Source organism: Dipodomys merriami, unplaced genomic scaffold, assembly GCF_024711535.1.
Source record: "Dipodomys merriami isolate MVZ:Mamm:240054 unplaced genomic scaffold, mDipMer1.0.p SCAF_14, whole genome shotgun sequence".
Classification (NCBI taxonomy): domain Eukaryota; kingdom Metazoa; phylum Chordata; class Mammalia; order Rodentia; family Heteromyidae; genus Dipodomys; species Dipodomys merriami.
The window spans coordinates 31,729,728-31,801,816 of NW_027202715.1; the positions used below are offsets into that span (position 1 = coordinate 31,729,728).

Here is a 72,089-nt window from a genome sequence, read left to right on the forward strand (position 1 = left end):
ATTTGCTTGGGGCCAAATGCTCTCAAAAATCACCTGTTTCTTTAGACCCCTGAACATATACTAATTACAGTTTTGTCACTAGGAAAAATGACACAAACCTTAGAAATCCTGATTAGCTAGTTTCTCAGCAATTCAATTCCTTAGGAACACCCCGTGCCAAACTAGAAGACTGATATACCCAAAAGTATTCTAGATTCATTCAAATTCAATCGCTCATGTTTAGATAAGTAAGTTATTATGTAAATGAACATTCATAGTACAATTATTCAAATCATTATTTTCAAACCTTACATTTTATTTTTGAAATAGACACTGTTTTTTTCACTCCTAAAATGCTATAAGCTTTCATACACATGTAAAAGTATGGACTGGGGTTTGGGATTTATTTTTCAGTCTGGAGCTCATAGTTAACTCAGTAATTTCAAATGCAATTTATCTTCAAGCAGCTGATGTTGACTTGTCATATCTCATTCTCAGGACATTAGGAAGCGTATTTCACAATGCCCTCCAAATATCCTTTGAAATAATATTTACCCAACTGTCTGGAGCCTCTTTCCTCCATATACAAGATATACAATATGTGACTTGAACATCAGTAACATGTAATATCTCTCTAGAATGAATGTATCAAGTTGAATAGTCAAAATAGTCAACAGTTAGTAAAGACCAGAAAGAAGCACAATGATTGACACACAAGTCTTAATAAATAAACTATCACTGGATGGATCTGTGCATGACTGATAAGCTGCAGATTGAAAAAAAAAAGATGCATGAATTTAGGACTGCTTTCCCAACCAATAACCAATAATGTAGACTTAAAAACTACACTAATGGAAAAATTGGGGGGTAAATTTGATTGGCAAAAACAGTAAAAAAAAAATTAGAGTACATATAAGAAATATGAGACACAATCCAGGGGGAGAAGGAAGTTTAGGAAAATATAAATCATAATCAAAATATGTGCAAGATTGATTTCTTCAAAATTGGGCTCTGATTAGAACAACTGTGACCTCCGCAATACTAACACCAGAGTGACTGCGTTGAAGGGCTATGCTCATCTGAATGCGCAAAAATACTGGCATGCTAATTTCTGTGTTTCTCTAATTGGGCTCATATTTATGATAAGATTATACACTATTGTTAAAATGCATTAGGAGGAAATGTTCTAAAACCTTATTGTAATGTTAAGTCCATACAACTTTATTGTTTCCCATCTGTACAATCCAAGATTAATCAAGAAAAGTTTCTCAATCATCTCCAATGCTAACATTCAATAATAGTATAAATTAATAGCTCAAACACTAACACTGCTCAGACACCTTTAAACATTCTCACTAACGCTTCAGAATGAAGGGACTTGTCCCTTAAAGGACTGCAAGGCCTCAAAGGAAATCATGCTTCAGGCTGCAGAACATGATGCATGGCTGCTGGAGAAAGTAATGGGAAACCTCTCTCTCTCTCTCTCTCTCTCTCTCTCTCTCTCTCAAAATACATGCATTTGCACAGTATGCACTCGCACGCACACACACACACACACACACACACACACACACACACACACACACACACACTTGCCCCATTAGCAGTAAACTATTTGTCCCCAAACAGAGGCAATTATAGAAGTCAAAATGGTAGTTCACATTCATGTGGAATAGTTCTAGGATGTACAGAATAAAACTGTTCTTCAAATATCTGTCAACTTTTTACTAAGTAGTTATAACTTCAAAAGGAGGAGAAGTGCCTTCAAATGCAAGTAGGACTGCAGGCTTCAGAATTCCTGCTTTCAGCTGTGTCCAAAGTATGTTATTCTATAGACTCCAGGTTGAGCAGTGTCTGGAATATGCCATTCTATTGTTGCATGACTCTGACCCAATAATCCTTGTGCCAGTAAAACCTGTTGGTAGAAAACAAACAAATAAGCAAAATATAATTTAACCATTTAGAATAAGTGATTATTAATTGAATGAAGATTCAAAGGGAGTCTACAATGAGCAAGACCCTATTCTAGACACTGACAGTATATAGCAAACAAAGACATAAATACCTACTGCCTATTAGGAGAACTACTAAAAACAGTCATTTGTAGAAATGTCTTTATTCTTCTTTTTGAACTACCTAACTCTATTCACCCCCATGAAACCTTATCTGATATGCAGAACAAAAATATTTCTTCCTTTCTACAATAACTTAAAGATAGTAAAAAATCCATATCTATACAGAATGACTCCTGTTCTGAATGGCCATAGAATCCTTTTTACACTGACCAAACTCTGCACCAATCAGCTCTTCTCTTCCCATCTTCATTCATTAAAAATGCATATTTAGTATACACATGTGCCAAATCTATTCTAAAATGACTAGGCAAGTGCTGTGGTTCATGTCTATAATTCTAGTTACTCAGCAGTCAGAGATCTAAGAACTACAACTGGAAGCTGGCCTGGGCAGAAAAGTCCATGAGATGCTTATCTCCAATTACCACCAAAAAGCTGACTGTGGAGCTATGACTTATGTGGTAGAGGTATAGCATTAAGCAAGAAAAGCCAAGACAGAATGTGAGGCTCTGAGTCGAAGCCTCAGCACCAGCACATACATAAACACAAAAGGGGAAGAATATTAACAACAACTGAGTATGACACAATCATGAGCAAGAGAAAGATGGTCAAATTGATTTAAAGTTTCATAAAGCATATTCTCTTGAGTATAAGAATGAAGGAGTAGTAAAACAAAAAAAAACACATTTTTTGAATAAAAGGGATAAATGCAATGGAGAAAACATGACAGACACTTCCCTGAGAAGATATCATTCACACCAAAGCTACACAGTCCACAGTGATGTGGAGGAAGAGCATAACTGACCAAAAAAAGAACACACACACACACACACACACACACACACACACACACACACACACACACACACACACACACACACACACACACACACACACACACACACACACACACACACACACACACACACACACACACACACACACACACACACGGTGTCCGCAACAGAAGAAAACATGGCCAAAGAACATAAAGCAGGCTTGCAAGTACAGGGCATAATAATAAGCTGTGGGAAAGTGTTTGAGATAAAGGAAACATGTGGCATTAGATTAAGCTGGGCAGTGATCTGCTCCCTGAAGACCAGAGCAGGGAGCCCACATGATCTTTGCAACAAAGTGAGACATGCTGGATCCACTAGCTGATATTTCAGTTATGTCAAAAGTAAATCCCTTGAGCATGTAAATCCCAGAGCAAATGCTCAACATTCTCTGCTCCTCCGTGATTAGCTTAGTGCTCTCCATAAATATTTGATGAGACCATTGTTAATGAGCAAGCAGAGATCTAAATATATCGCAATGAATTTTAACTTTTGAAAATAAAGCGTTCTTTTTACTATCAGTATCACTAGTTACAATAAATGTTTTCTTGTTTTAAAAATAAAACACCTGTAATCTAAAGCCTTAAAGACCAAAGGGGGGGAATTATGCTTACATCTGTATATACTAACCAATGGAAGACTCAAGGAGAGTCTACAATGAGTAAGGTGCTATTCTAGACACAACATAGTCAAATCCCTATTTGCAGTTAATGATCTAAACCAAACCAACATGCATATAATTACTTGGCTTGAAACAACTGAGATAGCTCCAAATTGCTTTAAAAAAAACTCTACCCACTTCCATATCACTTTCTTGAAATGGTGTGAAATTTACAGACTTGAGAATATAAATACTTACTTATAACAGACACAGTGTCAAAATCTTCAAAATATGCATTCAGCTGAAAAGTGCAGGAACAAAGGCACTGAGATACATTTCTGAGTAAAATCCATGAGGTTATTACCCTTTGGCTTGTTTCTATTGTGTTCCAGTATCTATCTCAAAAGAAGACACTTTGGCCATGTACAAACATGTTCTACATGTTGGGAACAGACTCATTATTTTCCCAGTAGAAATGATGAGCTCCACAGAGACAGCTCAGCAACTTCAGCCAATACCCCTTTCAACCAATTTGCAAGAAGGCTAGTCAGATTTCCAGGAAAATAATTGTAGCTATAAGGGGGGGAAAAATAGCAAATGTCTTCAACTCATTAGCACCTAACCTCATGGAGGCACATAGAGCACTGTTTTGTAGGAAAAAATAGCATTTACTGTATTTGTTTTGTTTTGTTTTTGTCGGTTATGGGGCTTGAACTTTGGGCCTGGGTACTATCCCTGTGCTCTTTAGCTTAAAGCGAGCGCTCTACTGCTTGAGCCACAGCGATGTTGGTATAATTTGTGGAGGGGAAGGGCAAAAACAAATCGTTTAACTAGGGATACAGGTGGACCCATTGCAACAATGAGATGTACAAATCGTTACGTCGAAAAACGAACTTTACAACTTTGGTGTGTAGGGGGAGGATCGGGTGTGGGGACGTGGTGGGAGTATGGGAAGGGGAACTCGTTATCTTGCCCATGTAATTGTAACTCCTCTGTACGGTATTCTCACAATAAAAAAGCCCCCCAAAAATAAATGGAAAAATGAAAGCATTTATTGAAGACCCCCCCAAAAAAGAACTTTACAACTCTGGGGGGGGGTGTGATGGGAGAGGAGGGACGGTAAGGTGAAACAAAGGAGGAGGTTAAGAATGCTTGATAAGAAATGTATTCATTACCTTGCTCTTGTAATTGTAACCCCTCTGTACAGTATTTTCACAATAAAAAAATAACTTAGAAGTCTACTAAATCAATTAAGGAATGAACACATTGAGAATAGAATACCATTAAGATGATTCTTGAGTCAGTCTTCTCCTTTGTCTTTCATACATTACTAAAGCAAGTTTTCAAAACTGGAAAGAAAATATTCAATAGACATGCTCACCATGTCTCCCAGGAGGCATCATTATACATTATATACCAGGCTGAACTAGTATCTTCATATTTCTCCACAGTGAGAAAAGTCTCATGGGTCTAAAATACAAGTCATGTAGCTGATCAGTCACTGCATAGACACAACTGCTGTGTCTATACTAATGCTCCTTGTTAACCACACACTAATTTAACAGTACCTTTCATAAACACACATTCAAATTTATTGTAAATGCTTAGGAGTTTAACCTTGACAGTAAATGTGATATCTTCAGAATATCAACTTCTATTAAAAACCATGACATTTTCAAGGATCATGATTATGGAGCCAATACTAAATTGTAATATTCAGAGCTGAAGAGGAACTGGGAATCAAACTTGAGATTTCAAAAGCCTTTATAGGGAAGGTTTATTAATCTATATTCCAAGACCATCTCTAGTCACCTCATGATTTAGGAGGGGAAATGGGAGTTTCCCTATCTTTCTATCTCCACAAAAAGAAATTATAGTTACTCTCTCTCCCTGAGTGAAAGAATTGAAAAGAATACATAAATCCCTGTCCTGGGGAGCTAAAGACAGTCTCTATTCTTGGTCATAATGGATTCCTAGAAACATATCATAAGTAGATTATGTTTCCCCATCAGAAGATAGCTATAATAGAGCAATTTGTTCCCGTCTAAGAATTTAGCTTCAAATAAAGCACAGATTTGAATAATATGACAAGATAATAAATACAAAGGCCATACATCTCCCATTTTCCCCTAAATCATTCACAAGTAGACTACAAAGATAGGGCTTATAACTAACTCAACTGTCACCAGTCTTCATATCTACCATTTATGGTGTTAAGATAATCCTTTGTTTACAGCTGAGCCATGCAATTATTTAACTTATTCTCTCAACTGGTTATATCTGATTAGAAGCTATATCTGATAAAAACAGTTTTCATAACCATGATTACTTGTAAAGAGACCTGTTTCTTAACATTTAGGGCACAATGGCATTGGTAAAGCCTTAAAGGTATGATGGGTCCTGATGAATAGGTACAGAGTACAAGTTGGAAATCAAGCAGAGGCTACCAAATATGAAGAACAAAACGTATGATTATCCTCCCACTTTCTTAGCATAATCACTTTCTGGATGCATAATTGGTTATTAGACTTAATCTTTATAGGACTGTTTACTCATTTATAAAGTAGTTCCTACTTAATAAAGTGAATACTATAAAGTAACTTAGTGGGTAGTAGTAGTAGTAAGGATTAAACAAGATTCACGTGAATCTAGTATGTATACTTTGTACTCATCTCTAATAAACTATCAGAAAACCAAATGTGGAGCAGTCGCTCAAACTGGTAGAGCACTAGCCTTCAGCAAAAAAGCTCAGGGACAGTGCCCAGGCCCTGTGCTCAAGCCCCACCACTGTCAAAAAAATAACCTATTACCCAAACATTCAATAACTAGTAATGGTTAAAAAAAATACAATGGGTGCTAGAAATAAAGGGTTTTGTACCAAATCCACAAACTTCTTAGAAATGCCTATCTAATCTCATATTTGATGTCATCACATTGCAATTGGTATCATGGTAATAATGGCACTTTAATAAGCAGGACTGGGAAGGCTCATTTAGAGGAAAGAAGGAATTTGGAGTTATAAGTGACTATGGACCATAGAAAGAATGTTCATCAATAGAGTGAATACAGCCCAGCCTCAGTCTCAGCAATATATATATATATATATATATATATATATATATATATATATATATATACACATATATATAGCAATATATATATATAAACATAACCTACAATTTACCTCATGTATACACTCTTCTTCCTCTATAAATATCCATATTTTATTTCTGCTTCTGGTTTGGGCTGTTCAATTTTTGCTTCTTGGGCTTCTCTCTTTTTTTTAAGACTGGATCTTACTATGTAGTGCAGAAATACCTTTAGTTCACAGCTCTCATGCCTTAGTCTCCAGCGTCCTAGGATTACATGGTTTGCCACCATACTAAGTTTGTGTAAAGTTTGACCATTACAATGTGTCCAGTTATTGCTTGCATTGTATGTAAAAGCCATTCTAAAGAATTACAGAGCTTTAAAATTATTTCATTTGGTTTTTAGAATAATTACATGGATATAAATGCAATGTAACAAGCTAGTAATATAATCTTTCAAAAGTATAATGCAGGGAAATAGGTTCAATTCACATTCTATTTTATGCATTTCTATACTGTTTTTACATCAGAAATAAAATAAATACACCCTGCTGGTTATTAATAAGATCAGTTAATAAGATTAAATACCCTGCAGGTGCTAGTAGTAAAAAATAGGGAAAAGACCAATACAAAATAAAGCACAGGGGCCAGAAGCCACGCCCACAGGCATCCATCTGGGTATGTATGGCCAATCCACAACCCAGGGCCTATATGAATTGTGATAGAAATGATCCTAAACAAAGCAAGTTATGTTTATTTCCTGTGTGCTTTCATACAGACTCAATTCCACATTCACAGCAAGATGGAAAACAAGCTAGGGCACAGTTTATCCTCATGTTCTTCATTTCTTTTTTTTTTTCTCTCTTTTTTTTTGTGAAAATACCATACAGAGGGGTTACAATTACATGGGCAAGATAATGAGTACATTTCTTGCCAAGCATTGTTGCCTCCTCCTTTGTTTCCCCTTCCCATCTCTTCCCAGCCCCCCCCCTCCTCGCCAAAGTTGTAAAGTTCATTTTTCGACATAAGGACTTGTACATCTCATTGTTGCAATGGGTTCACCTGTATCAGTTTTCTTAGCCTTTAAGGTGTTTGAATATGTCTTTAGAAATGAAGAACATAAATAGGGATACAGGTGGACTTATATTCTTTATTTCTAAAGACATATTAAAACACCTTAAAGGCTAAGAAAACTGGTTACAATTTGTGAAAGACTACTAATGCTTACCCTCTCTGCTGAATTCTTCGGGTTTGCACCTACAAATACAACTACAGCAACTTCTCCCTTGAAATAAAATAATGAGTAATAATAAAAAAGATTAAGAACTATTCTCCAAATGGAAATATTATCAGTGCATATCCCAGGACCCAGGGGCCTTGTGTGGATTCCACTCCATTTAATCAAGCAATTACAATGAACGCAGAAATTTGAAGCCAAGGAATTTTCTTTTGGTAGATTAAAATGTAGATGAGGGTCCAGAGCTAAGATTCTTTTTGTTGCTATTGTTTTGTTTTGTCTTGTTTTATTGAGACAGGATCTCAAAAAAATGTAACATTTGGGAGCAGAAAGGTATTGTGGTATCTTACAATTGAAATTCCAAATTCATACGGTTGAAGCAGGAGGATTGTGAGTTCATGGCCAGTCTAGGGTACATAGAAATTATTTCAAAAGAAAAGGGGGAAAAAGGCTATTTAGTCACAGGTAAACAATTGTTAGAAGCAAAGTTCTTTAAAAACATACACTAGCAAAATCAGGAAGTATCATTATCTGTGGCAATTAAAAGGACTATAAAGGAATATTATGTACAACAACAAATTTTATATTACATCAACAAATTAAACATTAAAATGGAAAAATTCCTAAAAGAAATTCCTAGAAATAGATTTCTAGAGAGACAAATTAAATTTCAAGAAAAAACAATGGCCTCAAAAGAAAAAAATAGAAAATATGAGTAAGCCTATAACAAGAACTTAAATTATTAATTTAAAAAATCTGCTGAGGGAGTGTGGGAAGGTGGCTCAGTGGTAGAGCGCTTGCCTTGCATGCCTGAGGCCCTGGGTTCGATTCCTCAGCACCACATAAGCAAAAAGAAAAAAGCCGGAAGTGGCGCTGTGGTTCAAGTGGTAGAGTGCTAGCCTTGAGCTGAAAAGCTGAGGGACAGCGCCCAGGCCCAGAGTTCAGGCCCCACAACCAGACCCAAAAAAAAAAAATCTGCTGAGGGGCTGGGAAAGTGGCTCAGTGGTAGAATGCTTGCTTTGCATGCATGAGGCCCTGGGTTCAATTCCTCAGCACCACATAAACAGAAAAGGCCAGAAGTGGCACTGTGGCTCAAGTGGTAGAGTGCTTGCCTTGAGCTGAAGAGCTGAGGGACAGTGGTCAGGCCCAGAGTTCAGGCCCCACGACTGGCCAAAAAAAAAATCTGCTGAGAAGAAAAGACTAGATCCATGTGTTTTTGCAGACAAAATTGAACAAGTCGCAGAAGAAGACATATTGTACATTCTCTTCAGGATTTTTCTGAAAATGTAAGAGGAACATGCCTGTAATCCTAGGCATTTAGGAGGCTGAGATTTGAGGGTCCAGATAAGTTCATGGGACTCTGATCTGCAATTAATCACAGAAAAAGCCAGAAGTGGAGCTGTGGCTCAAGTGGTCAAAAGTTAGCCTTGAACAAAAGAGCTCAGGGATAGTACCCAGACCCAGAGTTCAAACCCACTCTGACAAAAAAAAAAATGAATGAATGAGAGAAAGGAGAAAGAAAGAAAAGAAAATGTCAGAGGAAACACATCCTGATTCATTCTGTGTAATTCTGATGCAGGTAAAGACAACACATAAAAAGAAAGCCACAAACATTTCTCATGACATGTGTGTAAAACTACTTGGCAATACATTAACAAATCAAATTAACAACATATAAAAAAACATGCAGTGTCCCATGTTAACAGATTTGTCTATTTCTATGTGGGATGTGTGTGTATGTATGTCGTGCTAGGGTTTTCAACTCAGGGCCTTGTGCTTGCTTAGCTGGCACTCTATTACTTGAACCATACTTATAACCCTGCTTTATACTGGTTACTTTACAGATAGAATCTTTTTGCTGGCATTGAACCACAAACCTCCAGATCTCAGCCTCCTAAGTAGTGAGAATTACAGTTGTGAGCCATAGGTACCTGGAAGTAGGATTTTTTAAACCACATAATCACCACAGAGAAAAATTTGCAAATGTCCAACACCCAAGCCCACTAAAAATTCTCCTTAAACTAGGCATAAAAAAGAAATAACTGTTTTAACTTCATTAAGGTTGTCTACAAAAATCCCAAATAAACATACTGGGTTAAACAGGCAGTGAAACTGATCAAAGTCTATTATATGCATGTATCAAAGTAGCCCAATGAACTCTTTCTATACAATTCACACATACTAACAAAAATATAATAAAACACTAACTATTTTTACTTGAAGATTGTCTATTCTTACACTTCTTTTCAACACTGTATTGGAGCCTAGACTATTTAATAAGAAAAAAAATAAAACTAAAGGCATCCAGAAAAGAAATCTAAAAAGGAACATGTAAACTTATTTTAATTTATAAAAAGACATATGACTGTATGTAGAAAATCACACCATAACATAACCCACCTGTTGGAACAAATAATTTAGCAAGGTTGCAGAGCACAGATCAACATAAAATGTTAGTGGTACCAATCTTCGCTTACTTTCTTTGTTTGAACTCAAAACTTCATATTTGCTTGGTAGGTGCTCTACCATTTGAGCTATGCCTACACTTGATCCTGCTTCATTTCTGAGGTTTTCTATCCTTCATTTAAAAGGAAACCTCTTAGCTCCACTGGATGATTCATTAAATGTCTATTGGAAAAAAAGAATAATTTCTAAGTCAGAAATTCACCTTTACTCAATTATCCTCAGGGAAAAAAAAGAGCCTGAATTTTCCATTCCCCATCCTCAGCAGAGGCCTTGCTCAAGAACAATTGTCAAAATTATTAGTGTTAAAGTTGGTTCATGGGATCATTAGAAGATCTTGACATTAAGCAACATCCTTCAGGTCCCTGAAATATTTTAAGATTACTTTGGAGGTCTTACCACTCTGTATGTAGGTTTTGCTGGCTTCAGGGCATCCCCAAAATTTCTGCCTATTGGTGTTCTATCCACCATATCAGGAATTAGTGGAATTATTAGTTGCTTGAAAAATGGAGGCTCTGGATATTGCAAATAAGGGAAACCATGGGACCTTTGTTTCTTTGGGCTTGGCTTACTTCACTTAATATAATTTTTTCCAAGCCTTTCCATTTCCTAACAAATGGGGCACTGTCATTCTTTCTGATGGAGGCATAGAATTCCATTGTGTATATATACCACATTTTCTTGATCCATTCATCTACTGAGGGGCATCTGGGTTGGTTCCATATCTTAGCTATGGTAAATAATGCTGCAATAAACATAGTTGTGCCAGTAGCTTTAGTGTGGTCTTGTTTGTAAACATTTGGGTAAATGCCCAAAAGTGGGATTGCTGGGTCATAGGGGAGCTCTATGTGAAGTCCTTTCAGGAACCTCCATACTGCTTTCCAAAGTGGTTGAACAAGTTTACACTCCCACCAACAATGAAGTAAGGTTCCCTTCTGTCCACATCCCCTCCAGCATCTGTTGTTGTTAGAGTTCTTGATTATAGCCATTCTAGCTGGGGTGAGGAATGTGATGTTAGGAAAATGAACCCTTAGATAAGTATTTAAATGTTTTTTTTTTCTTTCATGCATTTGTTTCGAACTCATTTATAAGATTATTTCTTTGTAGCTTTGTATGTCCCTCCCCCACAGTACGACCCCTGCTTTCACTATATTTGATGTCGGTATAATTTGTGGAGATGGGGAAAAACAAGTCGGTTAAGGATACAGGTGGACCCGATGCAACTATGAGAAGTACAAGTTGTCATGTCAAAAACAAATTTTACAACTTTGGTGTGGGGGGGAAAGGGGGGTGGGATTGGGTGGGGAGGCGGGGTTGGGTGGGGGGGCGGGGTTGGGTGGGGGGGCGGGGGAAGGCTGGGAAGGGATGTGAAGGGTAAACAAAGGAGGAGGCAACAATGCTTGATAAGAAATGTACTCATTATCTTGCCCATGTAATTGTAACCCCTCTGTACAATATGTTCACAAAAAATAAAAATAAAAATTAATAAAAAATAAATTAATTGATTAATTAATAAAAATAAAAATAAAAAAAAGAAAAATGGAGGCTCTGGACCACTGCTCAAGTTGGCTACTATGTCCTGAAATAGAGAAAGCATTTGTTTATAGAATGTGTATTACAAAGTCAAAGACTCTGTCCACAGATCTCAATTACCAGAAGTGCCTGAACTAAAGAAAGTGTGCATGCACACACATGCACTTGTGCATGCACGCGTGCGCGCGCGCACACACACACACACACACACACACACACACACACACACACACACACACATTAATGCTATTAGGTTTTACCAAAATGTGAAGGGAGCCCTTCTAATATATGCTCCTAGTTGTTCATAATTTCATTTTTTGTCACTAGAAGATTCTGATGAAAAACTGCTGTATTATTTCCCTAGGCAGACTACATGGAAACACTACCCAGATGTACTTCCATCATTCATTTCTGTGACCTTGAACAAGAGCCTAATACATGACACTGTGATTATTGGAGAATGTTTGCACTGTATTGAGATTCTTTTATAACACTGTGGAAATCTTAGAACCAGGATTTTCTTATGTATTCTTATTTGTGCTAAAAAAATATAATACACACCTTTGTAGTTTAAAATAAAAATGTCATTGTGCATCCTGACTCATTTGCTGTGTTTTCTGTTTTACCACCTTTGTGTCATTAAAATGTGAATCTTTAATTATTTTTTTTTTTGGTCGGTCATGGGGCTTGAACTCTGGGCCTGAGCGCTGTCCCTGAGCTCTTCAGCTCAGGGCAAGCGCTCTACTGCTTGAGCCACAGTGCCATTTCCAGTTTTTGAGTGGCTTATTGGAGATAAGAGTCTCACGAACTTTTCCTGCCAGGGTTGGCTTTGAACCACTATCCTCAGATCTCAGCCTCCTGAGTAGCTAGGATTACAGGCGTGAGCCACCAGCGCCCGGCTGTGAATCTCAATTTTTAATACATTTTTATTGCAAAAATACTGTACAAAGGGGTTATAGTTACATGTTCTTTATTTCTGGATAGGATTGGAAAGTCCAACTCTGACTTACATTAGTATTACTTTACAGAATGATTGTGAGAATAAAGAAATAAGAAAGAAGCTGAGTAGCAGTGGCTCATGCCGGTAATCTTAGCTACTCAGGAGGCTGAGATCTGAGGATCACAGTTTGAACAAAATTGGAAATGAAAGTCATCCATGCTTCATCTCCAATTAGCCAGCAAAAAGCCAGGCTGGAGAAACAGTACAAATGGTAGGCTGTCAGCCATGGGTAAGAAAATTAAAAACAAAAACAAAAACATGAGGCCCCAATTCAAATCCTATTACCAATAATAAGCTTAAGAGTAAGATTAATGTAATACATATGTACATACAAAAATGATTTCCACCACTAATGTGTGTTGACTGAATTTGAATATAGTTTCACATATCTTTTATTGATAACACATTTGCAGGGTTCCCTATAATTCTTGAATACACAACTTGTTAAAGCAATTGAGCACATAAAGCTAAGGTTTTTCTCTTGCTTCCCTCTCTACCTCTACATAGTGAGGCAAACACACACACACACACACACACACACACACACACACACACACACACACACACACACACACACACACAATTTGATTACCGTAGCAATAGCCTCAGCTAGGGCTTTAAAAAGCTAGAGATAAGCAGACAAAATGCAAGGCCCATAAATTGTAGATGCTCCTCATACTGCTGAGCCTTCAGGGAAAGCAAGGTGAAGTGTAGTTGGTTCTGTGTATTTCAGTCCAGGCACAGGGTTTAAGCACCCTTGCATGATCTTCAGTGCTGTTTGTGAAAAGAGACTGAAAATTTCCATTTACCAGCCAAAGCAAATGGCTCCCATCAGCTAGGAATGAAAGCCAGCATATTCCCTTTGCTTATGCCATTTACACTGTCGCTCCATTAATTTGAAAGCTCTTGAGCATGTGACTATTACAAATACTTGCAATATAAATGCTTGCCCCTAGAGCACATGGGAAAATAAAGGGGGAAAGGAGTTTTTTCAGTAACTCTTAAATAAATTGGGTGCTATTGGTAACCTATGTAAGAAGATTTAATCCAACAAAGAGGTGTGAAATATAGCCAAGTTAATTCTTCAACTGCATTCCTAGCCTTCTGAATTTTCCCATCAGAACTTCAAAGACATCCAATCTAAAAGGGTACTTAGCATCAGATACACCTGCAGACTTCTGCATTCCAGTGGATGCCATCCTTCCAGTCTCTTTTTGATCCCCTCCTTTTGTCCAATCCTAAATCCAGTTAGGTGGACACATCATGTCATTCCACTTGCAAAAAATTCTCAAGCATGGCCACACATCAGTGGGTCACACCTGCAATCCTACTACTTAGGAGGCTGAGATCTGAGAATCACCATTGAAAACAAGCCTGGGCAGGAAAGTCTGTGAGACTCTTATCTCTAGTTAGCTACCAAAGCTGAGAATAGTGCAGTGGCTCAAAGTGGTAGAGCACTAACCTTGAGCAAAAACAAGCTCAAGGTTCCCTCACCCCAAGTTCAAGCCCCAGAACTAGCACAGAAAAAAAAAACACTCAAATATATCATTTTCTTCTGTCTCTGCTATTTTTATCTTTCTTCAAGTGCTCAGTTCTCGCTTAGATCTTCACTAAAACTTTTTAATCAGTTCTGTCTCCATACACATCTTTCCAGTTCATTTTCCACACTGCCATCCTAGAGACCTTTCTAAATCACAAAGGGGATCAAAACATTCTCCTGCTTTGGATCCAACTACAGCTCTTTGGTACCTTCCTTTCTGAGCCAAAGCTCTGCTGCACTGCACTTAACACTCTTCCTTTCAATGAACCCCTGCCTACCACTCCAGCCTTCATGTCTCCCTCACATTTACTACATACTGGACTAACTCTAGCCTACCAGTGGGCAATGTCTGCCTATCTAGGCCTTTGCATGTGCTCCTCTGTATAGACAACATCTTCCTAGGTTTTATTCAACTAGTCCTCACTTGGTCTTAAAGAACTCATACAGGTGTCATATCTTCCTTCCTTCATGTCTACCAGTCCTCATCCTCAAATACACAGTATAATCTGGAACTTTCTCACACTTTTTCTTTTATTTTTTTAATTTTTTACATTTTTAATTGTGAAAATACTGTACAGAGGGGTTATAATTTCATGGGCAAGGTAATGAGTACATTTCTTATCAAGCATTGTTGTCTCCTCCTTTGTTTCCCCTTCCCATCCCTTCCCATCTCCCGCCCTCCCACCCCGTACCCCATTTTTTCTTTCATTATCACCCAGGCCTTGCTTTATATAGAAGTTAGGTTTATCTGCTTTCCTCTCTCTCTACTAGACCAGTAGCTTCTACGGATCTTGAGAACAGGAACAGATTTTGTATCTTATTCTTGTTAGCCCTAGGAAGCGATTAGCAGAGTTATAGCATGTATATGTTGACCTAATTAATTAATGTGTTCATAGCAATCCTTCCAGGAGCACAACCATGAATGAGCTCTTCCCGGTATGGATATATTTTTGTAACATTTTGGGACTTATAGAGCCTTCTCAAAATAATTGTCCTAAGTGCATAAAATTTTTAAAAATGAAATGTAAGGTTGACAAAGGTTAAAATATTCTTATCAGACTATAACAAAATTGTGAGATGGGAATGCTATGCTTCTTCACTATGCTACCATGCAACATGATCTAATAGTAAATATGAGTAGATACTGGTATAATGTGATTTTTTAATTAAAAATTAGAATAAAAGACATTTCTGTTTCTATAAGCTATATGTCATGTTAAAATATTATGATTCCTATTGGGGACAAAGTCAGAATTATTGCAAATATTATTATTGCATTATTATTGGAATTCATAATTGAAGGAAATGCTAAATAACACAGAAGAGTGTTATTACAGTCACATTTTATCTCAGGAACATTTATTCAACAATGTTATAAAATTTGTATCTGGAGTGTCTTGGATCTACAAGTTTTGGTCTCCAGCAAAGTGCTATTTGGAGGTAACAAAAACTAAGTCCCTACTCCTGTAGTAGGAAATATTTAGGACAGTGACAGCCTTCCCTAAAAGAAGAGGCTGAGACTTAAACCCCTTTCTCTTTCTCTCTTCAATTCCTGTCAGTTAGCTGAACAGCTTTGCTCTACCACATACTCCTTCCAGTGCCATCTGGAACCTTCACCAAGATCTAAAAGCAATGCATCTCCCAAGCATGTGAGTCAGCACAGCCTCTCTCCTTTCTCAGTGGATAGTCTCATGTGTTTTTTCTTGGTCATAGTGGTAGAAAGCTGAGGAACACAAGGTTTTCTAAAAGTATAGGCCCTCAGTAAAGCAAATAGAGGGCAGGCAACAGCAGAGATTCCACTGCTGGCATAACTTGCCAACAACATATGCTGAATGGGTGAACATGATATACCAGCACTTACATTAGAATGTAGTACATGTTGAACATTAGAATATTTTCAGTGTTAAACTACTATTGTTAAAAACTATTTTGACCGCTTTCTAGACTACTTAGAAACAGAGAGACAATACCAGTCTTCAGTATATCCTAAATTCTCTAAACACTTTCTTGATCTATATCATAGGTATAACCATACCCTCTTCAGGAAGTACCAGAAAAATTATTTAAGATTATATTTTAAAGGGATTTAAATGAATAATGCATTCAATAAATAGCAGCTGACCTTGAGAGTTTTCCCAATTTCTGAGGAGTTTTAAGACACCAGTATCATTACAAATAGTTATTTTCACCCCTAACAAAAATCATTGTTTTTAGGGATGATGGAAGTCAATGAAACTAGAATTTGGCCTGAACTAGAACTGATAAACCTAAAACTCCAACCACCTTTGGGTTATCTTTCTCTGACACTACCACCTAAAACAAAGTCAACTCTCAGAAATATGATTGAGAAGCCTAGAAAATCTCATTTGACACAGTAGTGTTAATCATGGTAAAATTCATTTAAAGGTGAAAATTTTTTACTTGACCTGGTATTCCTCGTAAGTGGCAATGTAATGTGTGTGCACATTATACAGGCCTGAAATCACAACAGTCATGTCCTTCATCCCATAAGATAAAAATTCTTAGGAGGGAAAAGTAAAGCCTAGTAAAATATTACTCATCTTAAAGTTATTATTTCTGTTATATTTAAAGTACAATTGATTTATGTGAATTGCTAGAATATTTCTCTTAATGAAATCCTTCTCAATGATCATAACCACAAAGGAATATAGAGGTATATGTGTCCTTTATGAAATATTACAGATGAGCAAATTAATAGAAATGATATTTTAATGACCATATCAACAAAGACAGAATCTTCTAGTCATCTTGGGAAATCCTTGAAACAAATGGCTAGAAGTCATCTGAAAATTAATGTCTAATTTTTAGGAAAGAAGCTCTACTCATCTTAGGAAAAAATTTAAAAATGCACAATCATAGGAGCAGGAATTTTTCCTCTTCACCAAATATGTGTGTAGATATTTTATTTCATATTTTACTTACTGCTTGAACTGCCTCTCAAAGTCTTAGTCCAGACATGGTTCTGAGTCAAGTAAGAAGAATTCCATGAATGTTTTATTAGTTAGAATATATGGGCGTATTAAAAAAGACTTGCAGTAAAAGTCAAACCAATGCTCTGGCAATAAATTATAGAAGATTTAACAATTATTGTCCTAACTTCCAAAAATATCTTAAACTGGCAGCAGCCAATTTGGCCAAAGGAAAGAAACAGAATCAGTGGGTGGTATCACTAACCACAGATCATCTTCATTTTCTATTTACTGACTCCACAAAATCTATCAGCTACATTTTATGTTAGTAAGAGCTGAGGGACAAGGAGAAAGTGTACCAGCTGGGTTTAAGCTACATGAAAAGTGCTGTTGTTTAAGTGCTGATGCTTCAAGAATACAGAGCTTACATATTAGGTGGAGGAAAGTCAACAAATAAATGTAAAAGTAAGATAGCAACAAGCACATGGATAGTAAGAAGGCAGGGGGGGATAAGGGAGTGCTGGTGGTCATTGTGGTGGTGATGGGGGTGGCGGTGCTAAGGTAGGTAAGACTACTTTAGGTAGTACAGGCAGAAGAGCTACCCATATTGGAGATCTAAACAAAAAATTAAAGACTTAGCTAGGATGGCAGAATGGACAGGGGAACATTGGTGAACAAAGTCATAATATTCAATGTACATATATTTAAATGGAATTAGGAAAGCTGAAGGGAAGGATAGCGTTGGGAAAGATGTTGGAAAAAGAATGACAGAAGGAGTGGCATTGATCACGGTGCATCACACACATATATTGACATACTGAGTGGAAACACCTTTGAACAACTATTCAAAGACAATTTTTTAAAATAAGAAAAGCCCCTGCTGTCACTGTACTTGATTCCAGTGTCCTGTATCTTGTATATACATTTTTCTAATTTGGGGGTGGGGTGGGGAAGGAAATAACAAAATGTTGAAATAAGGATACAGGATAACCCATTGTAACAACGAGATATACAAGAAACTATGTTGAAAATGAAATTTACAACTTTGCAGGGGGGGAGGAGTTGGGGAGGTGGGGAAGAAAGTGATGGTAAGGGAAAAATAAAGGAGGGGGTAACAATGCTCCATAGGAAATGGACTCATTACCTTACTCATGTAACTGTAACCTCTCTGTACAGTATCTTTACAATAAAAAATATATTTACATTAAAAAAGATTTGTTGTTGGGGGATTTAATTTTTTGAGTTCCAGGTATATTTTAGATATAAGACCCTTGTCCATTGTATGGCTAGTGAAAATCTCCCAATCCGTGGGCTTTGATCTTGCTAGCTATGTCCTTTGCCATGCAGAAGCTCTGCAATTTCATGCAATCCCATTTGTCCAACCTTTCTTTGATTTTTTGTGTTTCTGGGTCTCTATTAATAAAATTTCGGCCTGTGATGTTTTCAGAGTGTCTGCTTTGATCCATTTGGAGTTGATTCTGGTGCAGGGTAATAGATAAGTATCTAGCTCTAGTTTTCTACAGGTGATTAACCAATTTTGCCAGTATCATTTACTAAAGAGGCTGTCTTTCTTCCATTCTATGTTTTTAGCTCCCTTATCGAAGATCACGTGGCTATAAGTCTGTGGGTTCATTTCTGGGTTTAAAGTTCCATTCCATTGGTCCTGAGGTCTGTTCTCATGCCAGTACCAAGCTGTTTATATTACTATGGCTTTGTAGTAGAGTTTGAAATTTGGTATTGATATTCCTCCAGCACTGTTCTTTCTGTTAAGGCTCATTTTTGCTATTCGGGGTCTTTTATTGTTCCATATGAATTTTTGGATTGCCTCTTCTATTTCCATGAAGGTTGATGTTGGAATATTGATAGGTATCGCATTGAATTTGCAGATAGCCTTAGGAAGTATTGCCATTTTCACGATGTTGATCCTTCCAACTGAGGAGCATGGGAGATTTTTCCACTTTCTACGTTCTACTTTGATTTCCTTTTTCAGGTTTTTAAAATTTTCATAGAGGTCCTTCACTTCAACAACAAATCCTCAAAGAAACAACTGCCCAATAAATAAGTGGGCTAAATACTGAAAGAGAAACTTCTATGAAGAGGAAATAAGAAGGGCCAATAGACATATGAAGAAATGCTCAACCTCTCTAGCCATAAAAGAAATGCAAATCAAAACAACATTGAGATTCTACACCACCCCAGTTAGAATGGCTATAATCAAGAAATCTAATAACAACAGATGTTGGAGGGGATGTGGCCAAAAGGGAACCCTACTGCATTGCTGGTGGGAGTGTAAACTTGTTCAACCACTTTGGAAAACAGTATGGAGGTTCTTCAAAAGACTCCACAAAGAGTTCTCCGACAACCCAGGAATCCCACTACTGGGCATTTACCCAAATGATCACAGACAAGACCATACTAAATCTACCAGCACAACTATGTTTATTGCAGCATTATTTACCATAGCTAAAATATGGAACCAATCCAGATGCCCCTCAGCAGATGAATGGATCAAGAAAATGTGGTATATGTATATGTGTATATATATATATATATATATATATATATATATATATATATATATATATAGTGGAATTCTATACCTCCATCAGAAAGAATGAAATTGCCCCATTTGTTAGGAAATGTAAAGACTTGGAAAAATTATATTAAGTTAAGTAAGCCAGGCCCAAAGAAACATAGGCCCATGGTTTCCCTTACTTGCAATAACTAATATATGTCTGGAACAAGTAGAAAAGGTCAAAAGCTATATACATATGACCAGATAAGATGAAGTTAAGCAAAATGAACCCCAAGATAGGACAAAACTGTTTTTTTTCTTTCTTGCTATTGTTTCTAATGTATTTATAAGGTACCAAGTGATTTTTTTGGTTGCTTTGGATGTTCCTCCCCCACCGTATATCCCCTGTTTTCACTATATTTGATGTTGGTATAATTTGGGGAGGGGAAGGGAAAAACAAAATGTTTGAATAGGGATGCAGGTTGACCCATTGCAACAATGAGATGTACAAGATACTATGTTGAAAACGAACTTTACAATTTAGGTGGGGGGGTAGAGGAGGAGAGTGTAGTTGTGGAGGTGGGAGGGAGGCAACAATGCTTGATAAGAAATGTACTCATTACCTTGTTCATGTAATTGTAACCCCTCTGTACAGTATTTTCACAATAAAAAAAACTAACTTATTTTAAAAATAAAGAAAAAAAAAGAGTGGACATAGCAAGTAATGAAAATACCTGCATTACAGGTACAGTGAAAAGGCCCTGAGCAATCTTAGTGAGTTTAGGAAGTGCATGTGGATTTCCCTTACAGCCAATACTTTGACAATTAATAAGATGGCTGGTGCAGGGGTGAGCAAGGTAGAAAACAGGAAGAAGTCACACCAAGGACCTTACTGAGGAACAGACCATGTAGAAACCTGTAGGAGGTTGTGAGAATGTAAGGCTATGCCAGAGATGGAAAACTTGGTGAGGCTCGGGAAACTGAGTAGAAAACTAATATGATTTAACTTAGGTAAACTATGTTAGAATAACTAATCTGGCTGATATATTGAAAAAGGCTATTCAGGAAGAAGGAGGAATCAAGCAGATCAACTAGGAGGGGTAGTAGTAGGGAAGTAGTGGCTTAGAGGGGGGAAGATAAGAAATCATGAAGAATGTAGAATGTACAGGATTTGCTGAAGTACTGAAAGAGGGAGAAAAATTAATTCAAGGATAATTTCAAGATGTGGGGCCTAAGCAACTGAAGAGTATGAATTTGCAATTTACTGAGATGGGTAAGATGATTTAAGAAAAAGGTTTAAACATTCTTCCTCATTTTTAACATGTAAACTGATCCTCTTATGTATCTTCAGTTTCATAAAATTTCAATTGTTTGTACTGGTATAACTCATGGCATCATTTTGCTTTAAGATGAAAAGCTCATAAATTTTCACATTTGCTTCTGGTTACCCACCAGTAATAGGCATAGAGAGATTTATCCTTCAGAAGCCTTAACAACAGAGGGTAGAAATATTTGTCATAGTCGCCAAAAGATATGAAAAGATCCATATATACTTACTTGTCTTTTTAACCAGAACACACAAAAAATACATTTTTAAACTGAGTTTTAAAAAGAAGAACTCACGTAAATTTCCCAGGAAGAGCAGCTGTGGCCAAGAACATTTGAACATCAACAATATCTGGATGCCACGAATGAGGTATGGATAGCTAATGAAAGGAAGAAAATTGCATTAGTATATTATTCTTTCTGAAGTAAACAGACATATGATCACAGAAGTTTCTTTACTCAAAGATCTATAGTTGAAGCTCATTTTAATGTTTTTGTTTGTCCTGCCATAGGATCTACTTTTAATTTATCATATAATATTAAATATGTCATGTGGGTGAATATGTCTTGATCATAACATGTGACTCTCACATGTTAATACTATAGGTTCCTCAGCATAATTGTTTTGGATAGATCTATAATTCTGGAGTAAACAATAGGTAACAAAAAAACCTGGTGGTCCCCTAGAACAGTGTATAACTGTCCTTACACATGGTGAATTTCAGTTGAAATAGTTTACCGTAATTAGCACTTGACCCTAATTGCATTTTAAGTTTAAAGTTTCTGTATCTTGCTTTATCTTCCTAGGCTTCTCCAAGAGAACCTTGGCTTTTTCATATTCAAATTTGTGTAGCCTATCTTTCCATTTCTTCCTTTCCTCTTTCTGCTTCCCTAACAGTTTTAGTAAACTATTTTTCAAAATGTATTTTTAAATCTTGCTCATTCAAACAATCTATGTTTTTATGAATACAGGAGTGATGTTTCAACGTTTAGAAGGTAAAAACTATGTTCCAAGGAAGTGTTAAAAGAATATTTTAATATTAAAAATTTATGAGAGTAACTAAAAAAAATCAGTCAGTGAGATAACCATTCATTGTTTGATGTTCTCAAATTTACAAACATCCATGCACTAATTGCATATGATAACCAACTGTCTTACCTCTCCAGTGTGAAAAAGTATTGGCTTTGGCTTATGACATTCTTTTAGTTCATCAATGGTATGCCCAGGACCAAGGCCTGAATGATGTCCCAAAATGGATCCCCTTCTGTTGTCCCTACGAGGAATTACACTTAGTGTGCTTCCTTGAGTTAGCCCTCTGAAAGAAAGTGCACTGCCACAAATATTGTCAGTGATTTTATTAAGGCTGTTGTCCAATTATTCAAACAGTTTGAATAAACAAAGTAGAAGAATATTATTTTGTGAATCACAAAATAAAAATCATTAGTTAATTAGATCTTCTGAGTATACAGAGAACTAAGAGACTGTTTTGTTCAGTATCCTCAAGGTTTTACTTCTATTTACTTTATTTATTTTGTAAATGAAAACATTTTGATTTAATTAACATATTGGTGAGCTAAGTCACCTTTTTTTGTTGTGCTGATCTTGAGGCCTTCATGGTGTCCCTGAGCTTTTTTACTAGCATTCTAGCACTCAAGTCACAGATACACTTTTGACTTTTTTAGTGGTTCATTGGAGATAAAGAGTTTCAAGCAGACTGTCCTGCTTGGGCTGGCTTTAAACCATGACCCTCAGATCTCAGCCTCCTGAGGAGCTAGGATTACAGGTGTGAGCCACTGATGCCAGGCTACCTTTTTCCCATTTTAAAAATAGGAATAGCTTGTAATGTCAGTTGTCTGGCTTGTGTCTTTGAAATAGTCCCTCTTGAATATTCATCCAAACCCACATAAGCATAGAGTAAAAACAAAAAGCAAGCCCCGAATGCATAATGTCAGACAAAATATTTAACTATGAAAACCTACAAATTCAGCCAGGCGCCTGTGGCTCACGCCTGTAATCCTAGCTACTCACAAGGCTGAGATCTGAGGAGCTCAGTTCAAAGCCAGCCCAGGCAAGAAAGTCTGTTAAACTCTTATCTCCAATAAGCTACCAGAAAACCGGAAGTGGCACTGTGGCTCAAGTGATAGAGCACTCGCCTTGAGCTGAAGAGCTGAGGGACAGCGCCCAGGCCCAGAGTTCAAGCCCCATGACCAAAAAAACAAAAACAAAAACAAAAACAAAAACAAAAACCTACAAATTCAGAACCTTTAATGAGCAGAAAAACAAAGTAATTTTAAACATTTAGGTATCTAATAGCAGAACAAAAACTGAAATAAAACTAAAGAAAAAGAAAGGGAAGGGAAAAGGAAAAAAAGGAAAGGAAAAATAAGAAACTCATCAATATTGGCAGAACATTTAATAATGAATAGAACAATGAGGCAGATTAGCCAAGACATAGAAAGCTTGAACACTACTAGAAACCAACTAGTTCTCACAGATAACCAATAGAATATTCCATACAACAATAAAATATATTTTCAGTTCAAAATGCACATGGAAAAATCACCTAGGACAGAGCATAAAACAAAACTCAATACATTTTAGAAGGTAAAAATAAAATGATACAATATTGTGTTCCAACAGTGAAGTGAAATCAGAAATAACTAAAAAGGAAAGCATTAGGGAGAAGTAGGCATGATGGAACATGTCTGTAATTCCAGTACTCAGAAGGGAGACACAAGAAGACCACAAGTTTGAGACCTGCCTAGTCTACATAGCAAGACTCTGTCTCAAAATAATGTAAAAGATTGATCTTAGATGACAACCGTGAAACCCAAATCACCCACACTCCTAATCCCCCTCTTATAAAAAAGCAGAAAATGAAATACAATCAGGAAGATGATAATCCAAAACTTTAGTTTTATGAAAATGATAAAAAGAGAACTTGGCAAGCAAATTTTCAACTGATCTCTAAGTGAGATAGTGTTGAAGACTCTGAGGCTCTATATAACCATACCCACCTGGGCCGGAATTTAATATATGGCTGTGACTACTCATGTTTTGTTTTTTTGTTGTTGTTTTTTGTTTTTTGTTTTTTTTGGGGGGGGGGGTCCAGTCGTGGGCCTGAACTCTGGGCCTGGGCGCTGTCCCTCAGCTCTTCTGCTCAAGGCTAGCTGGCACTCTACCACTTGAGCCATAGCACCACTTCTGGCTTTTTTCTTTTTGCTTATGTGGTGCTGAGGAATCGAACCCAGGGCCTCAAAGCAAGTGAGCTCTACCACTGAACCACCTTCCCAGCCCCATTACTCATGTTATAAAGATGGTTTCGGATCTATATAGGAAAGTGAGGAAGAACCATAGATAATTTACTGAAGAATCAACAAAGACAGAGTAATCTCAATCACTTTGGACTAGAGATGATGTGTAGAGCTCAGGCAGTCCTGAGATAATCTGCCACAGTATGTGAGTGGAAGATGACCACAAGTGGTTGTAGAGCTACAAGTATGGCTCAACTGGCAGCCAGCCAAGAGACAAAAATCCTCTAGGGGACATGAGGCCTGAATTCAAGAGTTCATGCCCTAGTACCTGTACTAAATAAATGAATATATTAATAGAAAGAAGTGGATAGGGAGGAGTCCTAAAGGAAGTTCAAATAATAGATGACTGCATAAGCAAGGACTCTGAGGCCAAAAGCCTCCGATTCCCTGGAAAGGAGCCCTATCACCTGAGGGTTGCAATGGAAAGTGAGCACTATGCTGTATCCAGGACCTGAACTTCAGCTATGTGAACGCTGCTAGGTAGGACTGAAAACTCCAAAACCCATATGCTCCACACCCAATAGAAGGGCTACCATCAATATGTCAGATAAGAACAAGCACTGACCAAGATGTGGAAAAATTAGAACCTAAGGTATCACATGGCATTCCATAAAGTTGTATAATAATTATCTATCAATTTAGAATAATCATACAAAGTCAGATATTGGTGGCTCATGCCTGCAATCCTACATATTTAGGGCATTGAGATCTAAAGACTGTAGTTCTAAGCCAGCTAGGGCAAGAAAGTTCACGAGACTCTTACCTTCACTTAACCACCAAAAGGCCAGAAGTGGAGCTTTGCCTTAAGTGATAGAGAACTAGCCGTGAACAAAAAAGCTCAGAAATACTGCCCAGGAGCTAGACGAAGCCCCCCATGACTTACACACACACACACACACACACACACACACACACACACACACACACACACACACACACACACCAATAATCATAAAATAATTAAATACATTCATTAAAGTTATCATTACAATGGAATGAAAAGTATTTGTCTCTGATTAAGTCTGAATGAGCAGATTACTGCTAAGTTCAAAAGACTCCTGAGACAAAGGACAAAAGGTGAAACAATGCAACAACAATACTCACAAGACAATATGTTGGAAATGAACTGTACAACTTGGGGGTGGAGAAATTGGCGGGGGAGGGAAGTGGGAGAAAAATAAGGGAAGGCCATAACAAGCTCAACAAGAAATGTACTCACAACCTTATATAACTGTAACCCCTCTGACAATAATAACCTCTCTGACAATAACACCACCTTTACAATAAAATTAAAATTTTTGAAAAATGAGAGGAAAAAAAAAGACTCCTAGCTCTGGGACTTCTAAGCTGACATGTACGAACCTTAAAAAAAAATGTGATTCCAGAGTTTAGAAATTAAAATAATGTATGCAATGGCTCTAATTAAACCTTGTGAGCTAAGAGAATGTGAAGCTCTGCAACATGGGAAGTATGGACCCCACAGGCATAACGCTCACCCTGTTTAATATTAAGGTCTGAGACTCATCCATGGTGCCAGCTGCAGAACTGTAGCCCAAGGCTGGTTACCTAAAGGAAAAATCCAGGAAATATTTTAAAAGCAGAATAAAAGCCAAGGAAGAAAGTGAAGTCAAGCAATAAGTAATAGTGCCATCATCTTTTGGCATGACCCACGCGACTCCACCACACTTACTGTGTGTGTGGAATTGAGCTGGATGCTCAGGTCGGTCATGTTCACCCACTGGTGAGCCGTAGCCACGCGTCCCGTCACCTCTTTGGAAGCAGAGGCATAGAGTTCCTAGAAGAGCCAGGCAGGATTACTGTCCCAAAAGAAAAAGCTGAGGTGGAGAGAATTCCACCTGTGGTCCCAGGAAGCACCAGTCTGGAAAGTATTCCTCCACTAGGAGGTGCTCCACTGACTGCTATGAAATAGCTGCTGTCCACATGGCTACCTCCACTCAGCCCAGGTGTGTCCCAGAAGCTTGAAGACTGGGAAACTGCTGATCTGGGTTTATGCTCCACAAATATGAAATTCTAATTGTAATTTGTGACACAAATAGCACCAATAATACTTGAAAGGCCACTAAGCAAATTATGCACTTGCTAGGCTGATACTATAATATCTTATTTTGTTGTTGTTTCTTGTTTTTCTTAAATTTTAGTTTGTTTTTCAAGTGGAGTCCAACTTTTGCCCAGGCCAGCCGGGGATGATGATCCATCCAACTCTACCTCCCAAATAGCAAAGACCACAGGGATGTCCCACCATTCAGAGCTGGCCAAGAAAAATTTAAGATGAGAAGAGGGCCAAAGCTCTTCTCATTTGAGACAATAAGAGCATATCTTCTTAGATGGTATTCTTTTTGATGTTTTCTTTCTCAAGAGCCTTGAGTTTGATAGGCCAGGGGCCAAGTAGTTACTTAAAAGAAATCAAACCCCAATTGTATATCAGCTCTCAAACTCATAGATTGCTCGAATGCGTGCGTGCGTGTGCGTGTGTGTGTGTGTGTGTGTGTGTGTGGGTGTGTGTGTGTGTTTAATACAGCCAGCTGATGCATTTTCAAATTTTCAATCTTGTGGAAAATGGTAATTTGGATAGGTTTATGTTGGTTCATGGGTTTCAGACATATAAGTGAATTATGCTTCAGTGCAAGTTCCATGGGTGACACCTAGCTCATGTCCACTTTGTCGTTCTCTTTCAATGGCCACATAGGACCTCTCAGGATAAGTGGCCAGAACCCTGGTGACAGCCTTTCTCTCCTAATTCAGAGGAATTTTGCCATACTGAGAATGCAGAATTTGGGACAGACCTCCTTGGCTCCCAGGCCCAGGAAGGTAACAAAATTTCTGACAAAGTGTGTCATAAGCCCATGTCTTAAATAGAATTTGTTAATTTAGAATAATCTACTGATAATACCACCCTAATTAAAAAGAAACTTTAGCAATTAGGCCGGCTACTACCAGCACTCTCGTGTCTCATGTTTTTAAAGGCAGTTCAGCTCTGCCTTTATTGCTCCTGGGACATTTAAATCTGGGAATAAATTATTTACTTAAACACACACACACACACACACACACACACACACACACACACGACAAAAGCATGAATAAACTATTAAGATAGAGGCATTTAGCTATCAAGTACAAGTCAGTCAGAGGTCTTCCTTTATATTTTTCCCTTGGAAATCAGTCTCCAAAAAAAAAATTAATTTGTCTCCATAGAAGCTGTTAGAAAACAAGAGGGCAAAATGAAAGATAAATTTTAGAAGTAGCAGAAAGGTAATGCTAAGAGTGAATTCATAGCAATATCATTATAATCCAGTCTCTTTTCATGAGAAAGTCTCTTCAAAAAAAAAATGAGCTCAATACAATGGAACACTTCTATATTAATCCCAGCTACTCAGGAAGCAAAGGTAGGAGAATCATATTATGAGGCCAGCACACACCTCACACTGTTTATACAGAACAAAACAATAACAATAGTAAAAACAAAAAAAATGATCAAACTGGAATCCAAGATGCCAGAGCTGGTCCAGAGTACTTTGGGCATGCAGACCATGGAGATTTCTGAGAATCAGGATCAGTGTGGTCATATGTGATACCACCTTAGTAACAATTAAGTTAAATTAAAAAAAAAACTTTACATGTATCCATCCTCTTCTGTCTGAGGCAAGTGCTCTGGCTTTCTAACCATTCTAAGACAGAAGGTTTTCTCAGTCCTTCCCCAGCAGACACAATTCCTATGTGGCTGGCGAAGTCAACCTTCAAAGCTGACCTCTTCTAGACTTCTGACATCATCTGAACTCTTGCTTCTTCCTTGCAATTATCAACGTGCTAATGAAAGAAGTCAATGGCTTTCTTAGGACGATTTTAAGTGAAGTTGAAAAGCACAGACCTATGACTTACCATTGCTCTCTGGTAAATGGTCAGCCCTATAATGTGTGTGCTTTCAAACATGTCATTTCCAGGCCCCTGAGACATGCACTTGCCAGGCTGGAATATAAGGAGAGAAGGTGTACTCTTAGCAAAATAGTTCATTTATATTAAGTGAAGTAAGCCAGGCCCAAAGAAATATAGGTCCCATGGTTTCCCTTATTTGCAATAACTAGTATATGTCTGAGACAAGCAGAAACAATCAGATAAATTGATGTTAGGCTAAATGAACCCCAAGATAAGGACTCAAATGTTTTTTCTTGCTTGCTATTGTTTCTAACATATTTATAAGATATTTCTTTGTTGCTTTGTATGTCCCTCCCCCATGGTATAACACCTGTTTTCACTGTATTTGATGTTGGTATAATTTGTAGAGGGGAGGGAAAAAAACAAATTGTTTAAATAGAGATGCAGGTGGACCCATTGCAACAATGAGATGTACAAGATGTTATGTCGAAAATGAACTTTACAACTTGGGCACGGGGTGGAGGGGGGAGAGGAGAAGGGGGAAAGATGGGAAGGGATGAAAAGGGATGGGAAGGGATGGAAAGGGGAAACAAAGGAGGAGGCAACAAAGCTTGATAAGAAATTCACTTACAAGTCATTATGTCAAAAAACGAACTTTTCAACTTTGGGGTGGGGGATGGGAAGGGATGGGAAGGGGAAACAAAGGAGGAAGCTACAATGCTTGATAAGAAATGTACTCATTACCTTGCCCATGTAACTGTAACCCCTCTGTACAGTATTTTCACAATTAAAAAAAAGAAACGCACTCATTACCTTGTTCATGTAATTGAACCCCTCTGAACAGTATTTTCACAATAAAAATAAATAAAAATTTAAAAAAAGAAATGTAAACATTACAACCAAATCCAAGCATATTTACAAAGTTACATTTCCTATCATTTCTTCCCTAATATTCAGTTCACAGACTAGCACAAACAACATCATACACAGAACTGGAATGAAGCACTTTTTTTTAGAAAGTATCTATTCTAATAAGTACCTGTTAAAAATTGGAAAGTTGAAGTAAGGCACTAACTACTCAGGATGCTGAGATTTGAAGATTGTGGTTCAAAGCCAGCCCAAAGAGAAAATTCCTTGAGATTCTGATCTCTAACCAGCAAAAAAGCCAGAAGTATAGCTGTGGCTCAAGTGATAGAGTGCCAACCTTGACCGAAAACCTAAGCAAGAATGCCCTGAACCTGATTTCAAGCCCCAGTTCTAGCCAAAAAAAAGGAAGTTGAAGCTCAAGTGAGTGAAAAGATTTGTTGCAGAATAGACTGGTTGCTGATATCTGAGCAAACACTGGATGCTACGTCTGTCCATGTACAGCACATTCTTCCCTTTACTTATCCGTGTCTGGAATAAGTAAAGATAAATAAAGGCCAGGATCTTCTTTGATTAAAGCTTTGCTACAATTCCATCAGAACAACTAGTTGGCACGTTTAGGGAAATGAAAAAGTGTGGCAGGCTCTCTTCCTTGTTTCTTATATCAGGAAACTTTGAGATTGAACAAATATTCAAATATTATAAATGGCATCAAGAACATACTAAAGAAGATACAGGTGAACATGTTTTATAGTCTAAGGTGTGGAATAGCCCTCTAAAGATAATAAAAACAGGCTTAGTTAGTCTTACCACATAACCACTTGAAAGGACTACATGGAAGAGAAAAGCAAGGCTGAAAAACAACTGATGAACTAGGGGAAACTGTTGTACTGTTTATGGCAAATAGACTAAGATTTCAATGTTTTAGAAAGAAAAATCATCCGTGTATATACAAAAGACATGAAATATTGTAATACTTTCCTGTATTTTGGTGTTTATTTGCAACACTATTTATAATAAGTATGGCATAGAATTTACTATGATACCTATAGATGGATGAAGAGTAAGGAAAATGTGATATACTTACGCAATATGGCCCTAAATAATGATGAAATCCTATGATTTCTGGTAACATTGCTGGAACTGGAGGTAAGAATGTTAATGAAATAATCTCAGAAATGGCAGTGTGGCTCAAGTGGTGAAGCACTCACCTTGAGCTGAAGAGCTCAGGGACAGCACCCATTCCCAGAATTCAAGCCCCATGACCAACAAAAAAAAAATCTCATAGAAGAATGGGGTGCAACAGTGGTATCCAAAGACTGTAATTGCAGCAACATGGGAGTCACAGATAGGAAGATTGTGGTTTCAGTTCAACCCAGGCAAAAATTTAGGGATTCTCGCTATCTCAAAGAACAATGTGAGTATGATATTCCATGTCTGTAATTCCAACTTCATGGGAGGAAATAAGTATACAGATGACAGAAGGATTGCAGTATGTGAGCACACATGTGATGAGCAGAAAAAGTAAGAATTTTCAGTGGAGCATGAACCTTATTTTTCCTTGTTGTAAGAATAAAGTATGTTCATTACAGAAAAGTACTATCAATCAACTAAAAAAGGAGGATGAGAAATGAGAGAGGAGAGAAAAGAAGGATTAAAGAAGAGAGGCAAATAGCAGAGTGGAGAGAGAGAAGTTCAGATACATAATAATCACCGTTTCAGAAAATAGACTATACTCAGTCACGGGGAGACAAAAGTTTGTCAGGGTACAAAACAAATAAATAAAGCCACTTGTTCATAAGAGACCCCAAAAAAGCATTAGAACAGAGATTGAAAGAAAATGACAAAAATATATACATCACAAATTCTGTCCAACAAAGGGCTGTATATTGTCCAGAAGTTGCATGTAGTGTGAGATAAGAACAAAAGGATTATTAGATGTGAAGAGTCCCTATAAAAACAAACAACCACATAAAACCACTTGGTCATCTCAGTCCATGAAGATGGCATTCTTAATACATTAAACTTAATGTATTTCAAAGTCAGTGCACAGAGTAAGGATAGACAAATAAACATCCACAACTTATCAGGCTAATTTCTTCTTTTTATTTTTCTTGTGCCACCTATGAAGCTTGTTCTCAGAGCTGTGTACTCTTGCTTGCTTTTTCACATAAGGCTGGTGCTCTCCCACTTGAGACACATCTCCACTTCTGACTTTTTGCTGGTTATTTAGAGATAAGATTCTCATGGGCTTTTCTGACCTGGAATGGCTTCAAACCACAATCCTTAGATCTCAGCCTCCTGAGTAGCTAGGATTACAGGTACAAGCCTCTGGGGCCTGGCTTTAGTCAGGCTCATTCTTACTACATGTTCCACATAGGAAAATTAGCAGAAACAAAGGTCCCTGAATATTCACTGTAGTTGACTGGGGATGGAATAACTATGAGTTCACTTCTTTTCCTTGCTCATTTTCTAGTTTTTGATCTTTGATGGTGCGTTCATCTTAGTTAAACAATGAAAAAATAAAATTTGGAAAATAATAGCCTTACATACATCTTCAGGCTAAAAAATTTTCTAGATACCAAACAAGAATTCCAATGTCTTCTGCCAAATAGTTTTTATGGCTTTTCTTTCAAAGCTTGGGATGATCTAACAAATACAACAAGCCTGAAGTAGCTGTTATCATCAGTCAACTGTCAGCACTTGATCATCAAAAAGCCCATATCAAGCACCACATGAGGACTGGACACAGAATAAGAGCTTACATTTGCCAGAGCTCTGCTGAAGAACACTGCAGGGGCAGCCATCTGGAGGAAAGCAGCATCAATCTTCAGAATAACTTAGAAGAGACAGCACAGGGGAAAAAATTCACTCCCACAGCTGTTCAAGGCCACAGCTGTGGCCTTGTGAAAACAGGTTCTCCCACTCAGAGCTTTTTACCCTTGTGGCTTTCTTTTCTGTTTTTGAAACCTCTCTCTCTTTGTTTTCTTCCCTCAGAATCTCTTCCTACATGCACTGCCTTAATACCAGAATCTCTCAAGACTCAGTTCTATCTTTCCTGTTGGGTGACAGATTATTCTATGACTTCCAGAATCTCCCAAAGAAGACATTTGTAAGTGCTAAACAGCTTTTATTTTCAGTCAGAATTTAGAAGTGCCAACTATGTCCTCTACTCTAGAGAAAAGCCATTTAGTGTTTTCTCTTAAGGAGAATAAAAGGCAAAAAAACTGGGAGGTTTGCAAATGTAGAGGATTTTGTGGTTTATGGAATGAGTTCATCAACATAGTTTTGCTTCATTATTTAAGTTACTGCTGATCCTAACTTTTCAATAGCTCACCATGACCTCAGCTTAAAACATTTTAATAATGTTCACTTCTTTTGGTATAAAGGCCAACATCTTTATTACGTCATCTAATCCCTAACTACCTCATACACTCCATTGTCCTGTACTCCACACACTGAGGTTTCCAATCAGCCCATCAAATGGACCACAGAGGTTTTGTACATTCTTTTCCAAGTTTGTGAAATGTTATTTCCAACTCCCATTTTGCTGGCTAATTGTTACTGTTCCTTCATGTTTCAGCTCCACTGTCAGGGAAATATCTTCTAATCTGTTTGACAAGGCCATGTTCCTTTAAGATAGCTCTGTAAACTTCCCTTTCTTGGAACTTAACCTGATTATAATTTAATTATACAATTACTAGCCCTTAGCACAATTTAACTTTTATGTGTATTACTATTTAAATGCCCTCTCTCTCTACCAATAAACTGGGAGTTTTATAAGGGTAACAAGTACATCAATTTTTGCTTGTGACTGTATCCCTGAGCCCACTTTGATGCATGATTCAAATATTCCAGCCATTTTATAAGTGATGGAAAATAATCTCTGTGTTAAGAGGTTAAGGTAGTCACATATAACAAATGTGGAAAACAAGTCTCACACAGTGTAAAGGATGTTTTCAAGGAGTACATTTTAGTCCAAAATATTTGTTATGAATGCATATTCCAAGGACTGAAAGTATTACATGATGCATAGGAGCAACCCAGTGCAGACTTTGTTTGAATGAAGGAAGGGAAACAAAAATGGAAGTAAGGAGAAATTAGTGATAAACGTCACTATTGTTTTCCAAGTTAGAGGAAGAAAGAACAGTCATGAAGTAACATTGGGAAGTTCCCTTCACCTTTGACCCCAGCTAAGCTTAAAAAAAGACAATCTCCATAAGAATGAGCTCTGAGATTTTTCCTAACACCTAGCTTTTTTTCCTAGGTTCTGCCTAATAGCAGTGGCTGACTTACATAGCAGCCTGGATGTGACTTGATGTGTTGGAACAAGTCTAATGTATTAATTAGAGAACAATGTGTTCATTCAAGAACAATCGTCTCAATGCAACAAGAGGTGATTGTGGGGGCAATTACATCCAGGATTACACAGGGCAGCCACAAAAACAATGCAAAGTGACTGCAGAATGTTGGGTGTATCTGGAAATGTTTCCCTATAATCGTCATAGTAGATCTGGGGACTTCCTGATATACAATATTAGTTGTATATGAAAGAGTAATAAACATCTGGCTTAACAGCTAGCATTTTTAGGTGTCTGTTCCCACTCTTAAGTGATTAAAAAACTAAGGAAAAAGATTTGTAAATGGTCTTGCCCTTTGAGCAAAGAAGTCAAGCAGAAACCCTAAGAGAAAGCCATCAACTCCCTAACACAGGTGAGAGACTCAGCAGCATCTCACAGACAGAGATGTCCACTCTTATCCTGTCCCCTAACCAAAGACTATACCAATGTGCTCCACGACCTAGAATTTGTTCACCTTTCCAATTCACCTCCCATCCACTTTTTGATCTGGGTACCACCTAGTTCACAACTCATGTTTTCATGCCTACTGACTCCTCAAGGTCCAGCTCAAATGGCATGGTCATTTTCTATGAAGGCTCTAAGCCAGGCACTGGTGGCTTACACCTGTAATCCTAGCTGCTCAGGAGGCTAAAATCTGAGGATCCTGATTAAAAGCCGGCTCAGGGACGAAAATCCATAGGATATGTGTGTGGGTATGCATGTGTGTCTATGTGTATGCATGCTCTACCACTTGAGCCATACCTCCACTTTCTGCTTTTTGCTGGTAAATTGGAGATAAAAGTCTCATGGACTTCCCTGCTCAGAATTGCTTTGAACTTTGATCCTCAAATGTCAACCTCCAGAGGAGCTAAAATTACAGGTGTAAGCCACAACACCCAGCCCGTGAGAGCACTGTTAGTGAAGAGATGGTTCAAGTAGTTAAGCACTACACTTGAATGGAAAAAAAAGAAAACAAGTGAGAGGATCTGAGTTCAGGCCCCAATAATGTAAAAAAAAAAAAAACAAACCAAATAGGGCTGGGATGTAGCTCAGTGGCAAAAGCACTTGCCTAGCAAGTGCAACGTCCTGGGTTCGATCCCCAGTACCAAAAAAAGAAAAGACAAAAAAAAAAAAAAACAAATAAACAAATACTCTCTAGAATTCAGTGCAGCCTCCTCCAATGTCCCATGGAGTTTGTTCATGCAAACATGATAGCATTAGTGGTTATCTGGCTATATGGTGGTTACATTATTACTTGTCTGTCTGCTTATCTCTGTCCTGATCATCCCACCAACCAGTAAGAACCTTGAAAACAGGAACTATGTCCTACTCATGACACACACCAAGAACACAGCTGCATGGCTAACATTTAGAAATTCTGGGGCAAATATTATGGATAACTTACCAGAGGTAAGGGAAAAATGAGTCTTATCACATCAGCCTATACAGCAAAGTTCACCAGGATTTCAAGGATGTTTTGTTTGTTTATTTCTTTGTTGTTGTTGATTCATTTTGTTTTATGACAGGCTCTAACTATGTAGCTCAAGCTAGATTTTAACCCACAATCATCCTGCTTCATTCTCCCTGTACTGGGGAGATAAACACCCTGTGCTCAGCTTCAAGCACTCTTACATGGCAAGAGCACAACTATTTAGAAGTACAATTGTGTTCTATTCCTTGCCTTCAGGCGACAGAGATTGTATTCCTTTTCTAAGCCAAGCATAGAACTAGCTTTACATGTATCATCTCATTTAATCCCAACAACCTGGTAAAGGGTTAGCCATCCCTACTTTCAAATAGGATCAGTCAACATCTAAATAGTTATCATTTTCCCCAGGCCATAGGTTAGTAAGTAGTAGCATTATAATATGAACTGAAGTTAACCACACTCCAGAACCTAAACTCCTATCACCATGAGGTTCTCCACACTGTTTTATGGCCATCCTTGATGTGTGATGAATGAGGAGTCATACTCTTTCTTTTCTTTGTTACTTGTTACTTCTATTTTACTATTCTTTTACTTTAAGAACTGAAATTACACATGTAATTAATTTTTTAATACTCTTTATTTTAATACATTTTTTGGGTCCGGTCGTGGGGCCTGAACTCTGGGCCTGGGCGCTGTCCCTCAGCTCTTCAGCTCAAGGCTAGCACTCTACCACTTGAGCCACAGCACCACTTGCGGCTTTTTTTTCTTTTTTGCTTATGTAGTGCTGAGGAATCGAACACAGGGCCTCATGCATGCAAGGCAAGCGATCTACCACTGAGCCACCTTCCCAGCCCCTTTTAATACTCTTAATTTAATTTACTCACAATAGAATTTTTCACTTAGACTTTTACAATTCTACTTGGCAGGCTCAATGACCACTTGAATCTTTCTCAACAATATTTTAAGAACTCACTTCATACCATAATATGCTCAAAAAAGGATTAAGAATAAGGAAATCAAGAGACTAAAGTCTAAAGTCACACAGATACATAGTCCAGAGTGAGCTCAAGTCATTTGACTCTAGAACCCAAGCCTTCTCCAATACTTCTTGTAGGGCATTTTAACATCATTTGTGAGTAAAGTCAAGGTTCTAGGAATTGCTCACCTAGTCTACTGACTGTAATCAAGATATCTATGATTCTGGGTTGGTTCCATATCTTAGCTATGGTAAATAATGCTGCAATAAACATAGTTGTGCTGGTAGCTTCAGTGTGGTCTTGTTTGTAAACATTTGGGTAAATGCCCAAAAGTGGGATTGCTGGATCATAGGGGAGATCTATGTGAAGTCTTTTGAGGAACCTCCATACTGCTTTCCAAAGTGGATGCCCCTCAGTAGATGAATGGATCAAGAAAATGTGGTATATATACACAATGGAATTCTATGCCTCCATCAGAAAGAATGACATTTCCCCATTTGTTAGGAAATGGAAAGGTTTGGAAAAAATTATATTAAGTGAAGTAAGCCAGGCCCAAAGAAGCATAGGTCCCATGGTTTCCCTTATTTGCAATATCTAGTATAGGTATGAGTCAAGCGGAAAAGGTCAGATAATGTGATGCTAGGAAAATGAACCCTTAAATATGTATTTTAATGTTTTCGTTTCTTTCATGCATGTATTTCTAATGCATTTATAAGATTATTTCTTTGTTGCTTTGTATGTCCCTCCCTCACAGTGTAACCCCCGTTTTCACTATATTTGATGTCAGTATAACATGTGGAGTAGATGGGGACAAACAAGTCGTTTAAGGATTCAGGTGGACCTGTTGCAACAATGAGAAGTACAAAATGTCATGTCAAAACCAGCTTTACAATGCCGGTGTGGGGGGGGAGGGGGGTATAATTGGGTGGGGGGAGGGGGGTAAAATTGGGTGGGGGGAGGGGGGAGGCGGGGAAGGGAAGTGAAGGGTAAACAAAGGAGGAGGCTGCAATGCTTGGTAAGAAATGTATCCATTATCCTGCCCATGTAATTGTAGCCCCTTTGTACAGTATGTTCTCAAATAAAATAAAATACAATTTAAAAAAAAAAAAAAAAAAAAAAAAAAAAAAAAAAAGATATCTATGATTATAAATACCTTCTCCTCTTCAAAACATAAACAAAGTTTATGTTTCCTCATAGGCTGCCTATGGCAGATAGCAATGCTAAAGCCCATGCTCTGTTATAATCTAACTCATCTGCATCTATAGGTGACCTGCCTGGTTCTATCTGCCTCTATCCCTAATTGGCACTGTCTTGAACTCAACTTAATCCTTGTAGGAAACCCTAGGCAAATAATCCTAAACACATAACCCCTTACCTGGGTGAAAATATAATTTTTTTCTTTCATTTTATCAAGAGACAACTGTCTTCCATCACAAAAGTTCACACAGGATTAATCAAGTAATAAGCATTATTATTTGCTGAGTCTTCAGATCATGTGCCAGATGCAATACTGAACTCTTTACCACAGTCTCTCCTTAAATTCATCTCCATATTAATTGTACTGAAGGGTAAGCACTAAGCACTAAGAGACTGAGAAGTTTGCACAAAACCCCAGCATTGCATCTCAATTGTGTCTGACTCCAAAGTCTGGTCTCTTCATCACATCTCTTATTCTCAGCATATGCCAAACTAGTCTCAGATAGATTTAAAACACACACACATAACACACATGCAATACTAAGAAGAAAATACCTGACAATGCCCAAGTCGTCTCCATTTAGATATACCATTTTCAAGAGTACCATTTCTTTGTCTGTATTTGAAGAATACCTAGTTCGCAAAACAAGAAACACCTATGTTAGAGACTCACTCTTATGTTTTAAGAACAATAAAAGCTGGCACAAAATAATAACATATCTTACAAAGTAAAATGCTTGACTAATAGTAATAGTTCTATAAATGCATCAAGTAACTAACTATTCCTTATGTAAGGAAATAGAGTACAATTGCAATCAATCACATGGGCACTAGACCAACTAAATGAAGGTGGACTAACTATATTTGTATAATATAAGTAATACTCTATAATATGTATGTGAGTGTTTCTGAAAAAACGGGTTTGTCTTTGATATTTCTACTCATATCAGATTTAAGCAGAATCTCTTAAAAAGAGCAGAATGTACAAAACTAAAATCACTCAACACTCACAACTTAAGTATTCTTTTATATTCTTTCAAAGAAAATCAGATTATATTTTCTAAAAACAAACACCTTTGAAAACTATTAAATAATACAAGGACAAGTGTGAAATGTTAAGCAGCCAATTCGCAAAGCCAGAGTAACTAGGTTCTTCTCTCCTATGGGAATCTTGATTCCTCACTTTAAGAAAACACAAAATATAGCTTGGTTTAGGCCAATAATCCTTACTAATTGGGAAGTACAGACTGGGGAACTGTGGTTCAAGGCCAGCCTAGGCCAAAAAGTTTCAAAGACTCCATCTCTAAAAATAACTGGATATGGTCAGGTGTCTGTTACATACCATACCAATAATTCAGGAAAGTGAAAAATAGGAAAACTGCAGTCCAGGCTAGCCTGGGCATGAAGAAAGACTCTACGTTGAAAATAACCAATTCAAAAAAGGACTGATGAGTGGCTCTACTAGTAGAGTGTTTGCCTAGAAATCACAGGGCATTAGGACACTAGTACCGCCCCAAAGAACAACAAAAATTTTACCTCCCTTAATTGTTGCATTTAGTTATGTTTCATTTATTTCTTTACTTCCTTCAGGATTCTTTTTTCTTTTATCATTTTTCCCGTCCCCTTCTCCTAGACTATGATGGTTTCTGGATAGCACATAATGAAAGAGATATTCATTAAAAATGTGTTGTGCACATTTTAATCTCCATTTTAAGAGATGAAGAGGCTGAAAGCCATAAATTAAGTAGTAATTATGTAAGGTCACAGAGCTACAAAGCAGGTGGGGGGATGGAGAGGGGAAGGGATGGGAAGGGGAAACAAAGGAGGAGGCAACAATGCTTGATAAGAAATGTCCTCTCTATCTTACCCATGTAATTGTAACCCCTCTGTATGGTATTTTCACATTAAAAAAAAGAAGTGCCATGAGAGGAAAAAATAAAAACTAAAGTGATTAGGTTAGTCAAAAAAAAGCAGCAAAAGTAAGACAAGACAATAGTTATGTCAGTGATAGAAGAGCCATCCCTAATGATCATCAAAGTGCAAACACACATACTAAAAATTAGTTCCTACATCTATTTTTAGTTTTCCTGCTTGCCTTCAACATGTCTAAAAAACATATACTATTAATAATACCTTAGGATTCTACCATTCCACCACCTAACAATTCTGGACTAAGATTTTGTTGCTCTTTTCTAAGGGAAATGCATTGATCCTATTTTGACAATTTCCTCTTATTGTGTTCTCTCAGATTGTGGATTCTGAAGGTAAGAAGTGGGGCTTCAGTTGATCTGCACACCAGCAACATTTCCTTTATTAATAAATATTCTCCCAGGTTTCATATTTGTGTGTGCTATGTCAATGCTCTGAAAGTTAAAAAATAATAAAGTTATGGTAACCTTAGACATCATGGTGGGTATAATGACCTAGTCAATGTAATGAGAAAGCTCTGTAAATGATTTCCTATATCTCTCACATCCCACTGTAGGGAAAAGGCTATAGAACACATGGTTGCTGTCAATCTGGAGGTAAATAGAAACAGTCTTTCTAGTTAAAATGGAAGACATGCTGTGTGGAGACACATGGTGCTAAGCCTTGTCTAGGAAATTACCACAGTGAAGAACCAATGGCTCTGTCTCCAGGCTCTGGCTCAAGTGCAATTCCTCCTGCCTGTGACTTGGACATAGCTCACTTCCAAGTGACATTTGAAATTGCCTGCCACATGGACCTGCATTTGACAACTGTATGCTTTGAACAGCTCCATCCTGGGTCTCCTAAAATATCCTGTATGGTTTGCACAGAAACTTCTTTCTTCCATCTATATCAGCTCTCCAGCTATTTAGCACAGCCCTTCTGAACTCTACGGGTTTATTAACTTTTTGTAGCCATTCTCTGTATGTGTATAGGTATGTGTAAATATACTGTATGTGTAAATATACTGTATTGCTGAGAGTTAATATTAAAAGTTAAAATTAGAATAAAACAACTGGTAATTACCAGTGTCTAGGACTACCAAATGAAATCAGTAGTACTTGACAGTTTATAACCAACAAAATTGACGTTGCTTAAAAATGTTCTCTTGTTCAGTAAGTCCTGATATTGTGAAAAGATATAGATATATCATGTATGTTTCTAATATAGCTCACTCATGACACTTATGCAACAAAATAATAGCATGGTAGACAGAGGATGGAGTATAACTCATCTGGGAGTGGACCTCTATCTGGCTTTTAAAGGGTACACAAATAAAAACATCTAAAGGATTAATGGATTAATCTAATTCCTTAGCAAAAGAAAACACCAGCATGTGGATATTCAAAGGGGGTGGGATCAGGTCAAAGAGAAAAGAGTAGAAGGATGAAGAGGGGAAGAAAGTAGTCAAGAATCCAATATCTATCCTACAAAATTAAAAAGAGTAAGAGAAGGGATGGGTAGGACAGGGATGGATATGTTATATTCATAAACTGTTTTGTTAGATGGCAATTCCATTGTACAACTACTTTAAAAGATAATAATTAAACAGAAATAAATATTAAAATTATAAGGATTGTTACTAAATATTAAATAATCTTTCTTTAGATTTAAAGAATTCAGAACAATTGGTGACCTTCAAATAACGCCAGAATGTGTGATGTCTTCCTTATTCTTTATTTCTATGCATAAACTTAAATGAATCATGCAAATTGAGGTTTAACCTGGAGAATAATAATGTGTCTGTAACTAGTAATGGGAAGTCAAGGTTCACAGTAATGTTCTGGACAGAGGGAAAAAATATGGACATAGTATTAAGAAAACCCAACACAGCATGCAGTGTTCCTCTACTGTTCCACTGTACCTCCTTTTCATCCTTATTAAAAGCCCCTTCTCTACTGAGTTCCAAGATGGACTTTAGAAGTGATGATCACCTCATCCTGCCACTACATGACATCCTTGAATAGACCTGATTTCCTTACTAAATCTCATCTCTTAGCTTTTAGATATGAAGGCTAGTTGACAGGTTTGGGTCTGCTAATATGAGGAAGGAGAAAGGAAGATAGGTACTAATACTGTATCATGCCAAACCACTCCTGAAATGCATGTAAACCATAGTAAACAAGACCCCAGTCTCTGGATCTCTTTGCCCCAGGGCTCTTTGCCTACCTTCACAATACCAATACTCAAAGGTCTGATTGCTAAATCCTTCACTGAGGATGAGAAATAGAGTGTACTGGAAATACCCAGCTGGACCTGAGTGTGGATAAGTGGCACTCAGGGTAACATTATCTCTTCTGTAGAGGGACCCATATTTACTCTTTAATCTGCTGAGGACCTTCAAGGAAAATGAAAAAAATAAGAGGATTAAGAAAAGAAAATGAGAAAAGGCCTCTGAGGAGAGTTCAGTCACTGCTCCATCCCATTAAAATTTCTTGCCAGCAGCCCTTTCATGGTTCACTATATTATCATATTAATACATATATAGTAATAATAGCAATATCTAGATGAACAAAGTTAGGTATTTTATACATATTATATCATGTTTAAATACAACAATCCCAAAGAGTAGGCATTGTTAGCTCTCCTTTTTAGATGAGAACACTGAAATGTATATAACTTATAAGATTTTCCCATTGATTTCATGAATAGCAGAGCCAAACTCCAGATCAAGTCTCTTTAACCAATACCTTTACTCAATTGTTATTCAATGCACAATATTAATAATATCAAAGCTTAGAATACTAAGCAAGAGAAACACAATAAATTTCTGCCTGGAAGATGCTTTCATTCTAATGAGGGATTAACACAATAAACAAATATGCAGTATACTATGATATAATAACAAATGCTATGAAGAGAAAACGTTCCTAAATAAGGATGGTGTTGATGGGCGTTAGCTGCAAAGATCTTCCTAAAAGGGGGCACTGTTTAGCAGAGGCATGAAGGAAGAAATCTGTTGTGCAATGCCCCCAGGAAAAGCATGGCAGTCATAATAAATAGATTTTTCAGACACCTCTTAGCTACTCTATTGCCTCACTTTCTGAGAAGAAGAATTTAGTTTTTCCAGACATGGACTATTACACCCAAGGGAAACTAGGCACTATGTGTAAGGACCAAGGGACAGGGAGTAGGGTATCCTTCCAATGGCTGGCTTCCAATCTCAGCAAAGGCCCAAGTGAAGAAAAACTCTACCCAGTAAGAACTAACATGCCAGCCAGGTGAGTGAGCAACCACAGTAATACATTCACCAGCCTTCATCAAGTATGCAAACAACTGCCACCCCAGCCAACATCTGCATGCTGCCTCATGGCCCAGAAGTGGTAACATGCCATTCCTCTTCTGACACAAGTCAGAATCACCCAATCCACAGAAACCCTCAGCTGTAATGCATGATTGTTATTGCTTTAAGTCTTTAGATGTTTGAATGACTGGTTGTTCAGCAATTGATAACTAACACAAAGATTCCCAGTAAATGTCCATGGCATTAGCTAATGAACATCAAAATACATGTCTCAAGAAAATGGAAAACTAGTAATGCTGCTGAGTATCCATTTCTGATATGCCACAACCATTGATAATCTAAAGTTTGGTTATGATTATGGCTTCTTTGTGAGAGATCATTAAAATAACCCAACAAAAGTATCAAACCCAAAGCAAACATTAGCAATGATGGCCTTGAGTGTGGCACATTCAGATAAACTCTCTGGGAATTTAAAAAAAATTAAAAAGCCCTCATCCATGTTGTTTGCTGATTTCTGTGCTATGAAACCTCAGGTCATGATCATACTACCAATTTAACAACCAACTTACAGCATTACTGAATATTTAATAATTCATTATTGTGAACATGTACAATACATTTCTGGTCCATATCTTGGTCCATAGAAGATTAGCAGCTTAAGTACTAGATATTGAACACATAAAAATGAACATATAAAAAATGAAATCTATTTCATTTTGGCTGCAGAGCTATACATGCCTAATCCAGTTGTGCAGTCACTAAAGCAGAAAGAAGATTTCACAAATTATCATACCTCCTTAACCCTTTCATGCTCAAAAAACTAATCGTTAGACTACCTTGTCCATGCAAGCAATGCTATGGTTCAAGTGAGTATGGGAAGGAAATGTGGGAGAGCATCCCTAGCATCACTCTGACTGAGCAGCACATGGGTTCCTTCTGTTTGGCCCTTACTCCAGCCTCAATTGCTCTCCCTCCCACATACTCTTTCATCCTGTAACTACTACACTCATGAATAAGAAAAGTCTGTAAACAGAGAGAAAATTGCCTAAGTCAAATGCTGATGTCATACAATTCAACAACTAGACAGGAATGTTGTAGACTATAAAGAACTCTAAGTCCACTAAACACCTCTTACCCACATTCATTTCATTCCTAAAGAACTATAACATTAAGAAGCAATCCAAAAATTCATATGGAACAATAAAAGACCCCCGAATAGCAAAAATGATCCTTAACAGAAAGAATAGTGCTGGAGGAATATCTATACCAAATTTCAAACTCTACTACAAAGCCATAGCAATCAAAACAGCTTGGTACTGGCACAAGAACAGACTTCAGGACCAATGGAATAGAATTGAAAAGCCAGTAATGAACCCACAGACCTATAGCCACTTAATCTTTAAAAACATAGAATGGAAGAAAGACAGCCTCTTCAGTAAACGGTGCTGGCAAAATTGGTTAATCACCTGTAGAAAACTAAAGCTAGATCCTTATATATCACCCTGCACCAGAATCTACTCCAAATGGATCAAAGACCTCGGAGTCAAAGCAGACACTCTGAAAACATTACAGGATGAAGTAGGAGAAACCTTAGGTCTCCTTGGGACAGGCCGAAATTTTCTTAATAGAGACCCAGAAACACAACAAATCAAAGAAAATTGGACAAATGGGATTGCATGAAATTGCAGAGCTTCTGCATGGCAAAGGACATAGCTAGCAAGATCAATAGAAAGCCCACAGATTGGGAGAAGACCTTCACGAGCCATACAACAGACAAAGGTCTCATCTAAAATATGCCTGGAACTCAAAAACTTAAATCCTGCAACAACAAATCCTCAAAGAAACAACTGCCCAATAAATAAGTGGGATAAAGACTTAAAGAGAAACTTTTCTGAAGAGGAAATAAGGATGGCCAATAGACACATGAAGAAATGCTCAACCTCTCTAGCCATAAAAGAAATGCAAATCAAAACAACATTGAGATTCCACCTTACCCCAGTTAGAATGATTATAATCAACAACAGATGCTGGAGGGGATGTGGCCAAAAGGGAACCCTACTGCATTGTTGGTAGAAGTGTAAACTTGTTCAACCAGTTTGGAAAGCAGTATGGAGGTTCCTCAAAAGACTCCCCATAGAGCCCCCCTATGACCCAGAAATCCTACTTTTGGGCATTTACCAAATGGTCACAAACAAGGCCATACTAAATCTAACAGCACAACTATGTTTATTGCAGCATTATTTACTATAGGTAAGATATGGAACAAACCCAGATGCTCCTCAATAGATGAATGGATCAACAAAATATGGTATATATATATATGTATATATATATATATACATATATATATACACACACACACACTTACATACATATGTATATATACATTATACATATATATATACATATATATGTATACATATACAATGGAATTCTATGCCTCCATCAGAAAGAAAGACACCGCCCCATTTGTTAGGAAATGGGGAAAGACTTGGAAAAAATTATCTTAAGTGAAGTAAGTCAGGCCCAAAGAATCATAGGTCCCATGGTGTCCCTTATTTGCAAAAACTAGTACAAGCAGAAAAGGCCAAAAGTTATGTACATATGACTATATAAGATGATGTTAAGTGAAATTAACCCGAACATAGAGACACAAATATCTTTTTTCTTTCTTGCTATTGTTTCTAACATATTTATAATGTACCACATGATTTTTTTTGGTTGTATGTTCCTCCCCCACAGTATAACCCCTATTTTCACTGTATTTGATGTTGGTGTCCTGCATCTTGTATACACCCTTCTCTAATTCAGGGAGGGGAAGAGAAAAACTAAAATTCTTAAATAAGGATAGAGGTTGACCCATTGTAACAATGAGATGTACAAAACACTATGTTGAAAACAAACTTTACAGCTTCGGGGGAAGAGGAAGAGGTAGTAGTTGTAGAGGTGGGAGGGAAGGGATGGTAGGGGGAAAACAAAGGAGGAGGCAACAATGCTCAATAGGAAATGTACTCATCACCTTGCTCATGTAACTGTAACCCCTCTGTACAGCAGTTTTACAATAAAAAACATACAAAAATTAAATTAAATTTAATTTAAGAAAGAAAACTGAGTCCTTTGGTTGTAAAACAAGTCAAATAGTTTTTCTTCTCTTTCTATACTGTTAGATACTGTTTTGTTGTAGGCAACATGGCTAAACATGGATAAAGTAGGTTTAGTAAAGGCATTATGGCCAAATTGTATGATTTTGAACATCAATAAAACTGTCTTTTGAGTAAGTGAAGAATGAATAAACTATCCCAATAATAATAGTCAAAAAGAACTATAACAGGAGGATTTTTAAATAAGTGTATTTTTTCATGACTAGTCAAGAATCAATCTCTTTAAAATTATGATAGGGACACAAGAGGTTTTATCTTTGTCACTGTTCTTATTAATGTAAAGTGATTTTTTGTTTCTTTTGAATGTTCTTCCCCCATGGTATAACCCCTGTTTTCACTCTATTTGATTCTGATGCCCTACATTATGTGTGTGTGTGTGTGTGTGTGTGTGTGTGTGTGTGTGTGTGTATGTGTGTGTGTGTACATTTTTTCAAATTTGGGGAGGGGAAGGGAAATAACAAAATCCTGAAATAAGGATAGAGGTTGAGCCATTGTAACAATAAGATGTACAAGACACTATGACAAGACCCTACAACAAGATGTACAAGACACTACGAACTTTACAACTTGGGAGGGGAGAGGGTTGGTAGGTGAAAAACAAAGGAGGGGGTTACAATGCTCTATAGGAAATGTACTCATTACCTTACTCATGTAACTGTAACCCTTCTGTACAGTATCTTTACAGTAAATACATATTTTTAATTAATAATAAAATTTTTTAAAAGGTAGCAATTATGACCCAGGTGCTGGTGGTTCACACCTGTAAACTTAGCTACGGAGGGGGCTGAGATGAGCTCTGAGGATCTTGGTTTAAAGCCTGTCCAGGCAGGAAGGCTGTCAAACTCTTTGTCTACTAAACTACTCAGAAAAGGCCAGAAGTGGTGCTGTGGCTCAAGTGGTAGAGCACTAGCCTTAACCAAAAAAAGCTTAGGGACAATGGCCCAGGACCTGAGTTCAAGCTCCAGGACAAGATAGCATAAATCCTGAATCTTACAACTGAAGGTCTACAAAGAGCACATAGATATCTTATCCTAAACCCACGTGTGAGATAAAGGATCCAATACATAGGACTTCTGGGAGAGGGGGTGGGTATAGGGGAGAAAGAAAAACAAATAATCATACAATAACCATGTATATAAATAGCCATTATAAACAATGGAGTGTCCATTCTGGTGAAAGGAAGGGTATTTTAAAACAGAACAAAGTAGATACATTAATGTGTGTGGCTTGTCTTACGTTTCCATTCCATTTCCTATTGCTGGCACCCTTGAGAAAAAAGAAGTAGAAAATCACCGTTTCCCTTCCCGGCTTCAGTGATCAGAGATGCTCCCTAATCTTCATTCACACTGGAAATGTCATCAGTCTTAATGCTGCCTAAGCCTAGGCATTGCAAATAAGTCTAATAGCACTTAGCTCCAATGTTTTCAAGCCTTTCCTTGAGCTAACTTGTGGTAACTAAGTGGATTATTTAAATATCTCCCCATCAGGCTTCAGAAAGTAGGTAAAGGTAAACATAGGAAGAAATAGTTACTGGATAATATTTACAAACCAACATGAAACCCTTCTCCTCTCCTTACTCTACCCCAAATTCTACCTTTTGATTTTCCATGTTTGCTGATGACCCCAACATTCCCAATTGGAGCCATCTTTGATTCCCCCAGAAAAGCAGTGTAGCTCAGTGGTAATGAAGATGCTTTCTGGCACTATTCAAGAAGCTTAACATTGAATCCTAGCTCTAAAGGTTTCTTGCTTTAGAACCTTGGATAAGTTATTTGATCTTCTGCAATTTTGTTTCCCAATCTATTCAGTGTTACATATCAGCAACTCCCTCATAGAGTTGTTTCAACAACTAAATTAATATAAAAAGCAACTGGAATGATTATCTGGATGATCATTAATACTATGCAATTAAATGGCATTTAATTTTACCTACAACTACCATGGGATCTCACTGCCATTCCATTGGATTGAGACTTTTTTTAACCAGTCTCATATTATATAGAGAAAACTATCAGGCAAAGTTCAAAAACCTTTTCTGTGACTCCACCTTCCCTTTCTTGTATTTTTCAGACTTCCAATACTTTGTAAAATCCCCTGTATTTAATTCCCTCTGCTTGAAATACCTGGTACTATTACTATTTTCCCAATGGGACTCTTATCAATAGAACCTCAATATTAAACAATCTGCCAATATCTACTCACTTGTAGTTCCCCCTTATCCAAGTCCATATGAAACAACTCTAACTGGTTAATCATCCAAATATAATAATTGTGTGTATATTACACAAGAATTTTTAAAGACTACATATTACCCAGTGTATTATTTTAAAATACCTGGAATCACAGGGTCTGCACAATTATAAGCAATACATCATTCATATACATCTCTAATTCTATACATCTTTGTCCTAATATAACTCCTCTATCCCCTCAAAAAAGTCTATATCCCTCCTTTGCAACTTTGTGTTCATAATAGCTTCCATCTAATCTCAGCCTTCCCCTATTTTGCCCATTTAAAATTCTGCACACTCCATTATCATTTATACAATGAAAATCTTTTATTATTTTTTATTTCCTGTTTGCTCTTGTGATGATCTTTAAAAACTATGTCCACAAATGATTTGATATATCTCCCTTCAAAGTGTTAGGGCTAAATTTTCTTACCCTTATATGTGTGTGGGGCCTAGTGACTGGAGAAATAGAGCGAGAGTAATGGTGTGTAATTTCTGAAAGTAGGTCAGAAAAGGACTGTGGCTTCCTCCTCACTCATTTTCCTGAGTGATTCCCTCTGAGGGATCCATCTGGATATGGAGTTCTGAATAACAACCACAGGAGGGAACTATCTTAGAATTGGATCCTGCAGCCGAAGTCAAGCCTTCAGATGTCTGTATTCTTTGCCTTCACCTCGACAGACAACCTACAACAAAACCTCATAGCCAAGCCAGTCCTGAATTTCTAATTCATATGCCTTTGTAGAATAATATTCTTATATTATAAGCCTCTCTATTTGTAGGCAGATTAATTATTACACAGTAATAGAAAACTAATATGCCATTATACTCCTGTGGGTTATGACTACATATGTGTTCCTAAGTCTCAACACAAAAGCCTCACAGAAGATGTGGATTCCTGATTCCCTTGGCTTTGTGGCTTCTGCTAGGTCTGGCAAAGTTCCTTTTAATAAAAGAAGTGATTCAGGCATTTCATCCATCTAAAAGAATTATGTCTCTCTTCTCTGAAGAGAAAAGTAGGATGGCCAATAGACACATGAAGAAATGCTCAACCTCCCTAGCCATAAAAGAAATGCAAATCAAAACAACATTGAGATACCATCTCACCCCAGTTAGAATGGCTATAATCAAGAACTCTAATAACAACAGATGCTGGAGGGGATGTGGACATAAGGGAATCCTACTGCATTGTTGGTGGGAGTGTAAACTTGTTCAACACTTTGGAAAGCAGTATGGAGGATCCTCAAAAGTCTCCACATAGAGCTCCCCTATGACCCAGCAATCCCACTTTTGGGCATTTACCCAAATGATCACAAACAAGACCATACTAAAGCTACCAGCACAACTATGCTTGTTGCAGCATTATTTACCATAGCTAAGATATAGAAACAACCCAGATGCCCCTCAGTAGATGAATGGATCAAGAAAATGTGGTATATATACACAATGGAATTCAATCCCTCCATCAGAAAGAATGACATTGCCTCATTTGTTAGGAAATGGAAAGACTTGGAAAAAAATTATATGAAGTGAAGTAAGCCAGGCCCAAAGAAACATAGGTCCTATGGTTTCCCTTATTTGCAATATCTAGTATATGTCTGAGACAAGCAGAAAAGATCAGATAAGTTGATGTTAGTTGAAATCAACCCCAAGATAAGTATTCAAATGTTTTTTTTCTTTCTTGAGGTTGTTTCTAACATGTTTATAAGATGATTTCTTTGTCGCTTTGTATGTCCCTCCCCCACAGTATAACCCCTGCTTTCATTGTATTTGATGTTAGTATAATTTGTGGAGGGGAAGAGCAAAAACAAACCGTTTAAATAGGGATACAGTTGGACCCATTGCAACAATGAGATGTACAAGTTGTTATGTCAAAAAACAAACTTTACAACTTTGGCGGTTGGGAGGGAGGGGGAAGGGGAAAGTTAGGGGGGAGGGGGGTAGGGATGGGAAGGGGAAACAAAGGTGGAGACAATAATGCTTTGCTAAGAAATGTACTCATTACTTTGCCCATGTAATTGTAACCCCTCTGTACAGTATTTTCACAATAAAAAATTAACAACAACAACAAAAAAGAATTACATCTCTTTGAAGAATATGGACTATTGGCTCAAGCACACATGTATTCAGAACCTAGTTCTACCATTTCCTAAGTGCCTGAGTTTTGGAAAGTGAATTAACTTCTCTATGGTTCAGTTACATTTTTCATGATAGAGGACTAAACATAGAGACACCTCAAGGCTCAGTTGTAAACATAGGTGAGAGAAACATACTTAATGACCCAGTCCCTCCTGTTTCCTCAGATGAGACCTCCACTTCACTCCCAAGAGACAATAGTATCTTTGAGTCATCTCAACTTCTACCCCACCCTACCAGCCCCTCAAAAAGAAGCATCAAAAAAAGTGGTCTTAGCCGGGCGCCGATGGCTCACACCTGTAATCCTGGCTACTCAGGAGGCTGAGATCTGAGGATCTTGGTTCAAAGCCAGCCAGGCAGGAAAGTCCGTGAAACTCTTATCTCCAATAAACCACCAGAAAACCTGAAGTGGCGCTGTAGCTCAAGTGGTTGAGTGCTGGCCTTGAGCTGAAGAGCTGAGGGACAGCACTCAGGCCCAGAGTTCAAGCCCCATGACCGACCAAAAAAAAAAAAAAAAAGCAATCTTGGGTGAGGTTAAGAAAACACAATACTGGATAACCTAAATTGACTGTTATTGTTTTCGCCAGGGCTCCAGTCTGTTGTATCTCACATTTCAAAATATGTAAGCAGATATTAACAGAGGGCATTTGCTCATTGTGACCTGATCCTCTGCAGAAAATAGCACTGAATCAAGGCTTCAAAACTTCCTTAGAGAGAGACATGGCAATGTACTTTATTCTGCTTCCTCTCTTTTCCACAATACCTGTATTTCTCACTTCCTCACTTCCTCTTTCCTCCTCCTTCCCTTTATCTTTCTCTGCTCCTTAAGGCCTCAGACAACCTAGGTACGTTTTCCATGTATATTTCTCTTAAGGCCAAATATCACAGGTAAGTAATGAAATCTAAATTTAAGGAAAATCATACAAATCATATTCTATAATAAAATCATATTCTATAATAAAATATGAAGATTAAGAGAGTGATAAGAAAGTCTTTTTAACTTACTATTACAGAAATTTTAATAATCATACAAGAATAACCAGAATAATACAATGAACTACCCTTATTTAACCCAGTTTCTACAGTGGCCAACTCCTAATCAATCTTGTTTCATCTGATTCATCTTGTTTCATTTTCCTCAGATTCCTTCTATCTATTCTCAATGGCTGGAGAGGCTAAAGGAAAGATTAGTGATTTATTTCACTCTCAAATATCTAACCTGGATGATTAAATGAGAGAGCATATATAAAGGTCACATGATACATAATAAGCTTTCAAAGAACCACTAGCATTCAAAATGATGATGAGTGATCTGCAGAACTAAAAGCAAATTTTGACCAAGATCACTTGGATTGTAATAATGACCATTCATATACCATTGCCTACTAAACTGTCAAGAAGTAGTTCCCATCACATTCATCCACAGACTTTACATTAAATCACAATTTCTTTCTTTCCATCAATTGCTTGCCTCCAGCCTGAGTCATTGTGACATCATGCCTAATTCAACACTGACAAACACAATTCGATTTGATCCATCGGGTTCTGCCAGGATGAAAGCCCGGCTATACAGCCTTGTGAGGAGACCCCGTGCATACTGGCCACTTTTGCTATAGCCCATCTAAAGAGAAAGAAAAACTTAGAGCCATCTATCTCACCCAAATACCAAAAACCAGGCCCAAACAGAGACGAGTAGAGGCTACAAAAGGGAAAAGTAAAATGAAAGATTCCATCTCCTTTCCCATTTTGTCTGAAGCCACCTCTCCCTTTACTTTGGTCACAGAATGCAATCTCCTGCTTTTCCACTCAGTTAACTGAAACTGAGGTTCAAGTAAAGACCCATTCATTGCCCACAGCTTTTGTAGTCTTCATAGCTTTCAAGAGCTAAACCTGATTCCAACATTACATTTTTAAAAAAACACTAAACAATCAAAAGATATCCTCACATTCCAATTTTGTTGCTGTTGTTTGTTGAAAACTTGGAAGATCTGAAGACTACATAACATCATGACAACAAGCACTGAGACCTTATCAGGTCTCCTGCACCAGAATTCCCTCTGTTCCTACTTTATGCTGGAACCTATCCACTCCGTGTTCACAGAGCCTGATAGACCCTTGTAAGGACTTGAATTTGAGATGCCCTTCCTAGAGCTTTGCACAGACTGACTTCCCATGGGCCTTCCTTTCTTCTTTTGCTCCCCAGAGATCATGCCAAAAATAAAGCAAAGAGCAGGATTACCCATGGTTTCCCTTATTTGCAATAACTAGTATACGTCTGATTCAAGCAGAAAAGGTCAGATAAGTTGATGTTAGGGAAATGAACCCTAAGATATGTATTCAAATGTTTTTTTTTTTCCTTTCAGGTGATTGTTTCTAACACATTTATAAGATTATTTCTTTGTTGCTTTGTATGTCCCTCCCCCATGGTATAACCCCTGCTTTCACTGTATTTGAGGTTGGTATAATTAGTGGAGGGGAAGGGAAAAAACAAATCATTTAAATAGAGATACAGGTGGATCCAATGCAACAATGAGATGTACAAGTCGTTATGTGGAAAAACAAACTTTACAACTTTTGTGGGAGGGGGAGGAGGATTGGGTGGGGGTTGGGGAGAGGACGGGAAGGGATGGGAAGGGGAAACAAAGGAGGAGGCTACAATGTTTGATAAGAAATGTACTCATTATCTTGCCCATGTAATTGTAACCCTTCTGTACAGTATTTTCACAATTAAACAAAAAAAAAGAGCAGGATTAGAGCCTAGATTCCTGAGCTTTGGAAGATGAAGGCAAATACATGCCTGTATCTGTGGACTGAGTATTTGGGGGACAAAGGTAGATATGATAAAAAAAATTGCTATCAATTCAGGCAAGGTAATTAATGTAAGAGGGAGAGGGCCATCTCAGGCTCTTTACATACACATTGAACTATCAGGCAACACTTGCTCATCTTCTTGGTCATCAAGAAATTTCCTTCAAGCCTAGGGATCTCATCCAAGGAAATTCATTACACTTACCTTTGTGGTTTTTGATGGTCCCATTGGTGATAAACAAGAGGCTGAGAAGGGCTACTGTGATGACAATCATCATCACAAGGAGGAAAATCAGGAATATCTCCAAGGAGGAAAAGGTGTGCTTAGCCATTTCACCAGAGGCAAAGTAAAGAGATGGAAGAAATATGGGAGAAGAAAAAGACATAATCATGAATTTAAAAGTGCATGCTTCAAACTGTCTCAAGGTATGGCCAATAGAATAAAAGATTCTATCTGATCTGTCCTTCATTTTGTGGAGGCTAGGACCAAGACTCAATGTGGCCTGGAGGTGGAGGTAGAGCTTGGGTTCTGAGGGGCTGAGGTTAGGGTTGGAAACTCCCACTTGTGGGAAGTAAGCTTCTCAAGATTCCAAGGAATCAATCAAGTAAGTCTTCCAAAGAAAACCAGAGCTAAGTGATAGGGAAAACAAGACAAGAATCTTGAGCTTGGAGGTCAGAGCAATCTTAGGTGTCAGCACCAAGGCTGGAGGTTTGGAGCCACATCTACTACATGAGGTATAAACATGATTCCATTTCATGCCGCAATAGATGAGAGAAACTTGGGTGAGTTGGCCCAGCCTATCTAACCATGCCAAGAAGGACAATAATTAAAATCCTAATAACTTATTGACAATTTTATCTTACACGTAGACATTTATTAAGACACAACAAAGATCATAGACACCTTTTATAACATACACACATTTTAAGAGGAAATAAAATAAATTTATGGAATTCTTAGTATGCTACAGGCAGTAAGAACATTGCATGAATAGCTTAATTAATGGATACAATAACTGTATGAGATAGCACTGTCTATCTTCCATTCTCAGTCTACATTGGAATTAAAAAAAAAAAACTGGGCCATAGATGGGTACTGGTGGTTCATATCTATAATCCTAACTACTCAGGAGGCCAAGATCTAAGGAATGTGGTTCAAAACCAGCCCAGAAGGGAACGTCTGTTAGATTCTTATCTCTTATTACTTAATAACCAAAATAGCTAAATTTGGAACTGTGGCTCAAAGTGGTAGAGCACTAGCCTTGAACACAAAAGCTCAGAGATAGTGCCAAGGTCCTGAGTTCAAGCTCCAAGACTGGCAAACACACAAACACACACGCACACAACCTGAGTCATAAAAAGGTTAAGTAACTGTGGGTCCTGTAGCTAAAATAAATTCAAGTGCCAAAGGTGACTCAAGTGCTACAGTTCCTGCCTTAGCAAGTGTAATCCCCAATTCTGAAAACAAAGAAAAGCAATGCATCATTTGCTCTAGTTTAGCTATCAGCTACCCAACACGTCGTAAACATGTGTCTATTGCCAATATTATTTGATGACCTCAGAGTAACAGCAATATAATGCACATAACTAATCAAAGTCACAAAACTAATAGAAGAAAACAAATACTTAGACAAAAGAGATTGTGACAAGAGGTAGAATTCTGAAGGGACCAAAGCCAACTCCCCTTATAATAAAGTTGAGTAACTTGCCCAAGGTCACTGTGGTTGAGACTTGCAGCACTCATTCATATGTGGTTCTCTACTCATTTGTGAACATATAGCAAGGTTATACATTCCCCTCTGATACGTACTGGCAAATGAGCTGTGAGTGGCAGTGACATGTGTCACTTCTAGACTGAAATATCTAACACTGAGGCATTTGAGAGGGGGTGTGGTCTCCCTTCCTCTGTTCTTGCAACCCTGATTGCCATGTGACCCAGATGCCAGGTTGCAAGACTGCTAAGTAACCGATGAAAGAAACCAACCTCGCAGAATTATCAGACCAGGAATATACTTTACATTATAAGAAATAAATGTTTACAAGTTAAGCAACTAAGATCTAGGGATAAGGAAGTCATTTGTTACCACAGCAAACCTATTAACTCATCCTGACTAATGTAAGCAACATACCAGTTAATAGATGATTTCTTAGCTAAACTACAAATCTTTTTATATTTTAGTGCAATGAGTATCTCAAATCAAATTGAATTATTTCTGCTTTTCAGACACTAGATTCAATATCACATTCCATGCAATCTGAAACTTAAAACATAGTCAAAAATAGGGAATAACCTATGTGACCTAAAGGTCATGGAATAAAGCATACATTTCATACGGTGGAAGAGGCTCTTAGACTCGTTCAGATTGTAGTGGCTTTCAGTTTACTTACAATTCTAATCAACTTTTTCCTTAATCATAGAAATTAGTATTATCATAGAAATAGAATCTTAGAAAATTAGCATAATCCATGTTTCTTGACAATAGGCATACAGGTAGCAAAAGTGAAAGCTTGAGGAGATTCAACTGAAAATGGTACCATGTAAGATAATAATGTGTCATTTTTAACAACCTCTAGAAATGTGAAGCACATTTCAACTTTCTTCAGGATGCTTTTATTTTTCTCCACTTTGCACTGAAAAAAAAGAATTTCACATTTCAAAGCTATTAACACTGTAAAGAGGACAACAGTACTTCAAAATGCCAGTGTTTTTATTTTAATTTTATTTTATTGTAAAGATTCTGTACAGAGGGGTTAGAGTTACATGAATAAGGCAATGAGTACATTACTTGTCGATCATTGTTACCCCTTCCCTTGTTGTTGTCCCATTAACCCTTCTCTCCCCCACCTCCCACCCCCTCACCCAAAGTTGTAAAGTCCGTTTACAAAATACTGTCCTGTGGGTATCACTGTTGCAATGCGTCATCCTGTGTCCTTGTTTCAGCGTTTATTATTCCCTTTCCACTCCCCAGATGAGACAAATGTATATACAAGATGCAGGGTACCAAAATCAAGTACAGTGACAACAGGGGATATACCATAGGGGGAAGAACATACAAAGGAAACAAAAAATCACACAGTACATTTAAAACAATGATCATGAATTTTGTCATTTTTTAATTATGAAAATACTGTACAGAGGAGTTACAATTACATGAGCAAGATAATGAGTGCATTTCTTATAAAGCATTGTTGCTTACTCCTTTGTTTCTGCTTCCTATCCCTTCCCATCGCCCCCGCTCCAGCCCCCCATATCCCTCCTCATCCCCCACCCACCTCCCCCCCCCCCCCGGCCAAAGTGGTAAAGTTCATTTTTCAACATAACAACTTGTGTATCTGATTGCTGTGATGGGTCCACCTGTATCCCTATTTAAATGATTTGGTTTTTCCCTTCCCCTCCACAAATTATACCATCAAATACAGTGAAACTGGAGGTTATATCATGGGGGAGGGACATACAAAGCAACAAAGAAATCATCTTATAAATATGTTAGAAACAATAGCAGGCAAAGAATTGGTGAGGAAAACAAACTACACCAAAACAAACTACCCTTCAGATCAGTGCTATCTAGAACAAAGAATATATGTATTTTATGGATTGCGATCTCCAGTAAAATCCATTCCTTCATTAACTTAGAAATACTTTCTAAGCATCTGTGGAATACAAGACATTTGCACTGAAGGATTAAATTTCTTTAGCAATTCATAAGCCAAAGTTCCTTACCTAAAATCTTACAATCTGAGCTAAAGATGTGGTTCAGTGGTAGAGCAATTGCCTAAGCATGCATCAGACCCTGCATTTGATCCCCAGCACCCCACCACACACACACACACACACACACACACACACACACACACACATTTTATAATGCAATGTAAGACAGAGATAATGCACAGATCATTCTAATACTTGACTATGAGTAATAATATGGTACATAAAACACTCTTCTAAAGTAAAGTTGCCTACAATGGGGCTCAGAAATGATTTTGACAAAGATGTTACATCCAAGTTGAGACCAAAAAAATGCAGCTGTGAACCCTGTGTATTGGCTGTTTGGGATTGCACAACAAGCCACCCCAAATTTAGTAGCACAACATAACAACAATTTGATTAGCTCACAATTATGTCAGTAATTATGGCTGGGCCCAGCTCTAGTCTGGAAATTGCTCATAATCCACCACGCTGCTGGATAAGGATGGCTGGGAGCTGCCGGTCTAGCATGACCTCCATTAGGTCAATTTGTCTCTACTCTACATGGCCTTTTTGACTATCACCCCCAACCTCTCTCATTCACTGATGCTTCATAACACTGAGTCTAAGACCCACTATTGTAGATTCGTTAGCAGTGACAAATTATGTAGCTAAGATGGTAAGACAAAGAGGTTAGGGGTGTTCAAATGCTAAATCAAGTAACACTAACAAATAAGGGTACATTTTCATTCACTGCTCTGACAGAAATGGATACAGCAATGCCAGGAGAAGCTAAAGAAGAAGGTTCTTCCCCAGCTCTTTGCTGTGGTAACCATCACTATCTGATCAGGAACTTTTGCCTTTTCTATATGAAGCCCAAAAGCTTTTCCTGAGTCTTCCCAGCATAGCGCTGTAATGATGACAAAAAAAAAAAAAAAAAAAAAAATTGAAACCTAATGGCTACCCTTGAGCTAGAAACTGGCAAGAATTTACAAAGTGAGACATGAGTTAGGAGAGCAGATCCAAAGTGGGATGCATGGAGCAGAGCTAAAGTAGACACAGAAGAGGAGACCACTTGCAGATGTGATGACGTAGTGTGTCAGTAGCATTTGGGCCTTGCTTAATGTGGGAGTAAAGAAGAGGAGGCAACCATTTACCACTCCAATTGTTTGAGGTTGTGAGAGGAATGTTGTAGTACTATGGGACAGAGAGAAGGAAAAGGAGGAGAGAGAGGATAGAAGAAAGTGAGGGTGGAATGGAGGAAGGAAAGTATAGCAGGCAGGAGGCAAATAGTAAAAAAGAGAGGAGAGAAGTTAGGTAGGAAAGAGAAAGAAGGAAGAAAATTTGGAGAAACACAGTGATTATGAAAGGAAGATGAAAATGGAGGAAATTTGAATCTTTGGCATAAATATCAGGGCTAAAAACATTAGAATAAGAACTGAAACTACAATAACAAACAATCTCATAAATAGAATATTTTTCTCACGATTCACAACAGCACTAAAAGAATGAGTATGGGAAACATTACACTTTATTGCCCCTAAAACTATTATAGTATGGAAGAGTCCTGGAAAAACTAAAAACCAGGAAGAAATGTGAACAAGTGGATGCAAAACAGTTCACTCTTCTTGTTTTCCTTTTTAACTTACTTTGTAAGTGCTCTGCCAGTAGCTCCAGCTCAGCCCTAGGGTTGTTTCTCTTTTACTTTCATAACAAACAGCTGGGGAAAATGGCTTCCCAGTGTTTGTGAGGTTGTGACTTAATAATGGAAATCAATGCCTTCATCTTGTACCCTTGACTCTGGATCTGAAACTCTAATTTAAAGAATATGGGAAGCCAGGTGCTGGTGACTCATGCCTGTAACCCTAGCTACTCAGGAAGCTGAGATCTGAGAATCACAGTTCAAAGCCAGCCAGGGCAGGAAAGTCCGTGAGACGCTTATCTCCAATAAACCACCAGAAAAAAACAGAAGTGGCACTGTGGCTCAAGTGGTAGAGTGCTCGCCTTGAGCTGAAGAGCTCAGGGACACCACCCAGGCCCAGTTTAAGCCCCACGACCCACAAAAAAAAAAAAAAAGAAAAAGAAAAGAACATAGGAAAGAGTTGATCACGTAATGAAATTCATTGTTCTGCTATTAAAGATAAGTGTCCATATTTAGAGGAAAGGAACTGACTTTAAGTCATTCCCCTTTCAAAGAGGCAATAACTCATTGTGGGTAGAATATGGATTCTGGATATATGCAGCTAAGTCAGCAGTGCCCTAATCTGAGAAAGTCACTCAACTTCTGTGTTTACTCTCTCACTTGTAAAATGAGGATAATGGTTATCTACCTAGGAAAATTGTGAGGACTAAGAAGTACATTAAAGAACTTAAGTACAATTAAGTCACACTTTTTAAATGACAAACATCCTTACAAAGTGCTAATGAATAATTCTTCTTGAAAAAAAAAAATCAATATAACCCCCAGGGAATTAACACTTTTGAGTCAAAGGTACTAGAACATTAAATGAAGCCTTAGGCTATCTAAGCAGATACTCTATCACTTGAGCCACATCCTCAGCCCTTTTTGATCCAGCTATTTTTCATGAAGGGTCTCGCACTTTTTGCCCAAGGCAGCCTTGGTCTAAAACTCCTAATACTTTTGCTTCCTCTGTAGCTGAGATTACAAGGGTGAGTCACAGGATTTCTCACATTTCTCTCAGAGGAACAATCCCTTTGGTTCAGTAAAACTGGACTAAACAAGAAACTTCAAGGGCCTGTAAGTGAAACATGCTATAAATGAAATTCTCAGTGTTTTTCCAAGTCTCTGGAGTAATCGTAGATATAGTTAATACATAAAGTCATATCTGGGTATGATTCTGTATATGTAAGTTAAGAAAGATTGATGACCCTCCACAATGGAAGTTGAAAGAAATTATGTGTGTTTGTGTGTTTACATGCAAGTATGCATGTATGTGGTATGTGCATGTGCATGTTTGTATGTGGAATGTGTGTGTGCTGAAGTTCAAACCCAGGGCCTTGCACAGGTAAAGCACCACTTCCATCACTGAGCTGTTTTTCCATGTCTCAGCTTAACAAATCTCTTATTCCTACTTCTATTAATACGGAAAGGTAAAAGTGTCAGAAAAGGAACAGAATACTCTATACCCAAAACTTATCAATTTGTTCCTAGTAAAAAAAAAAAATGTTAATAGTAATGTTATATCATAAAAGTGAAGTCACATGATTTGATTCACAGAATCTACATGTCTGAGCAGGTAAAGTGTCCTATGCCTTAAAGGTGACCAGTAGTCTCCATATGCAAATTCTGAAAACTGTGCTGCTGAACAAAAATGGACAGAAGGTTTTTAGGGGAAATAAGCTAAAAAGAAATTGTCTCCTATATGTATTATTTCACTGTGTCTGAGAATCTTAAGGAAAACGTTACTTTTATGAGATTCTTGTTTCTTGGGTACTGATTCAAGCTGTAGTTTCAGCTTTCACTCTAATGCACTTATTCTAGTAACAAGCCAAAGAAATTTTTTTTACTGAGGCCATTTTTTTCTCCTAATAGACATTAGAAGAATACATCATTTCTCTATCACAGAATTTCCCACAACAAGCATTGCTATGAAATGGTAAAATAAATAAATGAAAAGAGCTCTCCGGTCTGTTCAGTCATTCTGTCACTCCAGACACAACATTCCGTCATGGTTCTTGTTCCATGTATTAGGGATCTCAGCTTTTAGGGAGAGTCCAATACTATCCTGTTCCAATTTTCAAAACTAAAGAATGTCCGTAACACAAGAATAAGATAAAACTCTGTCCCATTACGAAAAGACAGAATTTTCCTGGAAGAATAACAAAATACAGACGTGGGCTGTGGCTAGCCGCCTCCTGTCTTCTTGCCTCTCCCCATCACTTTCTGTCCTCTTTTTGCACAGAGTCCTCATGGCTTCACACATCAATCCTGGCTTCCATGAGAAACGTCTGACAGGTTTTACGAAGTAAAATCTGTTTTGCATGGTTCCAAGGAGCAGCACGTGTTTTAAAGTTCCTCGGGTAGCTCCAAGGGCAAGAACCCCAGAGCTGGTGCATCAGCTGGGGGTCCATGGCTCCTGGCTGTGTGTGGGACTTGGGTCCCTGTGCACAACCAAGATCAGTATTTCTCACACGCTCGCTCTCCAGTTAATGGCCCCTTCGCACTGTCACCGATTGAATGAAACTGCTTATTTGCCTGATCACGCACGTGTGTACCTCAACGCAGCCCCCCCCCGCCGTGTTGCCGCACACACGTGACAGTCCTCCGGCCCTGGCTAAACGTCCTTCGTGGCTTGAGTCCTCTCCACGCTGCGCGCCGTGTCCCACCGGCCCGTTCTCTGATCACACAGAGTGCGGGGCCCAGGACGCACCTTGCGCCCACAGGTGCGTACCATTCGGACTGTCCGCAGATCAAGCCGCATCCCGAAACGCCGCCCTCAGTCAGACCGTGGGCGGGAGGTCCACCGCAAAGCCAGAGCGCGCGCGCGCAGCCCCGGACCCGAGGAGCCCAAGCAAGGCAGTCGGGGAGGACCCCGAGGCCGCGCGCCTCCACCGCCCCGGCACCGCCCAAGCCTCAAGAGTCCTCGCGCTGCCCAGCTCTTACCTCCAGCGTGGAGGGCCAGTGAGAGCTCACGGATCCAAGCCGCCCCACCCACCGCCGCTGCTGCCTGCGCCTGGACCGCCACTGAGATTCGGCCCGAAGCCAAACCCGTCGCTACCCGCGGCCGGTCGCTGAGAATTCCCGCCACTTCCCGGCATGCCACGGGCCTTGTCACCTGAGCCTGGACGCCGAAGGCCTCACCTCCTGAGCCTGCGCGTTCTGGAGGCCCCGCCTCCTGAGCCTGCGCGTCCTGGAGGCCCCGCCTCAGGAGCCTGCATACCAAAGGCTATGCCACAGAGCCGACTTGCCAGAGGCCCCCCGCTGCTACCCACGGACCCCCACTGAGAGCCTGCTGCTGCACCCCCTCGACAGGTCTCCTCCGGCCAGTTCAACACCAGCTCCAGATCCCGTGAGTAATCCATCAGGGACCCTTCCCTGGGGGAACCAAAGTCCCCTGACCCCTGAGGGATCCTATCTGATGGGAGCAAAGACCCCAGGTCCTTTCCTAAACCTTGCAGGGCTACTGGAGAAAGACGCCCGGGACCCAGCTCCGCCCCTGCGCTGGCCAGCTCCCCCAGCATCCCGCAGATTCCAGGCCGCAGCCAACCAAGCTCCCACATCAAGAGGGTGCCTGTGTCCCAGAAAGCGGAGGCAGTAAAGACCCAAAAGGCAATTGAGGCTCCATCAAGAAATGGAATAGAGGGCTGGGAAGGTGGCTCAGTGGTAGAGCGCTTGCCTTGCATGCCTGAGGCCCTGGGTTCGATTCCTCAGCACCACATAAGCAAAAAGAAAAAACCCGGAAGTGGTGCTGTGGCTCAAGTGGTAGAGCGCTAGCCTTGAGCTGAAGAGCTGAGGGACAGCGCCCAGGCCCAGAGTTCAGGCCCCACGACCGGACCCAAAAAAAAAAAAAAAAAAAAAAGAAATAGAATAGAGGACATCAAGGAGACTTAAGCTCCCCTAAACAAACCAGAAACCTCTCTTTTGTAATATGATTTTTTTCTATTTTAATTTTTTTATATATACATTTGGGGAGGGGGGGGGCTTCTTCCTCAGTGCTGTTCTGTTTAGTTCTAGATATACAATAAGATGAATACTAGGTTTTTTTCTTATTTATGCACATAATTAATACAGGCTATATTTTTTATTACTCAATTTTCTATTCCTCTACCAATTTTAACATTTTTAATTATAGCATTACTTTTGGGGGGGATATGGGGGTTGTGGGGCTTGAACTCTGGGCCTAGGCACTGTCCCTCAGCCTCTTCAGCTCAATGCTAGTGCTCTTCCACTTGAACCACAGTGCCACTTCCGGTTTTCTGAGAGGTTTGTTGGAGATAGAAGGGGCAGGGAAAAAACAAAACGTTTAAATAGGGATATAGATTGACCCATTGTGACAATGAAATGTACAAGACACTATGTTAAAAATGAACTTTACAATTTAGTCGGGGGCAGGGGGTGTGTGTAGAGGGTGTAGGGGAGGAGTATAGTTGTGGAGGTGGAAGGGAAGGGATGGAAGGGGGAAAACAAAGGAGGAGGCAACAATACTTGATAAGAAATGTACTCATTACCTTGCTCATGTAACTGTAACACCCCTGTACAGTATTTTCACAATAAAAAACTTGTTAAAAAAATTATTAAGAGTTCCACAGCCTTTCCTGCCCGGGCTGGCTTTCAACTGCAACCCTCAAATCTCAGTCTCCTGAGTAGTTAGGATTACCGTGAGCCACCTGCACTGGGTTTAGCATTACTTTTATACATACATAATGTCCTCTTTATTTTTATTATTTGGGGGTTTCTTGTCCTTTTCTTTTTTTTCTCTTCCTCTGAAATTAAGTCTTAATTGCCTTCCTTCCATTATTTTCCTTCTATAGATTTCTCTACTCCTGTCTGTGATTCTCGATTTTTCATTATATCCCTCAGGTTTTCTTCTAATTTCACTTTAACCTGTTGCCCTTCATTCTTAGCCCTTATCTCATTCTCCATTTTCTTTAGTCCCTTGATCCCTAATTGTAGCTTAGTTAGGCTGCATTTGGTTATGTTTTGACTGAGCCTACATTACTCATTTTGTTATCCTTTAGGTTCAGACTATTAACAATACATCTGTTCACTGGTTACAACTATAAATAATCCCCATTCCTGAAACATGACATCCCTACCCAAACAAAGAAAAGGAGAGGTAAATAGGGCAATACCTATCTATGAATTCGAACCTCTAAAGTCTGTACAACTATAGGGTGTTGAATTTGTTCCTGTCCTAAAATTGTGTTCTCTTGTTTGTTTCCAAATAGGCAGAACAAATTATAGAAACACAAAAAATGTGGCAAGTCAATGAACCTCACCTCCAACTCAAAATAAACCTGCAATAGAGCAGTCATTGAAACACTCTAAGGATAGTCCTCAAAATCCTTTTTAAAAAACTGCTGGTAAATATGAAATCCTGTATATGGTTGTGCATGAATGTGATGAGGCTAACCAAAAATAGAGGAACTCACTGTGAATCCTCAAATAGAAAAATGAATGAATTCCAACAGAAAGAAAAAGAATCAATGAAAATAAGGCCACTCAGTTAAGTGATTTGCGAGAGGACACCAAAAACCAAATCAATGAGGAAGTCCATACATTATCTAAAACAAAGTTTCAATAAAGAGATGGAAGCTATCAAAAATGACCAAAGAAGGAAGGGAGATAAAAACCAAAGTAGAAAGTCTTGATAGCAGGTTAGATGACTTAGAAGGTGGAACTTCTGGAATTGAAGATAGCCAACTTCATCTAAGAAACAAGATAAATCCCTTCAGGAAATCCAAGAGACAATTGGTGCAAGTTAAGGCTAATAGGTATTGAGGAGGACCTAGAGATGGAAGCTAATGGAATAGGAAAGGTATTTAACAGAATCCTAGCAGAGAATTCCCAAATATCCAAAAGGATAGGCCCATTCAGATACAAGAAGCTTTTTGAACCTCAAACAGACCAGACCAGAATAGGTCATCTCACCATCACGCATTCCACGTGGGATCAGCAGAGACCAAGGAAAAGATACTTAAAGCCACCTGGGAAAAAAGATCAATCACCTTTAAAGGAAAACTAATCCGAATAACAATTTCTCAGTAAAGACCTGGAAAGCAAGGATTAAGGTATGCCACACCCTAAAGACAAACAATTAACTAAGAATAGAGTTGCCTGCTAAGCTCTGACTCATAACCAAGGAACAAATGAAAACTTTCCACAGCAAGGAAAATTTGAAACAAGATGTCTCCACCAAACCAGCATTAGAGAAAATACCCAAGGACATTCTTCACATTGACAATCAACAAGAATACAATATTGGCAGAAAAACAGCCCCTAGAGAACCAGGTAATTATAGCAAGAATTGACAAGGCATAGCCCTAAAAAGATAGATAATATCGCAGGAACTAACAAATACATCTCAATCCTAATTCTGAATAGTAATGGTCTTAACTACCCAATTAAACAAAATAGACTGGTTGGATCAAAAAGCAAGATTCATCCTTCTGCTGTCTTCAAGAAACACATTTTGCCCACAAAAACATACTTTGAAAGTAAAAGGCTGGAATAAATTCTGTCAAGGAAACTGCCCATAAACAGGCCAGAGTTGCAATCCTAATACCAGATTAAAAAAAGACAAAATTAGCAAGAAGAGACAAAAAAGGTTATTGCATACTATTAAAGGGATCTCTCCTACAGGAGGATATAACAATCTTAAATATCTGTACACTAAATGTCAGAGCACTCAACTTCATCACTACGGTTACTACACTAAAAACACACATCAATCCACACACATTGCTCGTCAGTGACTTTAACACACCACAGTCACCTGTGGATAGATCAACATGGCAAAAACTCAAAAGAGAAACTTCAGAACTAAACTATAGCATAAACCAACTAGCCTTAATTAACATCTACAGAGTATTCTACCCAGAAACATCACAATATGCCTTATTCTTGGCAGGATGTGGATCATTCTCCAAAATAGATCACATTTTAAGGCACAAAGCAAATCTATGCAAATTCAGAAATACTGAAATTACCCCCTGCATTCTCTCAGACCACAATTGAATAAAATTAGAGATCCACACCAAAAGCCACCATAGAAAATCCTGTGACACACAGAGACTGAACAACACATTGTTAAATCACCAGTGGGTCATTGAAGAGATCAGAACACAAATTCAAATGTTCATGATATTTAACCAAAAGGAGTACACAAAATACCAGCTCCTCTGGGACACAGCAAAGGCAGCACTAAGAGGTAAATTTATAGCTCTGAGTGCCTCTATCAACAAATTGGAGAAATCTCAAGCCAACTGATGCACCTTAAGCTTCTTGAAAAAGAGCAACAAGCTAAACCCCAACCCAGCAAATGGAAACAAATAATTAAAATTAGCTAAGAATTAAATGAATTACAGTCCAAAAAAGCATAGAAAGAATAAAACAGTTGGTTCTTTGAAAAAAATTAACAAAATGAAAAGACAGTTAGCAACTCTTACTGAAAAAAGAAGAGAACACACCCAAGTAAAATCAGAGATGAGAACAGAAACATGACAGAAAGAAGCATGACTCAGAACATTATAAGGTAACACTTTGCAAACCTTTATGCTAACAAATTCAAGAATTTGGAAGAAATGAAAGAATTTCTAGTAAATATTGATATACCCAAATTAAACCAAGCATATTTAAACCAATTAAATAAATCAATATCAAGCAATGAAATAGAAATGGCTTTCTATCCAAGAAAAGCCCAGGCCCAGATGGATTCACACCCGAATTCTATAAGACTTTCAAAGGAGAACTCACTCTAATTCTCTTCAAATTCTTCAACAAATGGTGCTGGCAGAACTGGTTAAATACCTGTAAAAAGCTAAAGTTACACCCTTATATATCACCCTGAACCAGAATCAATTCCAAATGGATCAAAGACTTCAAAAAAGCAGATACCTTGAAAATATTACAGGAATGAATAGGGCAAACACTACGGATCCTTGGCACACACAGTCAAAACATCCTTAATAAAGACCCAGAAACACAACAAATCAAAGAAAATTTGGATAAATGGGATTGTATTATACTGCAGAGCTTCTGCATGGCAAAGGACTAGCTAGCAAGATAGAAAGCCCACAGACTGGGAGGAGATCTTCACTAGCCATACAACAGACAAGGGCCTCATATCTAAAATATATTTAGAGCTCAAAAAATTAAATCCCCCCAAGACAAATCCCCAAAGAAACAACTGCCCCATTTGAAAGTGGGCTAAAGACTTAATGGCCAATAGCTATATGAAGAAATGGTCAACTTCTCTAGTTATAAAACAAATGCAAATCAAAACAATATTAAGATTCCACCTTACCCAGTTAGAATGGCTATAATCAAGAAATTTAATAACAACAGATGCTAGTGGGGGTCTGGCCAAAAGGGAATGCTACTACACTGTTGATGGGAGTGCAAACTTGTTCAAACACCCTGGAAGGCAATATGGAGTTTCCTCAAAAGGCAATCCCACTACTGGTCATTTATCCAAATGACCACAGAAAAGGCCATAGTAAAGCTACTAGCACAACCATGTTCATTGTAGCATTATTTACCATAGATAAGGTATGGACCAATCCAGATGGCCCTCAGTAGATGAATGGATCAAGAAGATATTGTATATATGCACAATAGAGTTCTATGTTTCCATCAGGAAGATTGGCATTGCCCTTTCATAAGGAAATGGAAAGCCCTGGAAAAAAAATTATATTAAGTGAAGTAAGCCAGACCCAAAGAAAAGTAGATTGTTTTTCCTCATTTGTAATAACTAGAATATGCCTGTGATATTCTTAACAAGGAATCTCAATAGCCCAATTGCTAAGTGCATAGGACCATATATAATGAAGCATGTCAACATAACCTCCAAGAGTTGGAAAAAAGAGGTTCTTATTATGTCCTGTACGCAGTTACTTCCTTTTTTCTCTTTATTTTAGTTTTCTGTACCCATCATCTTGTATATTAGTTTATCTGATCTGTGGAAGGGAAAGGAAATCACAGAAACAGCAGGAGAAAGCGTGAACTAATGCAACAATGACAACAATGCACTATGCTAGAAATGAACTACACAACTTGGGAGGAGGGAGGATTATGGTGGGGGGAGAGCGGGGGAAAAAAATGAGGGACAGGGTAACAGTGTTTAAAAAGAAATGTACTTATTACCTAAGTAACTGAAACCTCTCTGTTCATTCAGCAATTTTAATTTTTTTTAAAAAGCAACATTTACAATTTTACATACATGTAAGAAAATTGGGACCCACAAGTACTATATTAGAATTAAGTTTCTATTTAATGTATTCTATATCAATATAAATCACATGTTGCATTTTGAAAAAAGAAAAATATTTGATTATGTATAAATATATGTGTATGAGTTACACATGGTTGTACATACCTAAAATATTAGAACTCAAAAAGCTGAGACAGAAGAATCATAAATTCAAGGCAAGCCTGAGCTACATAAAAGGCCAACTGTGCTGGCTGAAACCTTTAGTCACAGCTACTCAGGAGAGTGCAAGGGTTATGGTTCAAGATCATCCCGGGGGGAAAAGTTTGTAAAACCCCTATCTCAGTCCACTAGCCACATGTATTGATGCATACCTATCATCTCAACTACAAGGGAGGCTGTAAGTAGGACAATCATGATCTTAGCCTGGCTTTGGGCAAAAACATGAAACCTTAACTGAAAAATTGGTAAAGGAAAAAGGGCTGGAGTAGTAGAGCATGTGATTAGCATGCACAAGGTCAACTTCAAACCATAGTACTGAAGAAAACTATAAAACCACACTACAGGCTATTACTGAGTCTATTCTATGTGTTAAGCATTCTGATAAATGTGGAATATATTTCTTGTTTTTCTTTTTCTTTTTTCTTTTTTCTTTTTTATTGTGAGGAATATATATTTCTTTAATCATTACAACTATGAGATAGTTATCTTCTATTAGAGACATAAGCACAGAACATATTAACTTGGCCAGGAGTCACAGGTAATAATTACCTCTATTTCCTTGAGTCCATTACATTGTTTCTCTTCTTACTGATAAAATAATACCCACCTCAGTGACAATAGATGGGATTCAGTCCCAAGCCATTAATTCCCATGTTCATCTTTGTAACCACTACCCTATGCTATTTCTCAAAGTTTAGAAGAATGGTTTCACTCTGTAATAAGTTACTGAGAAAAAAAGTTGAGGTGAAAATACATGTGATAGATATACTGTGACATGTAACCAATACTACAGTACCTACTCAAATGTAAACATTCCAATAGAACAGGCAGAGAAAATTAAGCAAGGACTAATTGTGACAGTAGCACAATTAACAATTCACAAGAGGCAATTTTATTTCAGTATACGGTATCACGCATGCTTTTATTTGATGCTTTCTGGATTTTGGTTTTACAGTTTAAAGCAAATTTATACCTAATTGTATTCTAAGTATTTAACAATATTTTAAGAAAAAGATCCTATGGTGGAATATGAGATCCATAAGGACATTTTTGTTCCTTTTCATGCTCATTTAGTTAGCAATCAAGTTTGAGAAACACTGATGCAAACCTAAGGACAGGTTCACTACAGGTATCCTTAGGGACTAAGGCCCATGTACCAGTGTTGTGGTTTCTGTTAAGTTCCTCTACACAAATTGGTCATCTGACTGAGCACTGAAAATTTTACAGGATCTAATTTTGTTCCATCTTCTTGTCCAGCCCACCATCACAGGTGACCATACTTTGAAATGAGTATCCTTGTATTTTGAAGCAGAATTTTAATTTTAAAGACACATCAACGTCTTGGCAGAGGACTAACCTTTCTCTACCGGCAGAGGTGCTTTCTATAGAAAAGCATCAACAATGAGACAGCAAAGGAAAAATATAACCAAACCAAGAGACAACTCATAAAATGAGAAAAACAATCAAAAGCTATTCATCAGATAACGTTTAATACCAAGAATATGAGATAAAAAAGTAACACCAAAATAACAATTCCATTAGTAAATGGGATGAATAATCAGACAGTTCTCCAAAGAAGTGCAAAGGGCCATTAAGTAATCCTTAGCCATACAGGAAATGTAAATCAAAATATGTTGAAATTACATCTCATTAAAGTCAGAATGGCTATTGTCAACAAAATGACAAATATTGGCAAGGATATAGAGGATGGGATGAGGAACTTTTATATCTTATGAATGAGAATCCAAAGTAATGTACTCACAATGGAAATTGGTATGGAGATTCTTCAAATATAAAAGCAGAACTACCTTATACTCCTACTATATCATTCCTGTGCATATACCCTAATGAATGTAAGTCAGCACACACAAGAGATACTTGCACATTCGTGTTTATAACTGCACCATGCACAATTAGCTAAACTATGGATTCTACTAGCTGTCCATCAAATGGTGAATGGGCAAAGAAAATGAGGTAAATATATACACAGCAGAGCATTGTTCAGCCAGGAAGAGTGAACTCACATAGTTTGCAGGAAAATGGATAGAACTGGAAATCACCATTATCAAGCAAAATAAGCTATTGAAATTAAAAGATATTTCATGTTTTCTTCTATATGCAGAATCTATAAAAAGATGATATGAATGTAAACTGGGGGGGGGTTGGGGGGAGTAGGAAATAGTAGGAGGGCGAGGGTGAAAGGAATATGACTGACATACCACTAAATTTGTGCTAAAAAGTGATTGGTAAGGTACAACTTGCTTGATCAACAGAAAATAAAATGCCTTCAAAAATTAAAAGACTTAGGCATAGCTGTACCAGTATTTCAGGGGATGAGGCAGAAGAACAATAGTTGAAAGGCCAACCTAGTCTATATAACAAGCCCCCTGTATTAGAACAAAAGGAAAGACAGGGAGAATTCCAATAAAGTAAATTAGCTTTAGAATGTGTTAAAAAAAAAATCGCTGCCAGTGATGGAAGGCACTGATAGGTAAGCAATGATAGAAGAGTTAAGTTTCCATAGAACATTCATATCATCCAGGAAAGTAAAGAACAAACATAATTAACAGGCCCTCTGAATTGGAAGGCACCCACAAACCACTATCTCATTTATCAGCTCCTCCTATCCCAATCACTCACCATAGAAAAGAATAGAAAGGAAAGGAGAAGGAGGGGATGGGAGGAAAAGCAGGCAATGAGTCAACACAGCAGCATTACAGTTTTAGGAAAACATTTAATATCTATCCTATCCTCTTCATATGTCCTTCTCATCTTGTTGACATAAAATGACCCACATTAATGACTTGAAGTAGCACTTTAGGATGCTTTTCTCTTTACCCTAGTCCATTGGTTATTTGGGGGATGTGTTGTGCCCTTACTTGACTTCACTCATTCCAAGTTTGCTGTTGAAAGGATACTCAACTTTTGTGTCCATTTGGTTTACCCAAGTCTGGAGGAAAACTACAATCAACTGAAGAATATGGTTATAAGTGTTTCCAGAGTCCTGGTCCAAGCAGCATCTGCTAGTGTTGACCCATTACTCCTAACTTCTAAATTGCTCATTATCCTAAAACACATCTAGAAACACAATGGACAGAGTCTGGGTCTCTGTCAATTTCACATTCTGTTTTTTCTTCTCAGAATTTATAGTCAAGTTTGAAGTCTTGAATTGTGATACCTCCAGCATTGCTTTTATGTTCAGGATTGTTTTGGCTATTCAGAGCCTTTTGTACATCCATGTGAATTTCAGATTGATTTCTTTACCTCTGCAAAGAATGACAGTGGGATTTTGATGGGTATTGCATTGAATTGGTGGGTTTTCTTTGGAATACTGGCCATTTTCACGATATTAATTCTGCCAATCCATTAGTATGGGAAATCTTTCCCACCTCTGTTGTCTCCTTCAATTTCATTCTTCAGAGTTTTATAGTTTCCATTGTAGATGTCCTTTACCTCCTTGGTTATATTTATTCCCATGTATTTCTTGAGGCTATTGCAAATGAGATTGTGTTCTTAATTTTCCTTTCCGTTTACTCATTTTTAGTCTGTAGAAAGGCTACAGATATTTGTGGGTTGATTGTATATCCTGCTGCTTTGACAAAAGTATTTATCAACTCTGGAGCCTTTATGGTCCTTTAGTTATAGGATCCATGTACTGATGAACCTATTTAGATATATATAAAAACCCTGAACTAACATCAGCAAAGGATTCTGAAGTTGTTTGTATTGGCAAAATAGTATATGAGGTTGGAAAATGATATTTACAAGTAAATTCATCCTTGGTCTTTTTGTTTAGAAGTAACACACAAATAATTTTAGAATTAGCTACTCACATAGGAAATTTCAAGTAAGCAGTTCACCAAAATGCCAGCCAAATGTATTTTGTCAGTAGACCTTCAGAGACCGGGAACAAACTTAGGAAGCAGGTCTATTTTGTTGGAGTGTTTGGTCATTTACTGAGGCATGGTCTCACTTTTCAATCTAATTTATATGTAATATATAATTTTTATACCTCATCTTATTTTTGAAGTGTTCCATTGTCTACCTTACCTCTTATTAGAAAATATTTTCCCAAGCTTATTTCTTAATTTATTTTTAACTCTTCTATTAAATGTTAACAACTTTATAGAATACTCATGAAAAATAATAGGCACAGAAGAGGAATCATTCAGTTTCTTGGTTTTTTTTCCTTAAGAAGTCACAGTTTCCTTAAAATCAAAGTAGGTAAGTGCAACAAAGAAAACAAGATACCGTCATGAGAAACGAAGTTGTTTCCAAAATACTACTCCCATAAACCCAACCCACCACTTTTCACATTCTCCATTTTCAGGAGGTTTCTCCACATCATTTACTCCAATGATCCATTCCCAAAAGCAGACACAGACAAAAACTGGATCCATGTTTTTAGACTGCCAGATTTTAGACTACGAGATCAAATCAGTTACTTTCTAGGGTACTGTCTTTTATGCTCAGGTGATATCTACAGCATCTATAACATAGGTACCTGTTTTAATTTATACACACTGCAAAAAAAAATTGGAGCTACATAGGCTGGAAGAAATGATGACTCATGAGAAAATAGCTTTCTGTGGTTTGTCTAAGGCT

General features: G+C 37.9%; 1 pseudogene; it reads right to left on the reverse strand.

Moving 5' to 3' along the window:
- Positions 1 to 1,316: 1,316 nt before the first annotated feature.
- On the reverse strand, positions 1,317 to 52,914 carry LOC138825870 (neutral ceramidase-like; annotated as a pseudogene).
- Between the last annotated feature and the right edge of the window lie 19,175 nt (positions 52,915 to 72,089).